At 38.8% G+C, this 72,089-nt stretch overlaps 1 protein-coding gene across 1 annotated transcript; it reads left to right on the top strand.

Moving 5' to 3' along the window:
• Nucleotides 1-250: 250 nt before the first annotated feature.
• On the top strand, nt 251-37,140 carry RASEF (RAS and EF-hand domain containing; the record flags this gene model as incomplete). Its single annotated transcript, XM_079548652.1, has 17 exons — nt 251-621; nt 13,282-13,428; nt 14,118-14,208; nt 16,999-17,094; nt 18,999-19,076; nt 19,607-19,722; nt 21,004-21,072; nt 22,185-22,269; nt 23,253-23,344; nt 27,197-27,428; nt 29,007-29,144; nt 29,285-29,432; nt 30,363-30,444; nt 32,015-32,129; nt 33,016-33,135; nt 34,929-35,005; nt 37,032-37,140. The coding sequence occupies 17 exons, from the start codon at nt 251-253 to the stop codon at nt 37,138-37,140; spliced, it is 2,166 nt and encodes a 721-aa protein (XP_079404778.1).
• Between the last annotated feature and the right edge of the window lie 34,949 nt (nt 37,141-72,089).

Consider the following 72,089-nt stretch of genomic DNA (forward strand, 5'->3'; position numbering starts at 1 on the left):
GGGGCCGAAGGAGGCGGCACCGCCCGTGCCCCGCAGCAACCGCCGCCCCACCGCACTCCTCGCAGGGGCCATCGCCCGCGGCCCGCCTCCCTTCGGCTCGACGGGCACCGGGGCGGAGCGGGGAGCGGGGCCGGCCCGCCCCGCCCCGCCGAACGCCCGGCGGAGTGGTGCCGCCGGCTCGAGCCGCCGCCTCTCGCCCCGTCCCGGCCGCGGGCGCAGGAGCCGCGCGACAGCACTGCCAGCAGGGGCGATGGACGCCGAGGCGGCGGGAGATGAGCAGTCTCGCCTGCGCGCGCTCTTCCTGGCCTGCGACGCCAACGGCTCGGGCCGCATCGAGCGCGAGGACTTCGCGGCGCTCTGCGCCGAGCTGCGAGTGCGGCCGGCCGAGGCCGAGGCCATCTTCCAGCGCCTCGACAGCGACCGCGACGGGGCCATCACCTTCAGGGAGTTCGCCCGCGGCTTCCGCGGCGCCACGCGGCGGCGGTCCAGCGGCGGCCCTGGGGAGCAGGAGCCGGTGGAGGAGGGCGAGGAGGCGGCCGCGACGTGGAGCACCGCGGGGCTGGAGCAGCCCTGGAGAGACTTCGAGGTGCGGCTGGGGGACGAGGCCAGGTACATCCCCAGGTAAGTCCAGGAGCACAGAGACCCTGCGCTGCTGCCGGCGCTGCGAGGATCCCGGGCTGCATGTGCCCGGTGTCTGCGGAGCCCCGAGGGCAGCCCAGCGCCGCTGGCGCGCTGTTCTCCGGGAGAAAAGGGCTCCGCGCTCTGGTTCTGGGATTTCCAACTCTTGTGCTTTTTCTCTTTTTCTTTTCCCTTTTCCTCTTTCTTTTCCTTTTTCTTTTTCTCTCTTTCTTTTTCTTTTTTTCTTTTTCTTTTTCATTTTCTTTTCCTTTTTTTTTTTTTTTTTTCCTTTTCGTTTTCTTCTTTTTCGTTTGCCTTTTTCTTTTCCTTTCTTCTTCTTCTTTTTCTTTTTCTTCCTTTTTTCTTATGTCTCTCTGTACGCAACTTCTCCGTCTCACTGCTCTCCGATCAACCCACGCGGGACGCTCGGGCATGCACATCACGGCATCCCAGCACTCCGGCAACACGCTGTGCCCCAGGAGCCTCCGCCTCCGGTGCTGGCGGGATGAAGGACGCTGTCGGGGAGTGAGGGAGAATCAGGTCTGCCGGCTCAGAGCCGCTCGGCTGCGTTTCGCTGCAGGGCGTCGGCATTAACATACCTGAAACTAGAGGTGCTTTAAGTTGTTGCAAAAATATTGCCCGTAAGAATACCGGGTCATTGTATTGCATGTAAAAGTTGCAATTTAAACTGAAAAACAGAAAATCGGGGTTTAAGGTTTTGGCGGTAGACCAGACTAGATGTGTGGCTATACGCAAAGGAACTTAAGTAGAGATGAAGTGTGAGACACACAGGAGACAAGTCTGTAAGTTTTCTGCCACTCATATCGAATTACAGTTTGCTGCTTTACACATTCCAGATCAGGGGCAAGTATAAAATCCTGCTCCTCGTATAATGCTCCTCAAATTACTTCCTAGTCCAGTAATACGGTTTTAGCTATTTCTAAAAGGCTGTTTATCTCTTCAAAGAACTTCTCAGAGATTTACAGAATCCTCATGTCCTCCCTCCCTTCCTCCCTTCCTCCCTTCCGTCTTTCTCTCTCTTTCTTTCCCTCTTTTCCTCTTTCTCTCTTTTCCTGAAAGTGGAATATAAGTAACACTGCTTATACTGGAATGTTCTGTGCTTGTCAGTGACTTCTGAATGATCTGATCTTTTATACCAAGTTCCTGATGTCCTCCCTGCTGTAAGTGAAGACAAAGAGAAGTAAACCCTCTTTGTTAGAGAGTCTGCAGCAGCAATTCAGTACTTAGCCTGAAGGCAGACAGTAGCTCAATAGGTGATATAAAAGTGACTCAGGACCCATGATGGCATGTGAAAGCCTGCCTTTAGGCAGTAAGCCCATATATGTGCTACAGCAGTAGCAGTGCAAGTGCAGCTGGACTCTTGCAGGAGAGGATAACTGGAGCTGGAGATGGGTGTCCCTCTGACACCTCACCGTGCAAACATGTCATTTCATTATACTGCTTTGGGATTGTAATGCGTCAGATTGCAAACACAGCTGAGCATCAATAATTAAGTATGTGTGTCAGGTGGGCTGTTGCCTGATGTAAATGTTTCCCATTCATGCTCAGCTTTGTGAATACCTTGGAACACCCTTCACAGTTGGCTGTGTTTGTTAGGTTGTGCCAACGTCAGCCCAAGAACAGTGTGCCCTTTGTTTTCCTTTTTTTTTTCATCTCTCTTGTCCTGAAGCTGTGGAAGCAGACTTTGTTGCAGCTCAGCTTTTTTCCATTTATGGCACACTTTTTGTTGTTGTTGAAATGTCTGTAGAAGTTTTTCTTTATGTAAATAGCCCCACTGAAAATGTTTGGGTCAAGTATGTGAATAATAGTGAATATCCTAAAACTGTCAGAGGAGTCTGAGGGTTTTAAATGGAAGAATATAATTAAATCATGAAAAGTACTTGCTTATTGTTTTGCTTAAATTATTTATTTTTAGTTGTTTGCCAGTTCAATTTTTTCTTTATCTGTTTAAAAAAAAACAACAACCCAGACTTATGTTAGTGCACAAAGCAGTCAGTGTTATCACCCTTTATATTTGCAGTTACATCTTTTGGAAAATCATGAGAAAAGTAACTACAAGGAAGGTGCTCCTCCAGTGGGGATGAGTGAAGTCTACTTTTTCTGATCTCAACCACGTAGGATTGTGGGGTTTGGTCTCTCCAGGTTCTGTGTTCTGGCCGCACTCTAGCACATTACTGGCATATGCTTTCATACTGCTATGGTTTCTATTAAAAGAAATGCAAGGCGTGGGAGATAGAGTGGGAGAGATGGAAATCGAAAAGGAATCTGTATCTAGTACACATGGTTCATCCTCTTTCTCTGAAAATGAGCTTTCAGATACCATGCATAAGCCATCATAAATGCAGGTGTGCAAACCCCTGTACCACCGATTAATTTCTTAACTTTGTCCTTAATGAAGAAGTAGTCTTCAGATAGGCATCGTTTACTGTTAGGTACTGCCTAGTTCCAGAATATTCTGAATTCAGTTAATATTTAAAAAATATTGTTACTGTGGGGTGAATCATGCCACTCTGTAGTTTGGTGCACAGTTCTGTGAACTTATGCTGTGATCTCTTGTAGTTAAATAAAGGTGAATGACTTAAAAAGTTTGTTTTCAGTCCAGCTTCTTCCCTGTCCATCTGAGGAGATCTTCAGGGCTGGGTTCAGTTATATGTCTTGGTGAGGGGCACACATGAGTCAAATTACTGTTGGTCATTATCTTCATGTGTACTTAGCAGACAATTGTGCCTCGAGCACAAAAAATGCCAGTATAATGTGTGAAGCTGTTCTTCTCCCTTGCTGTTTAACACAAATGATGGCAGTGCTTTTGGTTTCTATGATGTGAATTCCCATATAGAGTATAGCTGTGTGAGCTGCAGGAGATGTTTTTTGTTGTAAATTCAGACCTATTTGCTGGTCTATTCCTCTAGGAATTGTTTGTGGTGACACAGCAGCAGAAAAGGTGTTAAGAAATGTATCTATTTGGTGCTCCAGGCAGGAGTTCTCCAGTGTATTGCTTGTGCTGAAAGGCTTTAGCCCTTGGCTGTGTTAACTAGTGTTCCATTCCATTTTAATATGTGATCATCCTCAGATCTGTTTCTCTACTCCCTTACCTCCTTTAAGCATGTGTAGTTGTCTCCTGATGGCAGTGCTTTTCCATTCCTCATCATCGTTGGAACAGAATAATCCAACATCTGCTGGCACTTCAAGAGAATTCTTATTAGCTCTATGACACTTATATATGTCAGTAAATCATAGCCAAAATCTTCTCAGGAAACAAGTTCTGAACTTTTTATTTTGAAGTTCTTAAATCAGAAAGAACTAAGATTTTGAACTGCTGCATGTAGTGTACATTCTGGTGTATTATAGGAACAAATGGAATCCCTTTTAACAATAGCAGGTGATATTTGTGTGATATTTGGCAAATTGGATCTGTATAGAAAATGTGGATTTGGGGCCGTGGTAAAGTGAGAAAAGAGTTTTGATTTTAACATTAACTGCTTATAGTGCAAGGGCAGGAGGTACTCATAATATGTACTGCTGGCCTGCATGAGAGGAGAGAAGCTGCAGAAAAACCAGTTTCACTTGTGCTCTCATGAGCCGTGATGAATTTTTGACAAAGCCAATGCAGAGCACAGCTCAGGTCTTGCTGACAGATTGCATTTCCTTCCAAGAGATGGAGAACACTGGAGATTTCCTTGGAAGTGGATATGTGTTTCTCAGGGAGGCAATAGAGGCAAAGCCTGAGGAAAAGCAGCTGCTTGGAATTCTTTTATCACAGCACTGGAAAAAGGAACTTTGCTGCAATAATCACATCTCATCTTTTAATACATCTCATGACAAGGGACTAGCAAATGCAATCTTGCTGAAAGTGTGACTGATGCCTTTCTATGAGATAGAAGACTTTCGGAGCCACCTTCGGCTTTCTTGCTTGGCTTGTTTTGTTTTCTTTTTTTTCCTTTTAAGCAGAATAGTTTCTGTGCGAAAGAACTTAGGCTCTACAGCATTTGTTTTTCTGAAATTTTTGTAAATCAAGCTCCTGAGCCATAAGTCCATCCTTCAGGATGTTCTCCTTTTCCACAGACTTCATCTTTTCCTTCTGTCCCATGGGCTTTTTCTACTCCAGCTCCACTACCTGCTCCAAGCTACTCCTTTGCCTTCAGGCAGAGAACAGTGCTAATTCCATGGAAATATTAAAATTTCCTTCCCTGAGAATCAGCTGAGGTTCTCTTGCCTAGACTATCAAATGGAGTTTGTAGATTTGTTCTTCTTTTGATACAATCCAATCTGTGAAAAGACAGGTTATGTTGGTAGTGAAAAACACTATGTTTCAGGTTGAGAAACACCTGGAAGTTATTTCTGTATGAAAATTTCATGGAATCATGTGTTTCCTGAAGGCATTTAATCAAGAAGAAAGTATTAGGCCAGACTTGTTCAACCCACACCCTTGGGGCTGCATGCAGCCTGGCCCTGCTCACTTCGCATCTGTCTCCCACGCCATGCAATCATGGCGGTGGCTCGGAATGGCTTGGCCCTGTCCCAGGTGGACTCCCATTCCTCAGAATAACCACACATTGATGTGTAATCTGCACCATCTGTGCTGCAACCAGGGCATGGGGAGGGTGCAGTGCAGTGCCGACTTAAGTGACGGCAAATAACTATATGCATTTTCATACGCTGACTAAAAGTCTTGTGAACAGCAAAAAATATGCAGCTGTGCTTTCCATTGCTGTAAGGGAATTTGAGAATAGGTTTCAAGAGCTCCAAAAAGGTAGTCAGTTTTTTAATGCATTTGTGACTTCTTTTTAATTCAACATAAATACATTTTTAAAATTGAATCAGATATTCAACTGAAAAATCTGATTATGTCTCTCCACTAGAGTTCTATGAGAGAGAAGGCTGTTCCTCAATTCACAATCACACTGTACACATGTCATAACTTTTGGCACCATGCACCTTTTTTGAAAAATTGTTTTCAAGGATGAAACAAAGAGGAATAATATCAAAAACATCTGGGAAATACTTTGAGAGGTCACTAAGAACTGCAAACACTACCACTGAACCAGACTGATGCAGTTTGTTTCACAAAAACAAGGTCAAATATCCCACTTGTTTTATGTTTTCCTTTCATTCCTTTTTTTTTCCTTTCTATTTTTTAAATGAAAATATTAAAAATTAAAATAGGTTTTGTTACTTATATGCATTGACTATATTATATAATTTACAAAGGCTGCTCTGAAAAGAATGCTATTTATCTATGTTATTCTTTTGACCCATGACAACAGAGGTGTATGGTGGAAGTATGTCAATAGAGGTTAAACGTTCCCATCAATATTCCATTACATTTTGTTGCTGTCTGACAGATGGCAGCAGAGGGGCAGTCTGACAGAATGGTGTCCGACATGGAAGTGCATATGAAGCAAAGGGGGTGTCACTGAATTCCTCCATGTGGAAAAAAGGGCACCCATTGACATTCATTGATTCTTGACAAGCATCTCTGACAAGTAAACAGTGGATGTGAACACAGTGAGGTGGTGGGTAGCGCATTTCAGCAGTGACAGTGGATTACCTCTGCTGTGTAGGTTTTTATGAATACAGCATTTAGGCTCTTGTTCATTGCTGATGAAAATGCATAGCTAATAGTGCTGACCATATTGAACAATACTGTTTTGTAGCTGTGAATTTGCTCTATCAAATAGTGTCATCGAACTCATTGTATCAGTTGTAGTTTCCATGGAAATAAATAAGAGGCACTACTTTCAAAGCAACCCAACTTTATGTGACCCAGCTACATATCCAGTATGTTTGCATTTCTGTACAAGCTATTTCTCTATCCATGGTAGCTAACAGAGGTTATTATCTCCAGTGTAAGGACAATTGTCAGATTGTAATACCCCTTTCTCTTCCTCTTACTCAGGCTTTCTTGGCTCAGGTCACATTACATTTCATCCCTTCTTATCCATGTTAGATGTGAGGTTCTACAGACAATGAGTGTTTTTATAAGCTACACTGGGAAGGGTGTTGCAATAGAGAACATTCTAAAGCTTAGAAACTGGAGCACATTCTACAACTATAGAAATAAAAAACACGTCTTTCAGGCAATGGAAAAACTATAGCAACATGGATAAGGAAGAGGACAGAAGTGAAGGCAAATGTCAGAAAACTGTCAAGGGATTCTTTGGAGTCAGTGTAAGGATTTTTGTTGTAGAAGAAAAGAATAGGACCTGAAGGAATGTCATGAAGCTGTGATGGGAGGGCCTGATTGAATATCAAGAATAGGTTCTTCACCATATGTTGGTAGGCATGGAACAGGCTCCTCAGAGTAGTAGTCATGGCCCCTTGCCTCTGAGGTTCAAGAAGCATTTGGACGCCTCTCTCAGTCATATGTTCTGATTTTTGTGTGGTCCTTTTCGGAGCCAGAAGTTGGACTCAATGATCCTTGTGGGTGCTTTGCAACTTGGGATATTCTGACTCTGTGATTTGGTCAAGTTTTCTTACCTCTTGTTAAAATCCCAGCCCAGAGGGACACCTCTAACCCCGGTGAGCTTATAGCTTATCTTGCTATGTTGCTGTTTGTAAGTCTCTACCTTTCTAAAGCAGATGCAGGTAACTAATCATCAAATAGTGATGGAAGGAAGACAAACTGAATTTTTATCATGCAAGGAAAAGTGGTACTGTAACATCACTGGCAAATCTTTGATTTTCTTCTGTTTTCCACTGGCTTACTGCGATTTGTCCTATAGTTGGTGAAAAATGGTGCTTCAAATACACTCATTTAGGTGAAACTAAGTGGACCATGTAACCCGGCTTACTTTCCATGGGAATTACAAAGGGAATGGATATAAGAACCTCAGCAACTACTTAGTCTTTTTTTTTTTTTTTTAATAAATTCCACCAATGTTCTTTGAACTGTATTCAGAGTGTGGACCAGTAGGCCAACTGCCACTGTACATTCAGCCATCCAGAACAGTACTAGGAGTTGCTGTGAATTGGTTTAAATGGAATTATGCCATGTAATGTATTCTAAGTATCTGTATCTGATACCTCTAAACCCCCCCCCTTTTTTTTTTCTTTTTTTTTTTCCCCTTTGCTCCTCCTTATTCCAGTTTAGTGTTTTGGATCTATTATATTACAGATGGCATTATTCTCAGGGCAGATTTATTTTCTTTCTGTAATGCAGTAACTTTATGTAATACAAAAGCTGACATGTGAAGATGTGAAAATAGTGGCTAATTTCATATACTAATATTACAGAGAAGGGAAACTAAAATAATAAGTTCTTTTAGATGAAGTAAGGTAAAGCCAGAGAAGAACTTGTCTAGTGTACTGTATTTTTTCAAGCCACTCATGCCTTGTGCCTGTACGTGGTAGAAGCAGCAAAAAAGCATGTGGGGTAGGCTGTGAAAACATACAACTAGAGGGTCCAGTGGGACAGTTTCTTTCATGTTGTGTATTAAAAAAGCTCTTTCTATGCATTTGCAATTGAATGCCTACAGTTAAATTAGTGAGGAACTAACTACTAACTAGTGGGGCACCCTTAAGAGCATTTCACATGAATTTTGTTGAAACTGAATCAAGAATTTCTGAATTGTTATACTGCAAAGACTACTGAATGTTTAACAATTATCATAGTAAAATCTGTTTGTGAAATCTTTCTTGATAAATAATATGAATAACTAACAAACATGCAAAAAGAAATAATATGTATTCAGTGGGAGCTGGAAACATACAAATACTTTTGGTAATGTCCGTTGCAACCATTTTGCCCTGTTGCAGTGGTATTACTAATAATTAGTAAAACACATAAAAATAGGATTGATTTAAAATATAGAAAGAAATGATTAACAACAATTTCTCTTAGAATCACAGAGTTATATAATGGTTTGTGTTGGAAGGGACCTTTAAGATCATCTACTTCCAACCCCCTACTATAGCATCTCCACTAGATCAGGTTGTTCAGAGCCCCATCCAGCCTGGCCTTGAATGCCTCCAGAGACTGGGTGTCCACAGCCTCACTGAGCAACCTGTCCCAATGTCTCACTGCCCTCACAATAAAGAATTTCTTCCTAACATCTAGTCTAAATCTATCCTCTTCCAGTTTAAAACCATTTCCTGTTACTGTTACTGATCTGTTACTATGTGCGCTAATAAAAAGTCCCTCCCCAGCTTTCCTGTAGGCCCCCTTCAGGTACTGGAAGGCATAAGCATTTAAGTAGCATTCCCTCAGTTTTGTTACATGACTAATTTCTCCTGTTTTTCTGTTGCTTACGTCAGTTGTTGAGTAATGTTTTTAAATAAGATTTCCTGTAAAGCTGCAATAGAAGTACTCAGGTGAGTGTCATTGGGAGTTTCATTGGCCAATTTGAGACTAAAAGAGCCTTGCAGGTGCTTTCCAGGATTCTGCATGGTTTTATTTCAATGGGCTTTGTTATGTTTTCTAACCCTCATAAAACAAGGTCACAGATATTTTGAGTCCATCTGTATGGTAGTCAGTCAATGGACCGAGAATGAATAATAAGTACAAGATACTTCTTTCATCACACAGAATTAACTCTCATAGTAACTATTTTTTTGCTTCCTGCTACTGCACCTTAAAGCAAGCAGACAGTGGTATGGCAGGGGCACAGTAGTGTGGAGAGACTAGTTCTTATCTTCAGTTCTGGTATGTGTATTTGCATGAGCTTTTAAAAAAAGCTGCAAGGGAGAGTGACAGACATTCTTACAAAGAGAATGAAAATTGCACAGATTCTTTACAATATTCCTTATAATACAGACGTTTTTGATTCTGGAACAAAGTATTGTAGGGAAAGGCCAAACTAATGGTTGTTTCTCCAGTTCCTCAGTGTAAGACACTGCATTTTCTCTTGTACTACAGCCAGTAACAGTCCGTGAGACAAGAGATTTCTGGTGATAGTCATGTGCTGTTTTTTATCCCTGGACTCTTAGTACAGACTGAGATGCTGTATAGTTTTATGGATTCATTTCTATCTAAAGGCAGCAAATGACTAACCCTGCAGAAGATAAGGTGAGAAAGATAAAGTGCTTGTGAAAAAGGTGATGTATGTCCTTAAATATCCAACCATGATTTAGTAACTTGCGATTTGGAAAAGGCTCAGGTAAACATTTGCTCATGTAACAAATTGTCTTAGTATTAGGTAAAAGAGTTTTGCCACTGTTTGCTTTCTAGGAAATAAAGTTGTTAGCAGACATCTCCTTGCCAACACTGAAATTGAGGGTAAAAATATAACTTTATAACATTGATCTTGTGTTTATATTTTTTATTTCTTAAATTCGTATATAGAATCATGGAATTGTTTGAGTTGGAGGACACTCTTAAAGGTCATCTAGTCCAACTCCTCTGCACTAAACACTACAGCTACGTGAGGCTGCTCGGAGCCCTGTCCAGCCTGACCTTGCATGTCTCCAGGGACTATCCACCATTTCTCTGGACAGCCTGTTCCAGTCACTCAGACTGTGCTCAGTGTATCTACCATGTAAGATAGATAACTTCTAATTGAGACTAGATACCAGGAAGAACTTTTTTTGCTGTAAGAGAAATGAGACAGTGGAACAAGTTGCCCCAGAAAGGCTGTGAATTCCCCCTCCCTGGAGGTCTTCAAGACTAGGCTGGATGGGGGCTTTGATCGACTTGATGTAGAGGGAAGTGTCAATGCCTATAGAAGTGGAGGGATGAAACAGAATAATCTTAAAAGGTCCGTTCCAGCCCACACCATTCTATTATTCTACAATTCTGTCCATCTCGCTGTTACTACTGTCATTTCTGTTTAACACACCACACTGTTAAAGAAATTTGTGAACGCCCACACTGTGCGAAGTGGCATTGTTCAGTGGCTAGTTTCAAATATGCACAGCAGCTGCTTCTGTGTAAAATCTGAAATTATACTGGAATAGTTTGTTAGCTGTTTTAGTGACGTGTTTGCAGCTCTGAAGGACAACTGCTGAAGTGCTAAGAATTCATGAAATGCAGCATATGTTACCATACCCAGCTATCTAAATAAATGGAATTTTAAATAGAGGGATTATGAGAGATTGTGTTTTGTAATGTTTAAAGTACAGTCATGCTCCAGCTTCAAGGCTAATCAACAGTAATGGAAGTACAGTAGGAATGCTATAAATGGTATCACCTCGAGACACTAAACTTACTGTTTGTGCAGCTGCTTGTACTTGGAAGTCATTGTTTAAATACTACAAATCTGCTATATACTTGCATTTTAACTGAGATATGCTGAACATGAATCACCAACGGATTTTGTGGTATTTGCTGTCATCAGAACCATGCTGAAATTCTCTGTTGTGCAGTAATCCTTCACTGCAGAAATCTCACTTCTGAATGTAGTACAGAGAAAAAAGAGTGTATATTTGAAGAGATAAGACTTTTTTTTTTTTTTTTTTTTTTTATCCTGGTGTGAGTATTTATCTTGGAGTTTTAATGACTGTGGTTGAAAAAGGAAAATGTCTGTGACTGTTTTTTCTAAAGGTGAAATATCAAGTAAAAACACCTACCTGTGAATCTTAATATTACTCTGTTTAAGTATGTTATGAAAATGAAATTTTATGCATACATAGTCAGAGTACTGTGTTGAGTTTAAATTATCTTCTGGAGATGCTAAGTACACCTAAAACAGAAGCCTTTTTTTGCAAGAGAGAAACTGGCATGCACGCACAAATTCCCCTGGCCTCAGAAAATCTGTATTTTTATGAGCTATTGTTATGTTTCTGTATATTAAAATAAACATCTGCATTTCAGCTACAAACAGATTTTCTGGTTTGTTGAAATTTCAGTTGTTTAAAACAGGACTCAGCTAAAACAGTTATACTGCTATTGTAGTAAAAGAAGTTATACTTTCAGTGGGAAATCATATCGAATATACAAAGTTCTGGAATGCTGATAATCTGAACTGTAAAAGTGCTTCAGGTGTCAAATCACAGTGATTGTTGATATCCTGGTTGTAGTTAATGGGTTAATCATCACTATCTTTATGGAAGATAGGAAAATGTTAGCTATCTAATAAGGAATATCTTTAAATCAAAGGTTAAGCTTTCCTGTAACAATAAAAAGAGGACAGGCATTCATGATGTGTTATAAATGCTGTGAGACCAGTAATTGCAAAACATCGTTTTTGTTTGCCTTTCTGCAACTGGTATGCTGTGTTTCCTCATTACAGATCTGCTTCCTGCACATTTGTAGACCTGCTCTCTTTTTGCTTTTTTTCCCACTTTGTTTCATCTGTAAGCTCTTGAATACTTGCTCATGTTTTGGTATATTGTCTGCATGGCAGCCAGCTTTGCTTGTCCTTGGATTACTAAATTCTGTTGTAGACATTTCTCTTACAAATTGCCTTATGGAAGTGCCATGTAACACAAGCTGTGACATGGTGTACTGTTTAGTGACCTGAAATCTGTTTATCTAATAATATGTGTTACAGTATTTTGGTGCTTGTGCTATTATTTATCTCTAAATCTTGTCAACAATCAATTTGTAATTGACAATTAAAACTGTGTACAGTCACTTGAAATGAGTCCTGATCAAATAGGAATCAGAGTATTTTATTCTTGCATTGGAGCAGCCTTTAAGTATATTTAAGTATAAATTTCAAGAGAGCTTTTAATTACTCAAGGATCTACAGAGACTTTTTTCTTTTTCCCTACTGCAATGAGTCTTCCACACGAGTCATACATGGAATTAACTTTTTACCAAAAAGAATTTTTTTTTGTGATGTAAAACAAGGTTGTCATTATTAGAGTTGTAGACAGCAGGACCAAAACAATTTGTTTTAAATGAGAGAGCTATTTTCTCTGTTCTGCTACAACTCCCATCAGGTTGTTCATACAAAAAGCGTGAAAAACATCCAGTAGCTAAGGGAGCCCTGAGTTTTATGTGGGTAGCTATGTATTATTCCAAGCTTCCATGGGTAAATTTTACATCTATTAGGTGAGTTCGTAGAATCATAGAATCGCTGATGTTGGAAAAGACCTACAAGATCATTCAGTACAATCATTCACTTATCACCAACAGTTCTCACTAAACATGTTCCTCAACACAACATCTAAACATTCCTCAAACACCTCCAGGGTCAGTGACTGCACCACCTCCCTGGGCAGCCTGTTCAAGCACTTGACCACTCTTTTGGAAAAGTAGTATTTCTTAACGTCCAGTTTTGCAGTCCATGCTTATTTATTTCCATATTATTGCAGGGCTGTTTTTCTCTGTTTATTTTACTCCCTATAGTGATGTCTTTTTTTTTTTTTTACTTAGGTAGTTGGTATTCTTATCCCCTTTAAATTTTTTTATTCAGTTTCTTAGAGCAGTAAACCTCTCCACAATGCGTAATTTATCATTATAGCCAATCTTGATTTACATTATGGATTGCTCCAGTGGTATACTCTTCGGTGTATCACAAATACAATTAAAAAAAAGTTATTTAACCTAAAAAGTTTTTCTGCAGTAGCTGTGTTAAAGAAATAGAAGAAGTAAAAATCATTTAGAAGAATTCAGATGTATCTTTGCTGTATATTCAAAGTCTTTCTTGTTAAATTTAAAAAATAGGCAATAAAGAGATACACTTCAACTTATAGCATTTTTCAAACCTCTACAGAGCATTGTTCCAAGTAAGTATGTTAAAGAACTATCTATCTTTTTAGACAGGAGCAAGTCAGTGTTCTGTATCAGAACATACACATAGTGGAACCAAGGTTAATCCAGCCATACGAGCATGTCATTAAGAACTTCATCCGAGAGATCAAACTTCAAAGCACAGAGATGGAAACCTTGGCCATTGCTGTAAAAAGGTATTTTGAGTCTTTCTTCTAGTTCATTTACGCAGTTACTTTTCTGTTTATTCTATCTTGCTGGATTAAAATGCTGTTGATTAGTGACAAAATATGCCGAACAGAATTTTCATAAACAGAGTTCAGAAGTTGTTTACATGCACGCACATTTATGTAAGTATTCCCTGTTCATGTTTTGGGTAGGTCCTGGCTTTGTTCTTACATCTAATGCCTTAAGCATTTTGACTAGTCTTCACATCTGTAACTTTGTGGTTTAGCATCCACTCCCATTACAATTTCATTTTAAAAAACATAGTTTTGCTTCCCCGGCTTCAAGGAGATTAGCTCAGGACAGGATAGATGGTGCAAGTTGCTGTTGTTATTGTCTTACAGCCTTGTCATAAGATAACCAGAGGGGCCTTTTATTTTTGTAATTTAATTTTCGATATGAGGTATCTTTCACAATAATCATATGATATCAGCTATAATTTAAAACCTAATTTGTATGTATTTTCAAACTGCTTTATGATTTTGATTCCCAATCACATCAGTTTCAAGGTCTGGTCATTGTTAAATGTTTAAAATTGCTTTCATTGTTAAACGTCTTTCGCATGTTTGTCTATCTTATCCATTTCAGCAAACGTATTTCACACAATTTTCTGTCAAGACACAGGGCAATTTCTAAAACAATATTTACTTTTAAATTTTAGAGCTCAGGATAAAGCAGCAGTTCAGCTCAGTGAGCTGGAAGAAGAGATGGAACAACGGATACAGGCTGCTGAGCAAAAAGTTAAAAAGGAAGTGAGTATTTTTTGTTTGCACAATTTCATAGTGACTAAGCTCTCTGTGGGTTTATATAGGATTAATGGCCAGGTGAGTCTTTGCTAGGCTAACACAAAGGCACTGTAAACAGGGCCTGGACAAAAAGAAACTACCCATGAGGTTGAAAATGTATTCTGATAATGCTTACCCAAAGGGGAATGGCTGCTGAGAAATAAAGTGAGAAAAGAAACCAAGCTCTTTTGTAAGATAATTTTCATGCAAAGAAGTTTATTTCTGAGAAGAGTATTGGTAACTGATGAGAAAAAAAAAAAAAAGAGAAGTAGCATTTCACCAGAAAATGGTGTAATCTGCTTTAATAATGGAAGAATTTAAGTAATTAATGCTCAGATCATTTATTTTTCATTTTTTCATCTGACTGAAGCAGTAATCTTTCTTTCCCCTGCTGATGCATTCTGATTCTGCAGTTATAGTTTGGAGAATTCTAGAGGAGAGAGGATGTTTGTGATAACAGAGTATGAGGGCCTGGACCTCTCAGTTGATGGAGAGTTCGCTTGTTTCAGTGTGATCAGTTTTTAGGTGTTGTTTCAGCTCACTTGCAGTCTTCATGCAAAATACAAGAATCCTTTTCCCCTCTCATATTGAAAATTTGAGGAGAACCATAAGTGTCTGTCTAATTCTAAGCAGAAAGCAGTATAAGAAAATTGCTCTGCCTGTCTAGCCTGCTTCTTGTTAAAGTATTCCTAAATTTATGTGATATATTACCTGGCTTTGTAGTAAGTGTAAGAGCAACAGTTCATGCAAAGTATTCTAATGTGAATGAAAGAAGTTCACTAGTTAAAATGTGTATTCTAGCTGTGATCATTAATTTGGTAGCAAAAGCTACCTACTGAACCTTTATGTATTTGGTATGTGTTCTTTCACAGAAGCATTTGCAAAACAGGAAGCAATGAAGTGCAGTCAGCCAATGGGACGAATTTAAATATCTCTTAGCAATTGAGCTGTGAAGGAAAATGGTGTTTTGACAGATTTGCTTCAAATGTTTTTTTTCTGTACAAGAGGAAACATTCCTCCTGTCAAAGTCTGTTGTTTTCCTAGTAACAAAATACAAAGCATAAAAAAAATCCCATCTCAGCAAAATAGCATATGTATATTTAATTAATTACAATGAAACTTTCAGAACAGAAAAACTTACTATTCCCATGGAGAATATGCATTTTTATTTAGAAAACATAGGCATTTGCTTTGGAAAATTTCTGTTCTGCATGAAGTTGTTAATCATTGGAAAAAGCCCTATAAATCTTATTCCCTACTGTAAAAAGATTAACTGGATGTGTGCATTTGTAGAGTCTGAGAACATCTGCAATTAGGTGTGATCCTTATTTAAAGGCTGCTACCTATTATCTGTACACAGTTTATGTTTTAGTTTCTAAAAAGGGCCCTCATGAAGCAACCAAATGCCTTGTAGTTTGCATTGATTAAGCTAGATCTAGTCTTTGGATTGAAGTGTAAAGAAATGGCAGGGCAGCAGGTTGCAGATTTTATCAGTGTTAGTTTTCAGATTGTCACTGAGCTGGGATGGGGTTTTCACACCCAGAATCAAAGATGGGCTATGACTTGTTTCCCGCAGTGCTTTTCTCATTTTCAGTCATGTACACTTTCTGTAACTCATAGCTCCTCGTACTCCACCTCCTAAAACGCCCTGAGAGTAAATGTAAGATATTTACTTTGTGGGATTGTGCTCAGCCGTTAATCTTACAGTCTGTACTCATGACCATTGTTTGCTAGTGATCTCACGCCACAGTGACACCTGCCTCTGTGTAATGGTATCTTCAGCATGAGCCTATCCTCTGTTTTATTTCTTCAGGGAAGCAAATAGTTACCAACAATACATAAGAGTCTGGTACAGGGGCCAGCAGTCAGAGAATCCAGTTTAAGCTGATTACTTTGACTGATTATTATTTTAACACACGGATGTCAACATCTGACTGCATTCTGAACAAAGTCCACACCTGCCATCTCTTGTTTGGAAGCACAGCCTGCCAGTCTGGTACACGTCCTGCTACTGCCATCTGTCCCCCTGTCCTGCGAACCCAGGAGTGCTAGGCAGAGCTGGGTGCATGCTTTTCCTATCAGTCCTAAAGTCTTTGTCCCAGTCCCACATCTCCTTGAATTAAAATGATTTCCCAAATAGTGCAGCTGGTTGAAGATCAACTGCTGTGTGAAACTCCCATGACTAAGGATGCTGCCATTAGCATGTCTTTCACCAAATATGAACCTGTAAAAGTGAAATGCTTGCAAGCAAAACAAAATTGAAGTAAATGAGTAACTAACTAATGGTGGCACAGTAGTGCTGTTCCTAGCGTGTTGTATCCCAGACCACAAAAGGCTGCTTTGAAAGTAAGGGTGCAATGCTCTGACCTGCATGTCTGTCTGTACAGACATCTGTATATATAAAACACACCCACATACATGTGAAAATGAAAACTAAACGTTTTTCTTTTGGCTTTGTTTAAGACATTTAAAATGCTAAGTGCAGGAGACCAAAGTGAAAGCAAACACTGAATTCAAGGCTGAACCCGTATCTTTGCTTTTACCTCAATGTTTTGTTTCTCTGAGTATTTTATAAGTGGACTGAAATAGTAGAACCAGTGCCTGTGGATCTAAGGAAGGGGTGGTTGACTTAGTGTGAAGACAAAATTACGCACATTAATCTACTGGGAAAAACAAGTTTGGCTTTAAGTTGGTAGATGCATCTTTTAAGAAACATTTGAAGCCTTTCTGAACATTTATTAAAAAAACATATTATAGGAGAAACGAAAAGCCGAAGAAGCACTAAATGAGCTGAAGCGCCAGTATGATACTGAAGTTGGGGATCTTCAGGTGACTATAAAAAAACTTAAAAAGGTAAGTGGCTTGAACTCATGACTTGAAATTTTAATGTAAGAGATTCTGACCTTATGAAGGGCCTTCTCCAGGATGATGTGCAAAATGTAGCCTTCAAAGTTTACATGCCTAGGTAAATGGCAACTAAAAATAAGTTTTTTTAATGTTGTAGTTCTGTGTTGTTGTACATATTTTGCATAATCTATTGAAATACATAGTGAAGAGACCAGATAGCCAAATTCTCTTGCTAAATAATCCATCAAGATATTTTCACTGCAGTTAACTAGTTTTGTATGTGATACTTAAGAAACATCTAATATATTGCCTCTGATTGTAATTAATAGAACTAGAAACAGACTTGAAAAGTGGGCCCGAGTGAATCTAATGAGGTTCAACACAGCAAAATGCAAGGTTTTACACTTGGGCTGGAGGAATCCTACATATCTATAGACTGGGAGGAGCAGTCCTTGAGAGTAGCCCTGGAGAGAAGGACCTGGGGGTCCTGATGGATGAAAAACTGTACATGAGTCATTAGTGTGCTCTTACAGCTCGGAAGACAAATGATATCTTGGGCTCCATCAGAAGAGGTGTGGCCAGCAGGGACAGGGAGGTGATTGTCCCTCTCTACTCTGCTCTTGTGAGGCCTCATCTAGAGTACTGTGTCCAGGTCTGGAGCCCCCAATACAAGAAAGGCAGAGAGCTGTTGGAAAGGGTCCAAAGGAGAGCCACAAAGATGATCAGGGGACTGGAGCACCTCCCCTATGAAGACAGGCTGAGGAAGCTGGGCTTGTTCATCCTGGAGAAGAGAGGGCTGCAGGTGACCTCATTGCAGCCTTTCAATACCTAAAGAGAGCCTATAGACAAGAGGGAGTAAACTCTTTGAAAGGGATATCATCAGGACAAGGGAAAATGGTTTTATGTTGAAAGAGGGAAGATTTAGGTTGGATGTCAAGAAGACATTTACTATGAGTACCATGGTAAGGTGCTGGAACAGGCTGCCCAGAGAGGTTGTGGATGCCCCGTCTCTGGAGGTGTTCAAGACCACAGTGGTTGGGGCCCTGGGCTGCTCAGTATTAAATGTGGAAGTTGGCAGCCCTGTCTTTTGCGGGGGTGCTGGAGCTTGATGATCCTTGAGCTCCCTTCCAACCCAGGCCATTCTGTGATTCTCTGGTAGATGAAATTGGCAATTTCATCTACCAAAAACATCATCAAAAATAAATGCAGTATATTGAACTAATATAGTGTTTTTGTCAGTAAGCACATTTCTTTCAGTTTTTATGGTTAAGTTTGAGCTCTAATTTCAAACAGAAATTACTATTGGAATTGTTAATACTAGTCTAAATCTAATTTCTAAATCTAATCCCAACCTTATTAATTCAAAGCCCGATTGAAAGGTAAATTGACATCTTAGATATGAATATAAATTTGACCAGAATTTTTGCAACCATTGAGGATTTATTCTTATTTTTTTCACATTGAATTGAACTTAGAAGAGCACTGATAGAAATGGAAATTTCTCACGAGAAACATGAAAGCTTTTAATAAATTCACTGTACAGAATTGACAGTAGATGAAGTAATATATACATATATATAATGTTAGTAGAGATACAGCTGTTACTGTCTTCTCAATTGCTGGGTTTTGTGTTCCAAGTTGTACACATTCAATACCTGTAGCAAATTCCAGAGTGCAAAGTAAAAATTAAGTATTTGTAATGCTTTAATGTAAAAAATTGTACAGAAGACCAGAAGTTTTTGGAATAATGCTCCCTACTCATAAAGCTGGGAATACTGTTGATTTTTAAATCTTTACTAGCTGTAACACATTCTTGGGGTTATTTGATATGATTTCAATTACATTTTATGTATTTTGAATGACAGTAATCAAGTATGTACGTTAATTGGGTGATATTATAATTCTTGTAGGTTGAGGAGCAATCCAAAAACATAAATAGCAGGGAAGATGTGATTGAACTGAAAAAGAGAATACATGATATGTTGTTGGTAAGAAGTGTTTATCATTAATACATTATTATTAAATATTATAATAAAATCATTAATTTAGCTTCAGTTTTATTCTTCTTGCAATACAGATTGTTTTTTTCATATTTAATATTATTTAATAAATAATTAAATTTAAATTAAATGCATAATTTAACAAGTAAGAAAAGAGAGAAACTTTTCTAAAGTTTTTCTAAAGTTATTGATACCTATATGAGGATCTCTAACTTCAAAAAAAGAGTTCTATATAATGTTTATGCACATTTTAGGTATCACATTTAGAAACGGCTTAAAATGGTACAGTCCAATTTTTATGGAACTGTGAAATCCAAAAATCAAATTTCAGTGAATCTTGCCTACTGGTTCAATGAATTCTCTGATGTTTGATTTTCTTTTCCCATCTCTGCTGAGCTTTCCTAGTGTTTCATTTTTATGTATTATGTTGGTTTTTATTTAAGCGTCACAATATAATATGCCAGCATTTTATGGAGGTGATTTTGACAGCTAATATTTAATATCTTTCTTTTATACAGGAAAACCAGAAACTTAAGAAAGACCTCTTAGAAGCACAAACAAATATCGCTTTTCTCCAGAGTGAGTTAGATAGCTTAAAAAGTGAATATGCAGATCAGACTTTAAACACAGAAAGGTAAATGCTTTTACTTCATTACCTTCACCAGGAAAAGAATCTTTTGTTTCATGTTGTTATAATGTATTAAGCCAGTAACTTATTCTCTAAATTTGCCATAGGCAGGTGAATATTTGACACTATATAAAGTCTATCATGACTACTGTTCATTGTGTTGTCAAATATATGAAAGAACTATGTCTGTGCATAATGCAAACACTCAAAATTGTTCAAGGAAATCTAACGGGTATTTCAGTTAGGAGTACAAGTTTTTCCCTCCATGATTTTCAACCTGAAGAGTATCTCTACTAATATTAGCAAAAATAATTTCAGAAGCCTTCCACATCCCTTTCAGCTAGTTCATCTAGAGCAAATAATTGCTGCTTCTAGACATTCAGGTTGATTTAGAAGAGTCTTTATGACAATGTTACTAAACAGCTGTCTTCATATAACATAAAAGGTATTTCAAGAAGCAGTGCATTCTTTCATGTGATTATTTCACTGATCATAGAAATCACAGAACTGTTTGAGTTGCATAGGATCTTTAAAGGCCGTCTAGTCTAACTCCCCTGTACTAAACAGGGACACCTACAGCTAGATCACGTTGCTTAGGGCCCCATCCAGCCTGACCTTGAAAGTCTTCAGGGATGGGGCATTCACTACAATTCTGAGCAACCTGTTCCAGTGCTTTACCACCATTACCATAACAAACTTTTCTTATACCAATTCTAAATCTCCCCTCTTCTAGTGTGAAATCATTTCCCCTTGTCCTATCACAACAGATCCTGTTAAAGAGTCTGTTCTCTTTCTTCTTATAGCCCCCTTTATACTGAAAATCCACTTTTCAGGCTCTATCTCGGCTGAAACCATGACATCCTCTCAAATCAAGGCATGCTGTGACAAGGCTGAAGCAGCTGACTTTTAGCTTACTGAACTTTGGATGCTGCCCCTCATCTTGTGGGCCCATGGGATGCCCAAGGCATATCTGTCCAGCCCACCTCGAACCCAATAACTCCACCCTGCACCCCTCACCTTTATTTTTCATCAACAGTTTTTGTTGAGATGTATTGGCAGAGATCAATGAAATTAGAAAACGATTTTATTTTGTGTAAAAATGCTTTTACTGTATTCTAGAAAGCAGAGATCTATTCACTGAAAAATTTAATTCAGAAATACTTTGAAAAAGTCTATTGTGTCTAACACAAAATAAATTGAAAAAAAAAATCTTCTATGAAATGTAACTTTATTTTTTATTTTTATTTATTTATCTATTTATTTATTTATTTATTTATTTATTTGTAGAGACCTAGAAATGATTCGGGAGTATACTGAAGACAGAGATAATCTGGAAAGACAAATTGAAATACTTCAGTAAGTTCTTAGCTGTTCCGATGTATTTTTAAGAAACATAACCTCTACATAGGCACAGGTAAACATTTCTATAGCTCTTCGAAAGACTGAGATGAGATTTGGAAAAAATTATCAAGTACTAAAATTGCTTCAGTTCTCACGGAAGGTAGTTAACTGATCTGTATAATTTCATCTTACATTTGCATTCTGTATACTTGAGACAGGTAGAATCATAGAAACACCAAGGTTGGAAAAGACCTCCAAGATCATCCAGTCCATCTACCCATCTGTCACCAATAGGCCTTGGATTAGTAGAAAATGGTGCTTGTCTCAGCTGTGCTGACACACCAGCATGACTACAGTGGAAAGCAGTGGCTTCCTTTCGTTATGGATGAAGCAGGAAATATAGCCCTTGGAATGACTTGGAAAAATATGGGCAAATTACTAGAAGTCATTTAGAATGCATATTTCCAATAAGAGATGAAAAATACATTGCTGCAATGGGGATGGATCATCAGCACAGACAAACCACCTCTTGGGACAGGGCACCTGCTGAGGTCAGGTCTGTCCACACAAGGCCAGCTGCTGCTGGTTGCTGAGCCCCTTGCTGCCCAACTCTCTGACACCATGAAGCTAGGCTGTCTCCCATCTGAGTTTTGTGTTTCTCTCAGATGTTTTCATTTAAGCTTCTCATTTCTTCAAAGAAAAAAAAGATGTATGAGATTCCACTTCTACAAATACATTTAGAAGGGTGAATTCATTTGGAATGGTTTTAGTTGCCTTTCTGATTTTTCCTTTTAGCCTAACATAGTTGTGCACCAGGCAACTACTGTACACTCCAATTTTTGGTAGCCTATCCATGTTCTGTTCATGCCTTCTAAAAACATATCTATTTTTTTCTCACTTCTAGTTACTGAAAGACTTAGGAAGACTTTATGGCACATTTTTTACGTTCAGTCATTTGTTTAAACAAAATTTCTTATCCCACATTAACCGTTACCATTCATCTACAGCAGAATAAAACATTTTCTTTTAAAATGCATATTTTTTTTCAAATTTTATTTGCTTAATTTGTATAGTTTTTAAGTTTAATTTGTTATACTTTTATAAGTTAAACTATATTTCCTTGTTAGATCAGCTAATAGAAAACTACATGACAGCAATGATGGTTTAAGAACTGCACTTGAAAACAGTTTCAGCAAGTTCAACAGATCATTGGTATGTAATTATAATTTTGCTATGTGTTATGAGTAGCTGTACTCAGCAAACTGAGCTACATTCAATGATCTTTCTGTGGGAGTACATTTGTGTGGTTGGATTTCAGTAGATTTTAAGGTGCAACAACAAAGCTTTTTCTCCAGCAAAGTTTTAGGTGCTTTAGAAAATACTGAATTTGTAACCAAATGTATCTGATGTGATGAACAGGTCAGCAGTTTCTTTCACAGCAAAGGAAATGTGTCTGAATTGTCTACATGGGAGCTCTTTAGCACTGAAAACATACATTTCTAGAAAACTACCTTCTTTGTAATTGATCTGAATCTAACTTCAACTTCTGTCCAGGCAAGTCAGTGGGGTAACAACTAACAGAAACTGTTGATAGTGGGGACCTCACCTCAGACCTTTTGTGCTTTTTTGGATTTTTTGGGGCCTTTTTGGAACTTTTATAGTATTAGAAAGCCTTCTAAACTTTAAAACTATTAATTGGGCAAACTCCTGAATCACTGGAAGAGCAAATAACTGTTGAAAAATAATTTAGACAGAATAATGGTTCTACAGTAACAGTGCTGGACAGAAAGATTGAAGATAGAATTTTCTTCTGACATGCCCCAAAACATACACAAGGAAAGCAAATTCTATCTCATCTAGAGACATTTCTTTTTCGCTCTAGCAGACAACACATAATCAATGTAATAATCCTTTTGGAAATTCCTTTTTTTTTTTTTTTTTTTTTTGGATGGTTGGATGAGGCCAGCAAGTCCAGCGTCCAACATTAAGGCAGCAATGGAACCTAAGTGGTGCATGTAGTAGCCTTTGGACATCTAGTCCTGTTTAAAGAATGAAGCTTATTTAAAAATAAGTGGTTGGATATACATGAAAATGTACAGTAGTCATTTTGTCGATAAACACTTTAATCATGATGAATTTGATGTTTATATTATGTTCATAAAACTTGTTATGCATTTATTATTTATCTATTGCAGCGGTTAGCAAATACCTCACCGGGAAGTACTATTTCTAGAAGCAGTCCCAAATGTAGTGGTGGACAGTCTCCTCTGAACCCGCGTTATGACAGGTAAGCCAGATTTGCTTCTACTAAATTTAAAAAGACTAGGTCATCACAAATGTCTTAGAAGATCAAATACTGTCGAACAAAAGAGAAAATAATTCTTCCTGATTTAGAAAAAATATGTAGCAATAGCACAAGATCCATAGTATGGTGAATTCAACAGCAATGTTTTCAATGACATCAGCAAGTTCAGGAAAATTTTATTTAGTGGTAATGGTGAGTGGTGAATGGAGAATTCAGACAACCTCTTGATGTTTTTAGTTTAAGTCTAAATGTCCCCTCCTTCCTCTGTTACATATGTAACAAATATTGCTACTGGTCAGAGTATCTTTGGGTTCACACCTACTGAATGAAAGTCCTTGAATCATAGAATCATAGAATCGCTCAGGTTGGAAAAGACCTTCAAGATCATCAAGTCTAACCGCAGCATAACCAAACTACCCTACCTCTAACAAATCATCTGTCTAAATCATGTTCCTGAGCACCATAGTCAGAAAATTTTAAAACACATCCAAGGCTGGTGACTCAACTATCTCTCTGGGGAGCCTGTTGCAGTGCTTAACAACCCTTTCTGTAAAGAAGTTCTTTCTGATATCCAACCTAAACCTTCCCTTGTGCAACGTGAGGCCTTTTCCCTTTGTCCTGTCACCTGTCACCAGTGGGAGGAGACCAACCCTGCTCTCACTGCAATCACCATTCAGGTATTTGAAGAGAGCAATAGGGTCTCCCCTCAGCCTCCTTTTCCCCAGACTAAATAGCCCCAGTTTCTTCAGTCGCTCCTTGCAGGGTGCTTTCTCCAAGCGCTTCACCAGCTTTGTTGCCATTCTTTGATGAGATCATATTCAGGTCATTGTAGAGGCTCTCACTGATATTACAGAGGTCTGGATTCAACTTCGAGTGCTTTAGATCATGCTATGTGAAATTTTTATTTCATTTTTGTTATTTGAAATAACTGGAAATGCCATTAAGAATTTGTGTCCATATTCAATTCATAAATTCTTTTACCTTATTCTTTTTGTGTTACTTCAAACCCTACATTGATAGTAGCCTGTATTTTATGTTTTTCCAATGAGACAAAAATCTTTAGTAGGGATTAAGTTGGCTTCTGCTTTGCAGTAATAATATCCACATTTGTTCAGAAGTGCTATTCTATTATCTTTGTGTGTTTGCAGGCTATAAAATTTTGCTTGTAACAAATTGATCCCTTCTGTTAAATGCAGATAATACCTGTTTCCCTCTGTTGAGAAATTTTGAGAGATGCAATCATATCAAAGTTGTATATTAGATTGAATAATTTTCTGAAGTTGAGGAAAAATTAACTAAAATCTCTCTGGATGTTTAGAATATACAATCACAGAATATCCCAAGTTGGAAGGGATCCACAATAATCATCAATTCCAACCCCAGGCTCCACAGAGGACTATTCAAACACCAATAATCTTTCACATGTGACAGCTCTGGGCCATGCCCACTACCCTGGGCAGGCTGTTCCATGCCTACTTCTGTTCCGCAGAACTTGTTCCTAACCCCCAGCTGCCCTCCCCTCACGCATCTCCATCGGCTCCATCAGCAGAGCTCAGCGCTGCCCCTCCGCTCCCTGTGAGGAGCTGCAGCCGCCATCAGGCCTCCCCTCAGCTCCTCTGCTCTGGGCTGAGCGCACCCAGAGACCTCAGCTGCTCAGAATCATGGAATCACAGAACTGTAGGGGTTAAAAGGGGCCTCTGGTGATCATCCAGTCCAAATGATATGATGCTAACTTAAACCAATATGAAATAGGAATTTTCTCCCTTCCTGGACAACCAAAGTACACAGCTCCTCACACGCTATGCCATCAGACCCTTCTGCATTTCTGTGGCCCTCCTTTGCACCCTCTCTAATAGCATCTTGTGTTGTGGCACCCAGAGCTGCATCCAGCTTGTGAGGCTACACAGCACAGAGCAGAATGGGGCAACCGCCTTTCCTCACCCGGCTCTTTTGGTCCTGATATGCAGATCTGGCTACGAGGCCTCACTGTTGGCTCACATTCAAATTGCAACCAACCAGAACACAATAATTACTTTTTTCAGTGCCGTTCTCCAGCCCCTCACTCCACAGTCTGCACACAGAGCCAGGGCTGCCCCATTCTAGATGCCCAACACTTGCTGTTTCTCATGCTGAGAGTCACCACCCTCAAATTTGTCCAGATCTTCCTGCAAGGCCTTTCTACCCCCAAGGAAGTCAGCGCTCCTACCAGCTTAGCACCATCCACAAATTTACTTATTACAACTTCCATATTTTTATTGGAATCAACATTAAAGAGAAATGGCCTTAAAATGAAGCCCTTCATAATCCCATTGGTGACAAGCAGGGCAACTCTCAGGCCATAGCCTCTCCTCAACCAATACAGCCAAGTTCTGGTTGTCATGGGACAGATGCCATTGCCATGGCCTGCCAATCGCTATAAATACAGGGACCCTGACAACAGAACACCACTTGCTGAAAATCTTGTGGTGAGGAAGCAGAGGCTTGAGATTAGGAGCTCCTTAGATAGACCCTTCCCTCCCACTGTGGGAACTTTGTCTTCTAGAGAGCAGCAGCGAGCCTGAGTCAATGGAAGTAGACCCACCAGAAAGTGCTGTTAAGCCCATAGAGGTGGACCTACCTCCAGAGGATGAACTGATAGATCCAGCTCCATAAGGCCCGGGCAAGCATTATGTTTGTCTGAAGACGTTGCTATATCCATTGGCAGCGCAGCAGGCGTTCTCGATTTCCATCTCGACATTGAAGAGTCACCATTCGCCAGAGAGTCCCTGGGCCCCTGCTGCTCTCTAGAACTCCTTCTTCCCTACCGCCATCCTCATTCTTCCTCAAGACCTCTCACTTAGTTTAGTAGTGTCCTTCCAGGCAACTTTAGAAGAGAGTTTATGTGGTAGGAATAAAACTTAATGGCTATGATTAGGCATGTTATTAGAAATGATTTAGTAGTGTCAAAAGACAAAAAGAGATGCGTCTCAAAATCTGCTAGTTTTCAGTAGATTGTTACCTGATAGCAGATTATCATTTTGAAATATTGATTTGTATTCAAACATGTTATAAGTGATTTACATTAGTAAGTACCTTTTTTCTTCTTTAGCTGTGCAATGCACCTAGATCTAACTTGCTTGAAGTGCATATGAAGATCCTAGTAATGAATCCCTGCTTCAGGGAGGCTGAAAATTCACTAATAAAGGCTTTTATTTCAGTGAATTCCTGTCAAGCTTATAGCATGCACCCTTCATTTGTATTTCGCTGATTTGCTATAGGCTAGCAAGTAGGTGAATATAAAGAGCACGAATACTGTGATATTTCACAACAAAGATAGCATTTGTTCCTTTCATTATTCATTAGCCTGCAAATATGAAAATTAGACAGTTCAGCATGTTATTGCGTGGTACAATGAAGTCCCTAAAAACCATATATTTTGGCTCTTCTGTGGTGTGCACTGGAAGGACCCAGCCTCTCTGGCAGCAGTCTTTATAGACTGTTATTGATACTGTCTATTCTAGCAGTGAGGTACTTCTCATCTGTTCCCATAGGACAGAGCGAAACTGATTCTTTTTGGCATATAAATTAACAAACATTATTACAGAGATTTATGCATTAAGTTTGTAATCTGAGTATCAAGAACTGTGTTTAAAAAAAAAAAATTATAAATGCAAAATAAGGTAGTACCATATGTGTTAAATGTTATAGTTAGCATTTGTAGGTGTTCAGCCTTCAGGTGTTCTAGAATGGTGTAGATTTTGTTGGAAAACAAAACAAAACAAAACCAAAACCAAAACAATTGTAAAAGAAATTTATTTGTTCTGTTGTTTTTATTTTGCAATGCTTGCTTTGTAGGTCATCTCCATCTTGTGTGGATGAAGATTATGATTCTTTAGCCCTTTGTGACCCAATGCAAAGAATAAACTGTGAAGTTGACAGCTTACCTGAGAGCTGTTTTGACAGTGGTTTGTCCACCCTGAGAGATTCAAACGAGTATGATTCAGAGGTGGAATACAGGCATCAAAGAATTTCTCAAAGACCACAGTGTATGCAAGAAAACTATGGCGATGATGCTTCTGATACAGATGTAAGTATTAACTGCCTCACTAGGAAGCAGCTTGAAGGCAAGAATGAGATGGATATTTGCCGAATTACCATATAGAACTGAGTATGTGGGTTACATGTGGATTTTTTTTGTTTGTTTAATAAGCTTTGAAATTATTGCCTTTTTTTCATCAAGAGTGGCCTTGAACACCTCCAGGGTAGGGTCATCCAGAACTTTTTTGGGCAGGCTGTTTCAGTGCTTCACACCTTTTCTCCAAGTGAAGGATTTCTTCTAACATCTAACCTAAACTTCCCCTTTTTCAGGTTAAATTCCTTCCCCTTGTCCTATCACTATATACCTGTGTGAAAGGCTAATCCCCCTCCTGTTTCTAAGCTTCTTTCAAGAACTGAACAATCCCATTGAGATCTTCCTGGAGTCTTCTCCAAGTGAAACAATCCTGGCTCCCTCAACCTTTCATAGCAGAGGTGCACCAGTCCTCTAATTATCTTTGTGTCCTTCCTCTTGACCCTCTCCAACAGCTCCACATCCTTCCTGTGCTGGGGACCCCAGGCACAGTGTTCCAGATGGGGCCTCACAAGGGCAGAACAGAGATAGACAATCACCTCCCTCTCCATGCTTTCAGCCCTTCTTTTGGTGCAGCTCAGGATACCATTGGCCTCCCAGGCTGCAAGTGCACCCCGCTTGCACATTTAAAATTTTTCATCTACCAGAACCCTGAAGTCCTTCTTGGCAGGGCTGCTATCAAGGAGTTCATCTCCCAGTCTGTACTTGTATCTAAGATTGCCCCAATTCTTGTACTTGGCTTTATTGAACATCATTAAAGTCTCGTGATCCCATTTTTCAAGCCTGTCTACATTCCTCTGAATGGCATCCCTGTCTTCTGTTGTATTTGCTGCACCACTCAGTGTCATCAGCAAAATTACTGAGGATACACAATCTCACGGTCTAAGTCATTGATAAAAATCTTGCAAAGCACTGGTCCCAAGACAGAACCCTGAAGGGTGCTGCTCGTGACTGGTTTTCCAACTGGATATAGAGAAATTGATAACAACTCTGCCTACAAGCATCCAGCCAATTCTTTATCCGCTTAGTAGTCCACCCTTCAAATCCATCTCCCTCCAATCTAAAGACACGACTTCATGTAAGACTGTGTCAAAGGTCTTGCATAAGTTCAGGCAGTCTACATCAGTTGCCTTTCCTTTGTCCACCAAAGCCATCACTCCATAGTAGAAGGCCAGAGAAGTTTGTGGAACCAAGAAGTTCATATTCAGAATTTGCTAGTGTCTTCACGGTGCAAAAAGGAACATGTAGGAGAATACTGAAATGCATCCTCTATATGAGTTGTCCTTTGAACTTGCTGTTGAAGTAGTTATTAGTGTTATTTATTCGGTTTAGATAGTATGTGACTTAAACAGCTGTTTAAATTCTCACAAGGAAGAAGAGAAAAATCAAAGTTTCAGCCAGAATTGCACAGTTGAATTAGGTTTGTTATTTAATCCAAACTGCTAAAAAAAAAGGTTTCAATCAGTTTTAGCTGTATCATTGCAAGCAGAAAGCATATTTTTGCACTGAACTTAACATGTTGACTTATACTTTCAGGTTCCTGAGATCAGGGATGAAGAAGCGTACAGTCCTGATAACAGCAGTACAATATTAGACTGGAAATCCTCAAGACCAGTAAGTCGAAGCAGCTCAGTTGCTTCAACAAGGAAATACATATCTGCTCTGACTCCTCAGGTAACCAGTTCTCTAGGAATAAAAACAAAACAACAAAACAAAAAAAAACAAGCAAACAAAAAATGAACTGTATTTTAATTAGTTTTATATGAGATTAATCAGGGCTTTTTTTTTTTTTCTTTTCCTTTTTTTTTTTTCAGTCAGATGCAACAGAATGTACTCCAAAATATCCAAGTTCAGAGAAGGCTTACAAGATTGTTCTTGCTGGAGATGCAGCAGTGGGAAAATCTAGTTTCCTTATGAGACTTTGCAAGAATGAATTTAGAGGCAATACCAGTGCAACCCTTGGTACTGTTGTTGTTCTTCTTAAATACTAAATTGAATATTACTATTGTTATACAAAGGCAGTGGATGAAAAGATTACCTCCTATGATTGCTGAGTTTTTCTAAGTATACTTGCAGTCTTCAGATGGTGAGAATTAAAGCATAGAACTGACAAACTGGTATTTGGAGTGGATAATGGGATAGAACTCTGATCTAGTCATTCTTTGTGAAGCCCAAAGTCTATTGCTGAACAAATCAAAGTACCAATAAAGGGAGTTTCAATGAATGAACTTAGAATTTATGTCCAGGCTTTTTCACGGTATTTGTGGCCATCTGGTCTTCTCATTCTTTAGTCTTGCACAATATTCTTTGATCTTGTATTGTTCTTTATCTCCATTTCTTCAAAATGTCATTGAAGCTGGAGGGATTTCTGACTGGCTTATTATGTATATTTTTCTAGCTGCCAGATGACAAACTTGACTTACTGTTTCCAAAGACTGAATTCTGCTTTCTAATCTAGTCATAGTTGTGTATTTGTTTTACTGACTCAAACTTAGGATTTTTGTTATATTTTTGTTATAATTTATTTTTCCCTTTGTTGGGATTTGAAATAAAGTCTGTCTTATAAAATATTTTCACTTATAGGAGAATTTTGCAAAATGAAGCACAGATGGGACTTGTTTGTTGACCATAATGCTAAATTTGTATCAATGTTTCTGGGAAAATATCTGGTTGTAATATTCCTTTAAATGTTTTTCTAAAGACAAATTAAATATGTATTTCTATATTCAGGGGATTACTGCAGTTCAGCGCTATATGAGTGGATCTGTCGATCTAGTACAAGCCACGTAGTTTGAGATAGCTGCTATATGCTCTTATATGCAGCATAACTTTCTGTGGATTTTTTAAGGTTGTTGATGTTTTTTCTCAGACTATATAAATTATGCTTTTCAGGTGTCGATTTTCAAATGAAAAGGTTAATTGTTGATGGAGAACCTACAGTGCTACAATTATGGGACACAGCTGGGCAGGAGAGGTTGGTGACTGCCTGCAACTTAAGTCATTTCAGTGTTTCTGTTTTTTTCTAAGTTAAATTTGGATTTTTTTCATCTAGATTTTTATCTTGTTCCTATGTTTGTTCTTACAGATCTTCCTGTCTGATAGTTTATATTTGAGATTACTAAGTATGCAACTAAAGTTCTTCAATTTTCTACGTAGAATTTTCACGAAATCTTGTATCACTTGTAGAGCCATTACGTTATTGACATCTTGTAGGGCTCATTACAAGTTTAATATAAGATTTTGGAAGTCATAGAATCATAGAATCACCAAGGTTAGAAAAGACCTCTCTGATCATCGAGTCCAACTGTCTACATATCACCAATATTTTCCACTAAACCATGTCCCTCAGTGCAACATCTAAATATTTCTTGGAAACCTCCTGGATCAGTGACTCCACCACCTCCTGGGCAACCCTGGGAGTGCCTCACCACTCTCAGAGAAGAACTACTTCTTAATATCCCACCTGAACTACCTCTGGTGTAACTTGAGTCCATTCCCTCTAGTCCTACTGCTAGTTGCATGGGAGAAGAGGCCAACTCCCACCTCACTACAACCTCCCTTCAGGTAGTTATAGAGGGCAATAAGATCACCCCTGAGTCTCCTCTTCTGCAGATGAGATAATCCCATCTCCTCGAGCTGCTTCACGTCAGGCTTGTGCTCCAGACTCTTCTCTGGTGTCACTGCCCTTTGAACATGCTCCAGGGCCTCAGTGTCTTTCCTGTAGTGAGAGGCCCAAAACTGAACGCAGTACTTGAAGTGCGACCTCAGCAGTGCTGAGTTCAGAGGGATGATCACTTCCCTGCTCCTTCTGGTAATGCTCTTTCTGATAGAAGCCAGGATGCCATTGGCCTTCTTGGCCACTTAGGCACACTGCTGGCTCACGTTCAGCTGAGCATCAACCAATACCCCTAGGTCCATTTCCTCTACACTGTCTTCCAGCCACTCTTCCCCAAGCCTGTAGCATTGCTTGGGGTTGTTGTGGCTAAAGTGCAGGACCTGCACTTGATCTTGTTGAGCTTTATTTCGCTGACCTCAGCCCAGCAATCCAACCTGTTCAGATCCCTCATTAGGGCCTTCCTGCCTGAGGCAGATCAACACTTCCTGCTGACTTGATGTCATCTGCAAACTTTCTGAGGGTGCACTCAGTGCCCTCACCCAGGTCATCAGTAAGATACTGAACAGGACAAATCCACGTCATTTTTATCTGTTCAGTGGCAAAGCTCTGTACTGGTCTGTGTATATTTACTTTTACCTAAAAGAGTGCTTATGGGACATAGGAAGTTGGAGACACATTTATTCTCCTCCCACGTAATAAATTTGTGAAGAATATTTTAATGTGTAATGTAATTACCTAGTTGTTGTACAGTTGCTAAGTAGACTCTCCTATGTTAAAAGACGATTATAACTGGTGAATTAATTCCTGGAGTTAATTCCTGGAAGTTTACTGCTTCATATTTTTTTCAAATGTAGCAGAGTAATCCACTCTGCTGCGCTCTGCAGTGTAACTCCTTAGCCTTACACAAGTCTTTCTTTTCCCTTGAAAGATTCCGAAGTATTGCTAAATCGTACTTCAGAAGAGCAGATGGTGTCTTACTCTTATATGATGTAACATGTGAAAAAAGCTTTCTTAATGTGCGAGAATGGGTTGATATGATTGGGGTAAGTATCTTAAATATCTGCAACTTTAAAACTATGTTTCATTGCTCTAATGTCTGACTGTCTGAAAAAAGAAGGTATGGAAATCTTATTCTTTGCTTTAGAATTCCAGAGACCTTTTAGATTGTTTTGTTCAATAGGTAAAACTTGTGTAACTCAAGAATTAGCCAAACTGCAGTCTCCTGTGTAAGTGCAAACTAAATGGAAATTCTAATTTATTAAAGTATATTCTGATATGCTTAGTGTAAAATGAAAGCAGTTTTAATATGAAAGATCATCACTGTTCCCATTCACTTCCTTTTGGAAGAAACATGAGAGCCCATTTCAGATACCTTCCTGTGGATGGCTTGACTATTCCTTGGAGCTCCTGCATTTTAAATCAGTATATTAAATTCTTTAAACTAGCTATTCTCCAGCTGAAATTTTCAGTATTTCTATCTGCTACTACTTGCTTATTTTAATACAAATTTGTATTTGATGAAAAGAATTTTTCTATTGTGCCACAGTTGTTTAATTGGAGGGAAAATGTAAGCAAAATTCCTCTTCCTAAGGCTTTTTTCTTTTTTTTTAATAGTAAAATAGAAGTTGATCTCTCTTCCCACAGTAGTTTTATCATAAAGCATTTAGATATGATAACTATTTCTGCTAGAACATTAAATTCATGGTTGTGTAACAGAGTTTATGAGTATGGATGCATATCTCTGCAGGCTGATGTTTAAACTGGCTTCTTGAAGTATGTACTCTCTCTGAACAGTTGTGTAACATAAAATGATGTGTTTTTTGTTAATACATAGGAATTTTTGTGGGAAGGAAGTCACTATGACATGATGCTAGCTAACTTTTTTTATTCTGAGAATTTTAGCAATAAGGAAAAGAAATTTCTTTACAGGATGCAACTCATGAGAATATTCCAATTATGATGGTAGGAAATAAAGCAGATCTTCGCCAAGCAGTTACAGAACAAGGGCAAAAATGTGTACCTATAAGCTATGGAGAAAAGCTGGCTATGGTAAGAACAATGACTGTCTTTTCAGTATAAAATGGTTTTTATAACTTAATCTTGAAACTCTGTGAATAACTTGTAAACAAAAGTCATTTACTGGTCACTTGTTCAGATCTAGTTATTAGAATTCATGAACAATTTTCATGAAAGCTTCTTTTCATGGTGCTTGCTGAGCTAAATTTTGCCTCAGTGCAGCTAAGCTGAACTTTTTTATTTTCTGGGGTATTCTTCTCAGCTTTCATGTTTCTAAGGTGAATGGACCAGGAGACAAAGTTTTTTAACCTCCAAATAGAATTTTGCCACTGAAATGAAGCACATTAGTAGGCAGATGAGAATCTTAACCTCGCTTAGAATCATATAATATGTTGAGTTCTAAGGACCCACAAGGATTATCAAATCCATCTCCTGCCTCCACATCTAATCATCCAAAATTCAAACTGTATTTCTGAGAGCATTGTCCATATTTTTCTGGAATTCTGGGAGGATTGGTGCCATGACCACTGTAAATGGGAATCTTTTCCAATTGCTGTGGTTTCATCCAGATGGACAGCTGAATTCACAGCTACTCTTGAAGGAAGTGGGAAGGAGTAAATATGATGGAAAAAGAAGGCTTATGTCTTGAGATAAGGATAATTTAACTAAAGGGAAAATAAGGAAAAAAAATCAACCATGCAAAAGCCATGCAGAAGCAGAGACTGAGAGTGAGCACACTTCTTCTGTATTTCCCATTAGTAAGCAGTTTCTGACCATGTCTTGGGAAGCAGGGCCTCCATATGAATAGCAGTTTTTTAGGAGAACTGATTTTTTTCATAAGAAGAAGTCCCCTCTGACCTGCCCTTCTTTTTTCCCCCCTTTTCCTCATTTTATTGCTGAGGATGACATATGGTATGGTATGACATATTCTACTTTGTTTGGATCAGCTGTCCTCAACTTAATGGTTTTGCTTGGAGTAATTTGGAGATAGTCTTAATGCTGTGCCAGTGTTGTTCAGCAATAATAAAACATTGGTGTGATATCAACACTCTTCTTGCTACAAATGTAGAGCACAGTGCAGTGTGGGCTGCTGTGTGGAAGGTTAACTCCATCTCATCCAGACCAAATACACCAATATGAACTTCATGCGATGTAGTTCCATGCCATTCCCTTGGATTCTGTCAGTGTCACACAGAGCAGAGCTCAATGCTTCCTCTCCTCTCCATGTGAAGAGCTGCAGCTACGTTCAGGCCTCCCCTCAGCCTGCCCTGCTCTGGGCTGAACACACATGCAAGGACCTCAGCCACTTCAAATAGTTCTTCTCTAGACTCTTCGCCATCTTGCTGTTCTTCTAAATTGCTTGTACAATTTATTGTAGGACAGGTAGCATGGCTGATAATTATGGCTGATAATTACGGAATCATGTTTCTGGTTAAGCTGTAGGTTGAACTAGAACACTGGAATGATGTAGATTATGAGTGGGTAACGGGCTGAATTCAGTAACCTGTCCTAGCAACTCTTTCTATTTTGGAGTCTTCTGGACAAAAAGATTGAATTGAATAATTGAGCTTATTATATGTTTTTAACTCAGTTTGCTAATGCAGAATATACTAAATATAAAAGAATTTACTAATTATGTACTAATATAACTAAATATTGCTGTTACAGCAAAAATTGCATTTAAAAAGCAATTTGTTTCTTCTGTACTGAAGTGAATATATTGGAGAATGAGGAATACCAAAGGAAATCTTGTTCCTTTAAATATAAATATCCAAATCAGATCGATTTCAGATGAGTTGGCTTAACATCTTATTTTTCTCTCACAGACTTACAATGCTTTATTCTGTGAAACAAGTGCTAAAGATGGATCTAATATTGTAGAAGCAGTTCTTCATCTTGCTCGGTAAGTAGTAATGTTTCTGTTTTCAACATATTTTATAAAATAGACATTATATATAAATTTACGTATAAAGACATGCATGTACATATTTAAAATTGTCCCAACATCAAGTTCAACAAATTAAATTGGAAAAGGAATGCCATGTTGATTCTATAGAGACGTGCGAAGCAGGTTTTATTCTCAGTGTAGTCAGTGGTTTTGCTTACAAATGTTACATAGTTGTCTTATTTATCGATATTTGAATTAGAACTTAGTTATGGATCTAACAATTTTAAAACTTGGTGAATGAATAATATGTTTAATGGTACATGGATTTACTTTCTTAATTCTTTCAAATACATAGATCAATTTCTAATACTTATAATTATGCATATAAGTAACTCTTAATTCTGTCATATCTATTAATGCGTGTTCAGTTTTATTCCTGATCATTCTAATCTCACATATTTTCTTGATGTCACTTTCTCTAAATTATTTAAAAGACAGAACTCTGCATTACATCCATTTAGCAATGTGGTATTTCTGTGAAGTATGTGAATCAAACGTTACCCTTTTACAACTTTTCCAAACTGTTCTGTGCTACAGTGTTTTGAAAGGCTGGCAGTAAGAAATCCTCAAGCTCAGATTTCTCAGTTTCAGTCATCGAAATCAAGGCTACAATTTTGGCTATATTCATTTTGTTTTTTGACTTACTCATGCTCATGCTTGACTTACTCGTGCTCATGCTTACTCATCAAACATTATGACATTTGGTCAGTATTTATTTATTCAGTGTTAAAACATGGTCTGAATAAAAGTACTGGCTTTTTGGAGAGCATAATTGCTTCTTCACATTTGGTCTTCAAGAACACATGTATTTCAAGAAAACAACTCAACTGGAGATGCTGCATGAGCACAGGTGTTTTGTTTTTCTGTTAATGTCAAGATTAATTGCTGATCTAAATGACTAATTTCCAGGAACCTGTGACTTAATAAATTAGAGAGCATACTTAACAGTTACATAATTTTAATCACAGTTGGAAAATTCTCTCTAATATTTAAACATGATATATTTGTTTAACTGCCTCAAGGATAAAAATGTTTTGGCAGTTGCAGCATTTCTTTTCAGAACCTCCAAATTTTTTTTTTCTTTGGTAGGTTCACAGTTCCTTAAATGCTCTGGAGATCACCTAGACTCTTAGTCTGGAATGGTTGGCTGCAATTTCTTGAATTTAGTAATACTTATACTTTGAAAGAAACATTTCATTTTGAAGTAAAAAAAAATTCTTAAAAAACATATCATTAGAGCAGATAGTCCTCCAGACTAACCTGTTACTTCTTTGTAGGATTCCTTTCTCCTATTATTTGTTTTGTTGAATAATATGATGCTCTGAATTTAAAATTCTCCCACCTTCATGAATTTATTCTACTGATACAAGGAGAACTTAAATATATGTATATGTACATATATATATATAATGCATATACATATACATGTTAGCAAGAAATTCTAGAACTTGCTTTTGAGTTTCTAGGAGGCCTTATTACAGTGGCCCTGTAAAGATACAGAATTTCTCATATGTACACAACTTTTAAGTCTGTGTACAAGATATTCAGTTTGTGTTTTTCCTCTGAGGATGAATTCATACTTGAAATTGCAGTTGTTTAGTTTTTTTCTTTTTTTTTTTTTTTTTTTATTTTCAGCTTTGAATGTAACCTTTTATAGTTATATACTGAAGCAAAAACATTAAAGAAAAATGAGCAATAGAAAATAAAAGGGAAAAAAGAACATTGTGGAGTTCTTACATATCAGAAACCATATGTACAGTGATTTGTATGGAAATATTGATTCAATTTCCTGAATGAAATCTTAGAAGACATGTTGATTCTATGGACTAAAAATTGCAATAATATTTTCCTGGGAGTTAGGTGATGTTGAATTGTGTAAGATATACTGGAAGACACAAAATAGTAAACTTGGGCTTGAATAAGAATACATTAATTAACTGCATTTTTATTGTGTGGCTGTTTTTTTCTCTTTTTTTCACAGTGAAGTGAGAAAACGAAGTGATAATCAAGATGATACGAGGTCGGTAACTAACCTGGCTGGGACGCCTGTCAAAAAATCAGCACTTATGAAAAACTGCTGCAATGTTTAAGTCACAGACACTTTTCCTGGCATAAGAAGTTTGTATATTAAAAAAAAAAAAAAAAAAAAAAAAAAAAAAAGAGAAAGAAAAGAAAAGAAAAGAAAAGAAAAGAAAAGAAAAGAAAAATGAAGGATTTCTATTATGTATTCTTTTTACTATGTTTTTATACATTTGTGTATTTAGGAGATGGACATCATGGAAAAAATCCAGACACTACTTTCTACTAATTCATCTTGCTTTGACCCTTAGTCTCTGTTTTCACTCTTCTTAAGCAACAAAATTCAATGAAGTGAGCTCAGAATCAATTCTACAGTAGTCAATGCATGTAACACTGTAATATATTTTATCTCCTTTACCTGGTATCTTTTTGGGTTTCTTTTTGGGCTCCATTTCTTACAGAATATGGTAGGACAGTATCATATATCGCTCATAGGAACAGAAAAAAAGTTCTGCCAAGAATGTGAATTAATTTAATCTTTTTGCTCTTATTTGTGTACCTAGTTTTTTGAAGGTCTTGACTTACACATTCATGAAAAATTTCCCAAGAAAACCCAAAGCCATTAAAATATCACCCACTTACAGGTAAATCAAGTTGTGGACAAAAAGTGGAATGGTTTATTAGGAGAAGACAGTGGCAGATACGTAGGCTACTGGTGTAATTTTATCGCAGTAAGTTAGGATTTATTTAAATTGAAGAGTTGAGATTTGATTGGGAACTAAAAAGTAGACTTTATTTCTAGTCCTACACAGCTCAATAGCGAAAGGAACATTTGCATGGACCATTACAGTTCCAAATTCTAAAGAGACCTGTAATACCTGTGATAAGCAGGATGAGAAGAAATGATGTTTCAGTACTCTTCTGTTTGTTTAAACTAGATCATTGACAGTGTAATAGAGAGATTTGAATTGTAATTTTCCTGTGTTTTTCAAAAGCTTTTTATTCAGACATTACTTGAGTGATTGTAATGGTACAGAGGAGTCTGTTCTAATGTAAATTCTTTATGCATTTTTCAAGTTTTAGGTGAAAGAATTATTGCACACACACAAGCATCTGTATGAACCGTTCATTGAAAGGAACTGCTGGAGTGAACGGCAGCCAACTATGATAATGAGAATATTGTTGCCTGACTGTAAGAAATTTCCAAGATACGCAGCAGTAAACGGTATTTTTAAGTGCAGGTGTTTCTACGATCTGAGTTATTATTGCTTGTCTTAGTTCCCAAAATTAATGTAGTAGAAATTGTAGATATTTCTGTCATCATCAGTCACAGAATTGTAGACTCATGGAATGGCTTGGATTGAAGGGGACCTTCTGCCCTAGGCAGGGTTGCCACCCACACCAGATCAGGCTTCTCAGGGTCCCATCCAACCTGGTCTTGGATACTTCCAGGCATGGGGCATCCAGACCAACTCAGGGCAATGTGTTCCAATGTCTCACCAGTCTCTTAGTAAAACATTTCCCCCTAACAATGAATTTGAATCTCCCATTATTTATTTTAAAAATAAACCACTATGTAAAAATACAAATCCGTTTCCCCTTTTTGATACCATCTGCTGCTCCCAAGAACAATTTGGCTGTGGTAACTATCAGTAGCTGAATAGATCATATAATTTCAGTCACTGTAGGCTAACTGAAAGATCACTGTCTACCTTCTTATCTTCAGCAGCGTAATTCATTACAGAGTGCCCCTGACAAATGTGGCTTTCAGATATTTGACGTTATCAGTGTGTGTGCGTGTGCAGTAATTCCTTTCACAGCCAAGGTTCTTTTCATACAGAATGGTGTGTGAAGGTTGATACCCTTTGGTATCAACCCAGGTTGAAGGGCGTGAGTTCAGAGACTTACTTTTTCTCTCTCCTGGATTGGGCCCTGGGTATTTTGGATACTTTTTCTCATTTATTTTAATGAGCAAAATATATCTTGTGTTCTTTGGCTAAGCTATGTAAAATGAATCACTTTGTAAGCTACGTAATTTTAATGTGTGTCGTACAAAGCAACAGTGTTTTATTTTTAAATAAGATTCAGGGTTGGAAACTGATAACAAAGTTTTACCTTGGAGTAGTTTTATGATCAATGTATAATTGATTACTGGAAAAAGCACTACTGAATGGGGATATAGCTATAGCTCAGTTTGAACTGTTATTAGAAACTCTGTGATGATCAGCTCCATCAAGTCTGAATATTCACCTACTGTCAGGTAGAATGAATTTGTGTTAAAGCGAAAGAATTTGGAATAAAAATATTTATTTCAATGTAGAAACAGAAGCATGTATTTATACATGGAAATAACAAATATTTAAGGTTTTCTGTTGTTCTGCTTTAAAAAGTTACCTTGCCTTCTATCTAAAATGTAAAGTGACAAATATCAGCTTTATGCTCTGATATAGTTGCACTATTGTACTTTAAATGTTTTTATTGTTTTACACAGTACTTGAGAACTATTCATTTAACAATACAAAGCTATTTTTTTAGTTAGTGGATGTATTCCCTTAATACATGTATTTATTCAGAAAGGAGAGGCTTTTCATGTCTCTCCTCACAGTCTGTAAATATTTTTTTTTTCAGTTGACATGGAAGTATTATTTTGTCCTATATTGTTTTTGACCTTTTCTAATTGTGGCGTAGTGCACATTTCTGAGGCAGGAATTTCTGTTAAGACACTGGAAATGTTGGGATCAAATGAGTGTTCTAACTGCCTTGTGACTTACGTTAGTGTCTTAATGCTGCACGTTTGGTTAATTATTCTTAAATATGTAATTATGGCCTAATATCGATTGAAGGTTTCAGTGTATCTATTTTTGTACTGACTGCAAAATCCTCTTCTGTTTTAGGAAAAATAGGTAACAGTTTTGTATCTGTACGTCTGTTAAAATGTGTTCCGTGGAAAATACAGGCCGCTCCTTCAAGGAGCTTCATGCAGACGTGCACTGCTGCAGATGCACAGTTCAGCTAATAGAGCCTGTGCCAGAGCAGGCGGAATAAAGACTTCAGTGAAAGATCCTGATTCATAAACAAAATGGAGTTAGTTCCTCATATAGTTTTCATAGACTTTACAGTCTTTATTATTATAAGAAGAATCTTCCAAGATGTTTCTTACTGTAGTAAGTAATGAAAAAAAAAAAAAAATCCAATAGCTCATCTTCAGTTCAGATGTCCTTTACCACTGTTTTTTTCCAAATTTGATGTAGCATGATGCTGTCCCTCTGATCATGTTCAGGCTTCTTATGGTTGAAGAAACTTTTTTACAGCACTGAAGCCTGTAGTATTTTTCTCCCGCTGTATCAGTATCTGGCCAAATCCTTGCTTACTCACCTCCCTAGGACTGGTAACGTTATTGATCATTGCCTGTTTTTTTTTGTTTTTTTTGTTTTTTTTGTTTTTTTTTTTCCTCCCACATTTCCTATTTTGTGAGAAAACCTTCCCTGTGGTTAAAAATAATTTGGCCCGGATGTATCCAGAAAGCAGGTGAAAGTGCATTATATTGTTTGTAAAATGGAGTCAATTTCCTACTGTTTCTGCCCTTTGAATTAGATCTATAAGGGAGTGTATATGAAATGAATCATATTAATCAAGTGGCTGAGTAGCCAATAAACACAAGCTGCTGAGGTTACTGCAGTGAAGTGTTTAAAACAGCAGTGTATTTTCTTACTAGTATGGGGAAGAAATTCAGTGCCAATTGCGCATGCCAGCTTTTAATAAAGCAAATATGTGTAATGAAGGCTCTAAATTGTTAAAACTTTAAAAACTTTATATTGTTTACAATCAGAACTGTGGTGTGCATCCACTGTAATTTTGTATATTTTTCAAAAGAGCTGCATTCTCCTGTATTGAAAATTACTGTACAATAAAATATACTTCAATAGCTTACGTTCTGTGTTGTATTTTCTTTTGTTGCTGCTCATGGACAGTAGCCTAACATAGCATCTCTGACTAGTCAGCTTTATGCAAGAGTGACGCAAGCAAAAGTACCTCTGTCTGCCCTGACTCTTGACCTCACTGAGCAGTTATCAGTTTGTATCTCTGCTGAGAAATGTCCCTGGCTGTGAATCTCCAACAAGGCTGGATCTTCATTCTTCTTGGGGGTTGGACTCAGTGTTCTCTGGAGGTCCCTTCCAACCCCCGTGATTCTGTGATTCTGGATAGGGATACTTTAACACCTCAGTCTCCACTATTATGTGATAATAGTATCATTCAAAAGAAAAAGGTAATAAAAAAGAGGCCCACTGCAAATATTATCTATGTTGGGCTCTGGATTTCAACTGGAAAATGCTTAGTAGTCCATATATCAAAGAAAAAAAGGCCTCCTGAATATAAATAAAATGCTCCTTCAGATAACTCGCAACTTTAAATGTTGATACAAGGGGGACTTAAGAGAAAATTGTCTGCTATCTTCTTACTTAGTAATTCTTAATACGTACAGTACTCCATAAGCATGGTTCTTATTAATTAAAAAAACAGAGAACAACCTACAAGAAATACTGTACACTTTTATGTTCTCAGCTTTACTGGCAGAACTGCTCTGATTTAGCCTGGAAACAACAGTTGCCATTCTTTCAGGGCTAAATCAAAGTAACTTTCAGATCATCACCTTGAGCTCCTTGAGGTGAGTTTAGAGCGGCACTGGCTGGCAGTACACTGTGTACTGTGTATCATTCTTTGACCTTTCTGTCAGTTCTTGAAGAGTTTTAGATTTGTGATATTTTCCTGCTTACTCTGAAGTACATTAAGGTGTTATGTTCTCGTTCATATCAGTTTCTAGTTTAAATGGAATTAGAACAAGAGAGCGTGGGTAGGGACAGTTGGTATAGTGTGAGACCAAGTCCTATCCTTCTAAAATCATGCACAACTTTGCTGGTGGCTGGATCTGGAACTGAAGCATAAATGCATAATCTCTGACCAGCAATGGGCTCTGGAAGAATGAAGTAAGGATCTGTGTGGAGGGTCTGTCAATTCCAAAATGCTCTTTGCAATTGTTGGAATCCATTCTTCAGAATAGAGAGCCAATGATTATGACATCAAATTTAAATCCTTTTCTCCTGTATTACTGTAATATATTCTTCCAGTGGCCATGAAAGGTAATTTTCCCTTTTGTAAAATTTGCACAAATTAAAAATTGTTCTTGAAATGGAAATGTTTAGCTATGTATAACGCCTGATACTATCATATAATCAGAAACAATTTTTATATTGCTATAGTAAAGGCCTATATCTTACTGATTCTGTGATCAGTAGGAATTTTTAGTTCATTAACTAGTAATAGAAGGAAAATTAGATGTGCAGCATCAAAAGCTATTTGTCTTATTACAAATAATAATACTCACCTTGCAACTTTCTGTTTACACTTCTATTTCTTTGTGCAGATAACCACTGACTTTGCTAAGATCTGTTGTTTTCCTTTCACAAAAGATATTAAAAAAGACAAAAAAAAAAAAAAAAAAAAAAAAAAGCAAGCATGAAAACAGGAAAAAAATTGAGGACAATCATGAACAAAGACCTCAGAATGGAGGAAGCTCTCCTGACAGAGTTTTTGTTACCTCTACTTCCCAGCTCCATCTCTATATATCTGTGAGGGAAAACGTTGTTTTCACCAGAATAAAGGAGTTATGCGAGAACTTAGGAGAGAGGAAAAATGAAAAAAAGACCAAAGCTACAACACTGAGAACAGAATATTTACTACTTATTAGCTTTCTTTTTTTTTTTTTTATGCAGAAAGTCTTTCTCCTTTGGTCTAAATCCACTTCTACATACTCTTGATCATTCATAGGGAACCTTTCCATTCATATCAGCAGCATATCTTTACAGAGGTGATTGTTACGGGGGTAGTTAGAGAAAATTCTTGGACATTTTTCAACAAATTTATGAGAAAATTTCCTCTTACAAGGTGCCTGAGGTTTTAAATGATTTTACTGAATAAGTCAACCCTTCAAATGTAAGCTCCAATAAGTTTGTGCAGAGATTGCTATTTTTGAAAATACTTTTGCTGGTCTTCATTTTACCCCAAACTTGATATGTTATTCTGATGATATCAGAGAGGTAACATTAAACTTGTCCTCAGCCAGTGCTAAGGGCCATAAACTTCCCATCTCAAACACAATCCATCCCTTCCAATTCTGTAGCTCTTCCCATTCCTAACCATAATCATTGATAAAACTTTTGGAAATAGGAACAAAAATGCACAAGTGAATTCTACTCTGAGAAAAGAATAAATTAACATACATTTACACACTAATTTTCAAGTCACCTGAAGTGATCAAACCTGAGTGGTAGTGTAAAGCAAAGCAGTGACTTGTATCCTCTTTAGCAGTGACTTGTATCCTATTTTTCCATGGAGGAACAGTAGATCAGAAAATCATGCTTACTTACATACGTGTATGCTTTATGTATGCTACATATTCTTTTACAATATATACATACTATTCATACTCTCATTTTATATACAGACATATATGCATGTATATAATATGCGTGCATGTAGGTATGTGAAACAAGAATTAGTGTCTTTCCTTTTAATATTGAAATCCTAGATCACAAGAACCAGTGGTTTTCATAAAAGGTAACATCGGTGTGTTTGTCATCTTTTCCTTTCACTGGAAATTCTGCACTGAGTTCAAGGTTCTATCTTGCTGAGCACATACTGGTAAATACTTTTGCCTTTGAAACCTACAGTGTATTTTCAGTATCTTATTACAGGAGCTTTGGGCTACAAGCTTTGGGCTTGTACATGAAAGATGTTATAACATATTTAATATTCTACTCCATAATTACTTGGGAATGTGCATCAAAGTTTGAGTATAGAAACGCCTCAAAATTATACTTTATCAAAGGTTTTTTGTAGACACTTTAGGTAGCAAGGTGGTCCCAAGGAATAAACTGCGTCTTTCCTGAAGACCTCACGGACCATAACTGCTTCAACAACCAGTTATCATTGAATAACTGCTTGTTGAAGTGCAACATGAATAACTGGAGCAGTGGAATGCTGCGATGGACATGAAATCTGTCCTTCTTAAATGAAGAACGTACACAGATCACTCCATGTGTGTAGAGGAGAGAATTTTTCATTGAATGGAACAAACAGGTGGACCAAGTGATGTGGAGTGTGAAACATCCTTAGTGATTAGCTATTGATAGGATTTTGTTGAATACATGTGTTAAAATTATACTTTCAAATAATACATTTGAAATAAGATGGGAAGTTTTATAATCCCTACCAACAAAGTACAGGAGTATGAATACTATAACTGTGTAAATGAATGGTGACACAGGTACATGCAGACTTAATCTGAGTCTTTTTATTTAAAAATGAGTCATGTAAATATTTTTTAAGACTTAGTATTTTGTTAAATCCAATCTTTCCCTTACTTTTGTCTTTGCTTTGAGATTTATTACACAAACAACCGAGTAATCAGGATATATTTTAAATATTCACTATGATGTTAGTGTTATGTCTTAGAATCATAGAATAATAATGCTGTAGAATCATGGAATAGATTGGGTTGGAAGGGACCTCAAGGATGATTTAGTTCCAACCTCCTGATGCAGTCAAAGTGCTGACAGTTAGATCAAGTCCCATCCAGCCTGGTCTTGAACATCTCCAGGAATGGGGCATCCACAGCTCCTCTGGGAAGCTTGTTCCAGTGCCTCACCACCCTCTCAGTGAAAAATTTCCCTGTGGAAGCTAATGAAAGTCTCCCTTCCTTAAGTCAAACCACTCTTGCTTGTCTTATATATCTAGCTAACCATGTATAAAGTTAATTATACATCCTGTTTATAATCTCCCTTTAAATACTGGGAGGCCACAATAAGGTCTCCCCAGAGCCTTCTCTTCTCCAGATTAGACAAGCCCACTTCCCTCAGCCTGTCCGCATAGGACCGATACTCCAGCCCTTTGATCACTTTTGTGGCCCTTCTCTAGAACTACTCCAAAAGCTCCACATCCCTCCTGTACTGGGTCCCAAGGCTTGGTCATGGTACTGCAGATGGAACCTCACAAGGCCAGAGCAGGTGGGACAACCACCTCCCTTGCCCTGCCTGCCATCTTTCTTGATGCAACCCAGAATATTGTTGGTATTCAGAACTGCTGTGGCTCATGTTAAGTTTTTCATCTACCAGGACCTCTAAGACCTTCTTGGCAGGGCTGCTCTTAGTGAGCTCTCCTAGTCTGTACTCATATCTGGGATTGCCCCAACCCAAAAGCAACACCTTGCACTTGGCTTTGTTGAACCTCATTAGATTTACATGAGCCACCCTTACAGATTTTTCAGTGTTCCTCTGGACAACTTCATATTGATGTGTCAACTACACCACTCAGCTTGGGGTCAACAGCAAAGTTTCTGAGGGTGCAGTCAATCCTATCATCTAGGTCACTGATAGATGTTATGGAGTACCAGTCCCAAAATCCTCAGGGGATGCCATTTGCTACCAGCCTCCATCTGCACATAAAGTCATTTACCACAACCTTCTGACTATGACCTTCCAACCAGTTCCTTATCCACCAAATAGTCCACCCTTTCAATCGGTATCTTTCCTTACTTAGAGGTAAGGATGTGGTGTGGGAAGGCCTTTCACTACATCAGTTGCCATTCTTTTGCCATCATTCCATCACAGAAAGCCACCACATTGGTCAGGCATGATCCTCCCAAATATTCAGAAGATCTAAAGTTGGTATGCACAGCACATTCAGAAAGGCTTAATTTTTTTCTTTTTCTTTTTCTTTTTTTTTTTTTTTGCTTCCAAGCTCTGAAGTTTCCTACTTCTATTTTTAGTCCTTTTAACTTTATCCTGTGTCTTTGTTTGTCTGTCTGTCCTATACTCCCACTGTTGTTGCCTCTCTGCTTATTCACACCCTTTATTCAACTGCTTCCAATTACTACCTTCTTCAAAGAAGAAACTCCGGAAACTATTCCTTTGCTACCTTTCATCGCTTCTGCTTCACTACACCCCTAGGGCATGAGCTCTGCATCCTGACAGCCCCCAGCCTATCTCTGCTCTTCCTAAGGATAAATTTTCTCACAGAATCACAGAATGGCCAGGGTTGGAAGGGACCTCAAGGATCATCAAGCTCCAACCTCCCTGCCACAAGCAGGACCACCAAACTCCCCGTTTAATACTAGACCAGGCTGACAGCACCCCATCCAACCTGCCCTTGAATACCTCTAGGAACGGGGCATCCACAGCGTCTCTGGGCAGCCTGTTCCAGCACCTCACCACTCTCTCTCTGTAGAACTTCCCCCTGACATCCAACCTAAATCTCCCCTCCATCAACTTAAAACCAGTTCCCCTCGTCCAGCTGATATCTACCCTTTCAAAGAGTTGATTCCCCTCCTCTTTGTAGGCTCCCTTTACGTGTTGAAAGGCTGCAATGAGGTCACCCCACAGCCTTCTTTTCTCCAGGCTGAACAAGCCCATCACCCTCAGCCTGTCTTCATAGGGCAGGTGCTCTAGTCTTCTGATCTTCTGATCTCAATCATAGATACTTTTGTATTGTATTAAAATACTGTGCAAGAAGTATTTCAGAAAAGTTACACTTATAATCAAGGAATATTTATTATGTTACATGGCAACCAATTCATTGAATCAAGTGTTCTTATTTATCTAGCAAATATATTATGCATACAACCATGTTTACACTACAAGTGGCTGTCATAAGAAACTATCAGATGTTTCAACAATGTAAATCATTGATGTGCATCACTGCTTTAAATTTCATAGATTATGAATGTACAGAATTTCCCCATGTTGCAGTAGGAATAACTTACTTTAAGTAATTAAAGTAAGAAACTTATTTTATAGTAAGGCAAGTTGTTTGGTGGTCTTTAATAGAGTAGTTTCAAATTGCCAGTACTTTGCGACAGTGATTTTTTGTTTAGCATATAACTCTAGTGGGGTTTCATCCACATTAATAACAACTCTGAATATGCAATTCCTTGATGCAAAGTCTTTAACCTATATTTTCCATCAGCATAATTACTAGTAAACTCAGTCTAATTGTAATAGTTTGAATCAACATAGTAAAACATATCAGCAAAAATCCAGTGTTTCATCTTCACATGCTTCACTGTTGTCTGTGGGAGCACCACCAACAGTCCACCTCCCAGAATGTTCTTTAACTAGTTTCCAAAAGAACTATGACATAATTAGTTGGTATGAGCTATCAGTGACCTGCAAGATAGGGTTGAGTGCACCCTCAGAAAGTTTGCCGTTGACACCAAGCTGAGTGGTGTAGTTGACACATCAGTATGAAGGGATGTTGTCCAGAGGAAGACTGAAAAACTTGGAAGGTGGACTCATGTAAATCTATACGATTATATCTACTCTACACTTGTGAGGCCCCATCTGGAGTACTGAGTCCAAGTATGGAGCCCCCAGTACAAGAAAGACAGGGAGCTGTTGGAGGGGGACCAGAGGAGAGCCACAAAGATGATCAGAAGACTAGAGCACCTGCCCTATGAAGACAGGCTGAGGGTGATGGGCTTGTTCAGCCTGGAGAAAAGAAGGCTGTGGGGTGACCTCATTGCAGCCTTTCAACACGTAAAGGGAGCCTACAAAGAGGAGGGGAATCAACTCTTTGAAAGGGTAGATATCAGCTGGACGAGGGGAACTGGTTTTAAGTTGATGGAGGGGAGATTTAGGTTGGATGTCAGGGGGAAGTTCTACAGAGAGAGAGTGGTGAGGTGCTGGAACAGGCTGCCCAGAGACGCTGTGGATGCCCCGTTCCTAGAGGTATTCAAGGGCAGGTTGGATGGGGTGCTGTCAGCCTGGTCTAGTATTAAACGGGGAGTTTGGTGGTCCTGCTTGTGGCAGGGAGGTTGGAGCTTGATGATCCTTGAGGTCCCTTCCAACCCTGGCCATTCTGTGATTCTGCGTGACTCTGTGATTCTGTGATTGTGATAATTTACTGCACTACATTCATATAAATGTTTTATTTACTTATTTATTTATTGTATTGAAGTGTCACACATCATTTCTTTGCCTTACAGGAAAAATTAAAATTCAGACTTTTATCCACAATTCAAAATGAATTCCAAATGCTTATCTGTCATTGCAACTTAAGCTGCTGATCAACCTCAATATTTGTAATGCTGATAGGTGAAGCTGGATGTCTTATTTTTTTGTTTTTATGTATCTCTGACAATACACATTTTTTAACTTAGTGTATTTGTTGACTTAGCTAGGCTGTATTACAACAACCATATTACACTGCATAAAAAAGTTCTTGTTTGATTTGAATACTTTGTTTATTCAAATGATATTATAAGACTAAGATTTCACTTTCAACTGATAGGTTCCATCATAGTTCAACAAGACACATTTGGTGATAGTCTGCTCTGAGAGCAAAGCAGCATTTTGAAGCGCTCTCTTCCAATTGCTTGTTCCATGTAGTCACTAGAGGGCACCATTACCCAATAAAATACTCAAAGTCTACCTGGTTTGGTTTGTGTTGCAAAAACGAAAATAAAAATAAGAAAATCACATATGCAGTCAAAAAGTAGGCCTGTCTATCAGAACATTCGTTCTGTGTTAGTTAAATTGTTCTTCACTTTTTTTTTTTCTTTCTTTTTTTTTTTTTCCCCGATAAAACAAGTCTTCTGAATTCTTTTTTAACTTCCTTGTGGAAACTACCACAAGGCCATGCTTCACATTCAAAATCGTATTTCCAGAACTTAATTCCTTTGCCATACGTTGGTTTGTTTGCTTTTATGTTTATGTTTGTGATTCTGAAGATATGTCAGTGGCAATGGGTGCCTTCTACTTTGTTGCAAAAATACTTGGGTTAGTTTATTTGATTGCTTTCATTTGTTTTTGAAATTATTTATATGAAAATAAAGTGCTCTAGGGTAGTTACATATTGTTTCTTCACAGTTTTTGCATGATTTTCTTGCAAGAAAATAATGCATTCTAAGCCCTCTGACAGTGTTGCAGAAATTAGGAAAGTGTACCACACGCTGTGTTCTGGAGTATTTCATGGGCTAAAGAGATTTCTTCCTTAGAGAGAGTCCATTAATATATATATCTTGGTAGTCTCAGTTTGCTAAACTTGAATAAATAAGTGATTAAAATATAAGGAATAGAAGTCCTTCACACTGAGACTGTTCAGATTAGATTTTTAGGTTGTGTACTGGCATATGTTAATTGACAATTAAGTTAACTAGAACAATTGTAAATGTTATCACTTGCTTGTCCCAAGGTTCTTATTCGTTGTTCTTTTCTTCCTTCTCATCAATGCAGCAAATATTTGCTTTTTACCTTGCTGATCATCTTAGAGTAATGAATGCATGTTTGCAGTTGGAAACAAATGATCACGGTGCCACCCTTTCCATGTGCTGTGAAAAACACTTGCAATTGAGGAAAAAATACTCATTAACTAGATGGCCTTTGACACTGGAAAAAAGACCACTGTGGAAGATGCAGGCTCAGGTGAGACCTGGCCACCTGTCACTCCAACCCCTAGCAAACCTTTTCCTGTGTCCTGTTCTGGCTGAGGGGGCTGGGGAGCACATGCAGTCTCCTGTGTCACACCAGACTTGAAATAAAACTTTCCATGTGTTGTACAGTCACAAGAGGAAGATCCTTGTTGTGATGAGAGGAACTTCCAAATGTAAAGCCAACCTGGCCTTAAAAAAGGAAATACAAGAAGGTACTAGCTTTCTTGAGGGCTTGATAACTGTAGTAGAGCAAATCTGCCCCTCCAAAGCCAGATGTGAAATGGTTAAAAACTGCTGATGGAGGACAAAGAAGTTTGCCAGACTGCCCTGGGAGCTGGTGGACAAGACTGAAGTGGGATCCAGCCCCAATGGCTGACCTGAAAGTTTCCCCCCTGTATTGACTGGACTGTGGAGATGGAGTGGGAGGGTGTAGGGGGAGCTTCAAGGCTGCTCCATCAGCAAGAATTGATGGTAAATAGGGGAGATGAAGTAAAATGTTGGGTCTGCAGTGAATTAGAACAGTGGGTACCGAGATACTATGTTGGCAGTATGTCTCAGGATGGATTTTTTACGCCAAAAAAAATGCAGTATCATGCATGGAAACCTGATTTCATCTGAAATCCAGGAAGAAAACTAACTCCAGTGAGGTATTTGAAAGCCAGCATTTTATTTATTCATGATATGTACTGGGTGATTTGATAAATCAAGCGCACACTGTCAGAGTTCAGGTTCTACATTTAGACAGTTAAGATATACACATGCGATACATATGCATGCATATTCATTCTTTTCAAAGAACTCATTAATATATGCTAATATCCCTCTGGGCATGTACAGTCACAAGTATGGTGGTTGTACAACTACTTGCTTCCTCCCCTTTTTTGCTTCTTCCTTTTCATCCCAGAGCCATTTTGTTCACTTCCAACCATTTTTTCCTAATTTGATAAATTTCCATTACTTGTTATAACCTTAATGTGTAGCTTTCTATCTTTTATAACTCAAAACAATTTATATTGAAAACCAAGAAAAAGTCCTTGCATCTGATGGATTCAAAGATAAAAGTTGCCAATTGTGAATTCAGTGATTCTGTGAAGCAGAATCATTGAGAAAAACAAGTTTGTTAGCATACTAAGCAAAGCTAAACTGGAAAGTTTTAGAATTAGCACACATTGACTCCTTTTGCTAAACTAATATATTGGTCCTTAAGCTAATATATTGCCTCTATTGCTAAACTAACCTGTATCAGTGTATAGTAGAAGAGAGATCATATGTCACCCTGCTTCAGGCTACAAAAGCTAAGGTGAGGGTAGAGGGGAAAATAGATTTTTTGGATGAGAATGTGCTCTTAGGGCTCAGGAGCAATGGGGAAGGAATTGCATGAAGTGGGCAAATGGTAGCCTTGAGAGAGTGTTGCATGCAGCCTGAACAGCACTTAGTTTTGAAAGAATTTCAGGGCTGCGGACTGTTAAGTGCACTCTTTTGCATCATAGAGTGACTTACTAGAGAAGGGTAAAATCGCCTTCTCAAGCCATTCTCTGTGATGTTCAGCCTCAACCTGCTGTAGGTGCTGCAGCTGGAGCTGATTCTGACTCTCTCTGCTTTACATGCTCACACGTGCATGATGACCGAGACACAGAATTTCCTCTGACACTGAGTGGGATAAATTACACAGCTTTGTATAAATTACATGGTTTTGGAGAAACTTTTATTCAATTTATTTTCTTCTTAGAAGAAGATTTAAAGATCAGTCACCAGGCAACATCCAAATCTCTGACTGGCTTTTGAATGGGGTTCCTGTGGGCTTGGGAGTTTGGGCATCCAAGTCTATGTACCCTATACTCTTCTTAAATCTCTCTGCAGAACAAACATATGCCATACATATGCAGGCACAAGTTGGTCAGTGTAAAGAATAAGCAAATAAGTAGGTCTAATAAACTCAAACAGTTACTATAAATCTTGTTATAATCTGAGCTGAGTCTCCTTGGAGATCTAGAGAAGTCCACAAGATACTGGGTGCTGTAGCTGCTGTGAAGTGATAGTGTTTCCAGAGACAAAATGGATTGGTAATTTTTATTCCTCCTTTGTCTGAAAATATGGAAAATAAGAATAAAACATCATGAGGCAATGATTTTTTTTCTGTAAACCTCACAGATAGAAGGTTTTGATTCCTAAGTTGTTTTCTGCTTGTTCTGGGGGGAGGTGAATGGAAATAATAAAATTGGTTTTAATCAAAGCCAGTTGTCTTTGCTGTGGGGTTTTGATGCCAAATGATTTAAATTAATGTATGCATATATATATATATATATGCATTCATATATATATATATACATATATGAATATTTTCCCAAAATGAGATGCTTAAAAGGTTTCAAAAGCCATGTTTCAATTATTGTTTTTGTGTTGCTTCAGTAACTCTAGAGCATTTATCCATGTAATAGCATGATCTTCTGCTTCAGTGGTTATATAGACCTCATGCTTCAATAGCTTTGTCTGATAGGATTCAGATGAAATGCTGCCTAGTATATTTTGCATTAAAAAGCTAATTTACAGCGAATAAAAGAGCAAGCACTTAAAAAGACATAATCAGTTTGACTTCAGAAGCTAATTATATTTTAATATATATATACTAAAGCATGTCATTTAATAATTTTTTAAAATAGATGTCAATATTGCTATGAGTTATGGTATATCTAAAATTGGAGTTTTCAGAAAATATATTTGCTATGAATGAAAAGATGTTGATCCCTTATCTCCCTAAAAATTCCTGATTTGTAGTAGTATATTTTAGGGATTGATTCTATAAGTTCATTCAGACTGGCAGTTATCCATGTGACCTTAACAGTCTTCACAAGTGGGTGGTTGGACAATGATGAATGGGCATCTGAGTTGCTGATCTAGATCAGACTACAAGATCATAAACATTAAGCCACCAGTAGTACAAAATTAATGTCATTGAACTGACTTGACTGCCCTAGAAGATGAGTACAGTCAGATACAGAAGTATTAGATACATTTCTGCTAGCCCAGTAGGCTCACATGTATTTTCAGCCACTTGCAATTCCTGTTAATTATTTACTTTTGTTGTGCACTACAGACAGATAATGAGTATTCTGGAAAAAGTAAGAAAGTAAATTTTGGAAGGTGAAAGACTTACCAGATGTGTGTTCTTGTGTGTCACTGATACTCCGGCTCAAATTGTAGGATTTCTAATTCTATAAGTACAGCGAAGGAGAACCATTACATTTCACATGAGTTCCATATATATATATATATACATATACATATATATATATATATATGTATATATGTATATATATATATATATGGAACTCACGTGAAATATATATATATATATATGTTTTATATACATATATATATATATGGAACTATATATATATACACATGTGGAATACAATTCAAGCTTGAAAGCAACTGATTGAATCTACGGATGTGACAGGTATTCAGGCAATTCTCGTCTGTACTATGGGTGAACACTGGAGTCAGTAGATTCCATTAGATTTTGCCTACAGACTTCTTACATTCACTCAGTTTACCTCTCTAAAACATAACTAATTAGAAGTTAGCGCTGTCTAGGAGTGTTTTTCACTAGCAAGAAAATGGCTATTAATAATTGAAGCTACCAGGAGAAACACAATAAATGAGGTTATTATGATATCTCCTGACCTCTTTCCAAAGTTCAGAGTACAAAATACAAATGTCTGCCAAAAATGGCTGGGTATCTAGATTGAAAATTTGCTTCGTCCTTTACTAAGCAGCAAGAAATGTTGACATAAGATACTTATTGCTCCTTTACTGGTGGTTGTCTTGGGACCACGGTTTCAAGGACTCTTCTATTCATTGTTCAGGAATACATAAAAATTAATTGCATTTTTACTACAAGGAGGCAAACTGCCTATGTCCTCAGAGAAAAAGCTTTAAACAGTTGGATAAGAAAACTTCTTGTTCCTTTAATTTGGAGACAAATGAGTTTTACTTACCTAGTTGTAGGGATCTATATTTTTAGGGGTGTGCAGAGTGATTTCTGAATATTGCTGCAAGACAGCTGCTGAGTGAAGAATAGAGCTTGATCACTCTCTAGGTTGCAGAACTCAGATATATTCTAAGAAAACCTTAGGTTGTACCATTATGATAACCTTGGTCTAATATGTTCTTCACGTTGTCTGGAGAAGATAGATTTTAGTAAGGCTGAGATCAGAGCAACCATCAGACAGCTGGTCAAGGTAGAGTTTTTTAATTGCAGCACAAGTACCTTCAGAGGGAAACAACTGAATCCCCAGCAGCGAGGAGGTGAATGCTTGTAGGTGGTGGAGATAGCCTCTGCTACACACAGAAGGAGAGTAGACAAGCAGAAATATGTGAAATGCCCAGAGGAGAGCATGGTCTAAAACACGTGGGTTACTCAGAAAGTAATGCCGCATTTTATTATGTTGGCCCATGATGCCAGATGTAGATGTTGCTGGTAAGGCAGCAGAGACTGAACCTTTCCATTAATCTTCTGCAACATTTATTTGCCATGAAACGGGTGGCAGCAGAGGGGCATTCTGACAAAATGATGACTGACATAGAAGTGTGTATGAAACAAAGATGTGTAAGTGAATTCCTCTCTGTGAAAAAATGGCATCCATTGACATTCATCGATTCTTGCTGAATGCTAGTGGAGACCAAGCGGTGGCCTTTACTTAGTCAGAAGGTTACAATCTTTTGAGAAAACTCTCATAGAAGATGAAGCAGTAAATCTTAGATCTGGTCTGATAATCCTAGATGGCATGTGTAGTAGAGAATTGATTTCTGTTTTGGTTGTACCAGAAGATGAATCCAGGATAAATAAAAGTGTGTTTTTTCATAAGGTTCCCATACAAGTATGTAGCAGACTACTGAGGTGCCTGGTTGAGGTTCTTTGGGCATGTCAGGGAAAGTTAAGTTCTTTAAGAAATTAAGACAGCAAACTCAGGTAATCCTTGAACAGAAAAGATTTCTTTGTTTTCCAGGTGCTTTGTCAGATATGTGCATTCTTATCAAGATTGTTAATGAAACTTTGTAGTTATTTGCTCAGTTCCTGTGGAATGTAAGTCATAAAGCAGCTAGTGATGTTGAACAAGTCATCTGACTTAAATAGATACTGTTGCCAATTTTTTATTTCTTTTTCCACTGATCTCTTTCTGGGAAATGGTTGAACTGTTCCTGCTGATACGTTCAAATAAATTTAATATAGACTTAAGCAGAGAGAAACATGAAAATTTCAGACTTAACTAGTAAAATTTGCTGAAGCTAATAGCAAGGGACAGAATTATAATAGGTACAACTCAAAACAAACGGAAGAAAATATCAGTTGAAGTGATGTGTGTGTTGTTGTAGAGAAAGAGAAGAAGAAAATACATCAAAATCATTGCTTCTATAAATAGTAAAAATTATGCAGAATCATGATCTTTTGTGATCTTTTACTGCACTGATATCCAACAAGGAATATATAAAATGGCTTTTAAGCTTGTTAGTCTTCTTTCCATTCAAACTACTGTGGATACAGTCAATATAATTAAAGTAGTGAGAGAGTTTGGTCAATATGTTAATTTTTATAAGGAATGCTTACAGTCATATAGGCACTGGTGATACATGCCTGTAGTTTAATTATGAGCATGCAAGAGGCAGGGTATTCACGCTTGGCTAAATTGAAAGAACATGTGAGGACTGATAAAACAGTGTGAAATACAGTAGAACATGTCAGCCTAGAAAAGTTGAACTTCTCAGACTATGATGAAAGATCACAGGAAAAATAAATGGGTACCCATTCAAGTATGTAGAAGGGGGAAGTAAGAACGTGGCTGGAAAATACCTAGGATGTGTCATTCTCATTGCCATAGGAATATTTAGGTGTCTGATAGTTTTGCATGAGTTATTGATCTTTTTGAATCCTCCTGGAACTTTGGTACAGAGTACAGAGATTTTGGACACTTCTCCAAATTTTCCCACAATCTGATGATTCGGGATCTAGTAACCCATTTGGTTAGTAACGCATAAGCATACTATACTGTCTATGCAGTGCAGACCTTATTTATTTATCTATCTATCTATCTATCTATCTATCTATCTATCTATCTATCTATCTATTTATTTATTTTTGACCATACATTTTATGGCAGAAGATGTACTGAAATTTTCTGGAAACTTTAGAATCTCTTCTATTCCAGAAGATATGAAACATGCTCTTATCTTTTGAGCTGAAGCTGCATTAACAGTCTGTTATATAGAATATGTATACCACAAGTCCCTGCTTTCTGCAGGGAAGTTCATAGAATCATCATAGAATCACAGAATCACAAGGTTGGAAATTACCTACAAGATCATCCAGTCCAACCATCCTCCCACTACCACTGCTACCACAAGCACTAAACCATATCTCGCAGCTCCTCATCCAGATGCCTCTTGAACATTGCCAGAGATGGTGACTCCACCACCTCCCACCACCACCTCGCCACCTTGCCATACAGTGCCTGACCACTCTCTGAGAGAAAAAGTTTTTCCTCATGTCTAACCTAAACCTCCTCTGGTACAATTTGTGACCATTTCCCTGGGTCCTGTTTGTTGCCTGGGAGAAGAGGCCAGACCCCTCTTCACCACAACCTCCCTTCAGGAAGTTGAAGAGTGCAATGAGGTCTCCCCTGAGCCACTGCTTCTCCAGACAAGTTGGATCAGATGACCTTTAAAGGTCCGTTTGATTAGATGATTCTGACTAATACATCAACAATTTGGTTATTTCTGATTAATGCTTCCACAGCATCAGTTTCATTTTTATCTCTTCAACACCCCATCCCATTTTTTATCTCATAGTGACTAGCCTGCAAATAGGACAAAATGTGGGAGAGAACATGTTTGTGACAGTTGACCCCAAATGACTAAACGTACATTCCCTGCCATATAATGTCACTGTCAGAAATAAACAGTGTGGGAAAGGCGGGAAGGCAGAGACACTGTGATTATGCGCTTTCTCCTCTCTAGAAACCATTATGCAAGCTGAGACTTTGTTTTGCCAGAAGTGTCTTAACAACTGCCTGCCTATAGGAAATAATAATTTCCTTCTTGCTTTTCCTTGCACCTGTATCTTTTGCCTCATTTATTAAACTGTCTTTGACTCGATCCATAATCTTTTTTTCCTTTTTTTCTCCTTTCCTTCCTTCCCAAAGGAGAGGCATGTGAATAAGTGGCCATACAGGTGCTCTTTGGGTGGGTGAATCCAAAACCGTCTTTTTTGTTGCCCCTGCATGAGACTCAGGAGGTTCAAGATAGCATCAGATTTTATAGTAATGTTGATTGTATCATGCTGCACTGAAATTACAGCCGTTACAACTGCTTAACTGTTAATTAGCAGCTTCCTGTTATTGCCACAGGCATCATTTACACTGCTGTATAGTCAAGCCTACAATTTGTCACTTGAGCCTTTATTTCTAATTTTTAATTTCCTTTTTTTTCTTTTTTTCTGTTTGATTTACTGTTTATTATCTTATTCTGCTGTGCCTTGGAAAATATTAATAACACCTTGTGATCATGAACATTTCTATTCCTGTACTGTCATCCTGGACTCAGAAAAGGAGGCTGAAGGTATTCTTGGCTGAAGTAGGCAAAATGTTGCTAGCAGGCCAAGAGAAATGATCCTTCCCCCCTACCCAGCATTGATGAAGCCATATCTGTAATACTGTATCTGGTTCTGGGCTCCCAGAACTAGAGAGACATGGACATACTTGAAGGAGTTCAATATATAGCCACCAAGATCAAAGAACTTTTACCTGAACTTGAGCAAGGTCTTTGACATGGACCCCCACCACATCCTTATCTCCAAATTGGAGGGATGTGGATTTGATGGATGGACCACTTGATGGATAAGAAACTGGTTGAAAGGCCGCAGACAGAGGGTGGTCATCAATGGCTCTGTGTCCAGGTGGAGGCCGGTAACGAGCGGCGTCCCCCAGGGGTCTGTGTTGGGACCCATGCTCTTTAACATTTTTATCAACGACATCGACGATGGAATCGAGTGTACTTCAGCAGGTTTGCTGATGATACCGAGCTAAGTGGTGGGGTTGACAAGTGGAAAGAAGGGATGCCATTCAGAGGGACCTTGAGAGGCTAGAAAGGTGGGCCCGGGTGAACCTGATGAGGTTCTACACAGCAAAGTGCAGAGTTTTGCACTTGGGCCAGAGGAATCCCAGGCATCTATACAGACTGGAAGGAGCGGTCCTTGAGAGCAGCCCTGCAGGGAAGGACCTGGGGGTCTTGCTAGATGAAAAACTTAACATGAGCCAGGAGTGTGCTCTTGCATCTCTGAAAGCAAATGGTATTCTGGGCTCCATCAAAAGAAGGATGGCCAGCAGGAACAGGAGGTGATTGTCCCCCTCTCCTCTGCTCTTGAGAGGTCCCATCTGGAGTACTGAGTCCAAGTATGGAGCCCCCAGTACAAGAAAGACAGGGAGCGGTTGGAGGGGGGCCAGAGGAGGACCACAAAGAAGATCAGAAGACTAGAGCACCTGCCCTATGAAGACAGACTGAGGGTGATGTGATGGGCTTGTTCAGCCTGGAGAAAAGAAGGCTGTGAGGTGACCTCATTGCAGCCTTTCAACACGTAAAGGGAGCCTACAAAGAGGAGGGGAATCAACTCTTTGAAAGGGTAGATATCAGCTGGACGAGGGGAACTGGTTTTAAGTTGATGGAGGGGAGATTTAGGTTGGATGTCAGGGGGAAGTTCTACAGAGAGAGAGTGGTGAGGTGCTGGAACAGGCTGCCCAGAGACGCTGTGGATGCCCCGTTCCTAGAGGTATTCAAGGGCAGGTTGGATGGGGTGCTGTCAGCCTGGTCTAGTATTAAACGGGGAGTTTGGTGGTCCTGCTTGTGGCAGGGAGGTTGGAGCTTGATGATCCTTGAGGTCCCTTCCAACCCTGGCTATTCTGTGATTCTGTGCAATTCTGTGAACTTCAGCAACTTTCCCATTAGAAGAGGCTGAGAGAGCTGAGACTTTTCAACCTGGAGAAGAGGTAGCTTGGGAGAGATCTCATTGTCTAAAAATACCCAAAAAGTATTTTTTTCGTGCTTCCTTTGAAGCAGTGAAAAGAGTGGAATCACGCTCCTTTCTATGATGCCAATTGCTAGGACGGGAGGCTATGGGCACAAACAGAAGCAGAAGAGATTATAACGAACTACTAGGAAAACTGTTTTTACAGTTGGTGTGAGGAAGAGACTTGGAATGATAAAAGTGCAAGAACTCATGTGTTGAGGCATGTTTATAGGGCAAAGCAAATGCTGCAAGCAAGCAAAGAGAACACAAAGAATTAATTCACTTCTTCCAAACAGCAGGCAGATGTTCATCCAATTCCAGGAAAGCCGGACTCATCACATGTAGTGATTTCTTGGGAAAAGAAATACCACCACTCAGAACATACCTCCTTATTCCTTCTTAGACCCTGCTTTTAATGCTGAGCATTATGTCCATGGATGTCCCCTTAGTCATATGTCCAGGCTGTGTACCCCATTCTTGTGTACCCCCTTTAGCTTGCATTCTGACAGCACTGCAGAAGAAGCTGCAAAGTTCTTGGCTTTTTGTAAGCACTGCTCTGCAGCAACATCTGCTCTTACATAACTACTGACTTGCTGCTGAATTGTGTTTCATTTTTTCTGATTTACTTTTTTTCTACTTTCTTTAAGAACAAAGGATTATTTTGTGGCATGTGTTAAAATGTGATATCCATCACTTTTCTACCAAAATATGAAAGTTATTGTTCTGAGTTGATGATTTTTTTTTTAAAGTTGGTTTCTTAAAAGAAGATTGCTAATTGACAGGGCTTTAAAGAAGTTGTGTTCTACTACCACTGCTAGAATAATCTTTATGTACTAGAATAATAATCTTTATGCAATAATAATCTTTATGTAATGGAAGACATTGCAATTATTGTCTCATATAATTGTCATTATCTGTCTTGTCATACCACTGCTCTGCACATCAAGAAAATTGATGGGTGAAAGCTTAAAAAAATGAATAATGTTGTTTAAATCATCATAAAAACTGCAAATTTTATTAAGTCCAAGGATTGAACCACCACCAAATCCAGAAGTTCATTAAAAGTATGGATGCTGATCATGGGGACGTTATTTACTTTCCTGAAGGAAGGTGGCTAAGCTGCTGAAAAGGTTGTATGATTTGTGAAACAGAATCAAGTCATTTATTGAATCCTAAGGCAAATTAGTATCAGAACATGAAGATTAAAAATGGCTCACAGATTTATCAGTTTTGATGGGTGTGGGCACTCATTTAAATGGGTTAAACATGCATCTTCAAAGTGAAAATCAAAATATCTGCTATTTTCAAATCATAACAGCATTCAAAATAAAGCACAAATAATGGTAAGCTCAAGTGATAATTCTATGCATTTTGTTACATTGGCTAAATAAAGTACTGAGAACAGTGAAAAATATGCAGCTGTGCTTTCGATTCTTGATAAAAGTATTTAAGAATGGGTTTTAAGATTGATGAACAATCATCAGCTTTTTGGTACATTTACAGCTTCATTTTCAGTTGACTTACATACTTATATATATATGATATATATAACTTATATATATGATCTGCAGATTTTCAAATGGAAAGTATAGAATTGCCATCAGACATTCTACTAAAAAATCGAACCATGTCTCTCTTCCAGTCTTTTATAAGCCTTCTCTTACCAGAGAAAAATATCCCTTGCTTCACAACCAAGCCGAAGATTCACGTCATAGTTTTTGGCAGTATGTACATTTGTGAACAAATATTTTTAAGGATGAATAATAGGAAGAGTATTGTTTCATCAAAAATCTCTGGTGAACACCTTTAGACCTCACTAAGATATGCATCCACTTTCATCGAAATAAACTGATGCAGCAGTTTCACAAAATTAAGGTCAAATATCCCAGTAGCTTTATGTTCATATTACTTTTCTTTTTAAACGTTTTAATGAGAATGTACATATAAAAATATACATATAAAAATGTATTACTTATACATATTAGCTATATTATGTTTTGTATGTGGCCCAAAACAGTTCTTCACTCATTTTGGCATAGGTAAGCCAAATGTTTGGACACGCATGGCCTGGTGTACCATGTTAAACTTACATAAATGATGTCAAGATTCAGCTGTTCAGATTTGTATTAAAAAACAAAAAGTAATAAAGAAATGAAGAGGAAAGTACTACTTTCTGGGCATGAGGTAATCTTTTGTTTCATGCTTTAGCAAATAGTGTTGTACTGCTATAGTTTTTAACCAAACCGTGGAGTGGAAAGGTCAGGTTTATAGATTATCTATTTCAAATGTGAAAGAGGGGAATTAAGTAGTACATGAAAATAAAATAGTGTTTGCTGGTTGAAAAACTGATTGCATGTCAAAGTACTGATTTACTTACAACTACGAATTTCATCTAGAATTTGGAATGTTAGATAATGCCAGAACCCATCTTCCATTGCATAGATGTGAATTTAATTGAAATCAGCTAATTACCCTTTCACATTTTTCTCATTTCAGCTAAGATATCTTTTCATGTGCAATGTTCTGTCAGCTGATGATAACAACAGGAAAATAATAGAATATATAATCAAGCTCTTAACTGATTAGTCTTTACAGATCAGCAAATGATCTGAGCTCGTAATTTGGGAAATGTGTTTTATACAACAACATCCTTGTCAGGTTGTATGTACAAATATTTGTATATGTCAAAAATCTGACTGCTTAGGCTTCATGGTTTCCATGTCTTTCAATATTTAAAACAGAAATAGAGACAAGTAATTATTTTCTTCTATTTGATCCAGATTTAAAATTTGACCTCTTAATCTTGGGCACCCTTTCATACAGATTTTATTTATTTATTTTTGGCGTGTGCATTCCTTTGGATCTCACTAGATTCATAGTGGCTTTGCCATGAACTTATTTGGCCTTAAGTGCAATTACAGAGAACCTGCATTTGAAATTCAACAGTAGCTGACATGTTGACAAGTTCTTCGTCTGTGAAGGAGTATTGAAAGTACCACACTGCCATAGTTATATGATTTTTGGTTATTGGTATTCCACGTCATAAGATCATGTAGTGCACTGGGAGTTAAAGAGATAATGCTCCAGTTCTGGATACCTGTCCAGAAGAGAAGAAGGACTACATACCTTAGAGGACTTTGTGTTCAGAAAGGTGACACAACCCATGTCAAGGTCATGAGACCTTCCCTTTTTTCAGCTCTTTTCCCTGCTGTTTGACCTGACTGTGTGTCTTACCTCAAGAATTATGGTGAGACCTTTTTACCTTTCAGATACTCTCTCTCATTATGTTTGATTTATTAGCTCCAATTCTAATTATATTGTATTACAGTGTGTTATTTTGCATTCCAATACCATATCTAGTAAATTAGTTAGTTTCTTCTCAAAATAATAATAAAAAAAAGACCTTGCCTGCAACTGGAGCATTATATTTACTCTTTAACTCCTAGTGCACTACATGATGTTATGATGTGGAATACCAATAACCAAAAATCATAAAACCATAACACACATCTATCCACAGTATGTAGAAAAATTGTTCAGTGTAGAAGGCTATTTTTTTTTAAATAATCAACTTAAATTGATTAATGATAGTACTTACGAATTAGAAAGAAGCTTTCCTCTTCAAGATGCTTCAGTCATTAATTAAGTTTTAATTAATTAAGCACCTTGCCATCCTGCACCATTCACCTCTCCACCCACCTCTGGTACTTTACATTTCTCTACTTTTTCATTTAAGGTTATATAGCTCCGTTACTCTTTGCATACTTTCATTTGGTGGTTGCCTTTGAGCTTCTTGTGATTCTTCAGTATATGTTTTAATACAAATTCATCTTTCACAGAATCACAGAATCACAGAATTGTAGGGGTTGGAAGGGACCTCCAGAGATCATCGAGTCCAACCCCCCTGCCAAAGCAGGTTCCCTACACCAGGTCGCACAGGTAGGTCTTGAATATCTCCAGAGAAGGAGACTCCACCACCTCCCTGGGCAGCCTGTTCCAGTGCTCCGTCACCTCACTGTAAAGAAGTTCTTGCGCACATTCATGCAGAACTTCCTGTGCTGCAGTTTCCGGCCGTTTCCCCTTGTCCTGTCTCCACTCACCACTGAAAAGAGTACGGCCTCTCCATTCTGCCCCCCACACCTCAGATATTTATAGACCTGGATCAGGTCCCCTCTCAGTCTTCTTTTCTCAAGGCTGAACAGACCCAGTTCACTCAGCCTTTCTTCGTAGGGGAGATGCTCCAGGACCTTCACCATCTTTGTGGCCCTCTGCTGGACTCTTTCCAAGAGATCCCTGTCTTTTTTGTACTGGGGAACCCAGAACTGGACGCAGTACTCCAGATGAGGCCTTAGCAGGGCAGAGTAGAGGGGGAGGATCACCTCCCTCGACCTGCTGGCCATGCTCTTTTTAATGCACCCCAGTAAGCGATTGGTCCTCTTGGCCACAAGGGCACACTGCTGGCTCATGGCCAACCTGTCATCCACCAGGGCACCCAGGTCCGCAGAGCTCCTCTCCAGCAGCTCATCCCCCAACCTGTACTGGTGCATGCAATTATTCCTCCCCAGATGCAAGACTCTACACTTGCTTTTGTTAAACCTCATCCGATTTTTTTTTGCCCAGCTCTCCAGCCTATCCAGGTCTTGCTGAATGGCAACACAGCCTTCAGGCGTGTCAGCCAATCCTCCCAACTTTGTATCATCGGCAAACTTGCTGAGGGTGGCCACTGTCCCCTCATCAAGGTCATTGATGAAGATGTTGAGCAAGACTGGACCCAGCACCAACCCCTGAGGAACACCGCTGGTTACAGGCCTCCAACCGGACTCTGCACCGCCAACAACGACCCTCTGCACTCTGCCAGTCAGCCAGTTCTCAACCCACCTCACTGTCCACTCATCTATCTCACACTTCCTCAGCTTTGTTATAAGGATGTCATGGGGGACAGTATCAAATGCCTTGCTGAAATCAAGGTAGACTACATCCACTGCTCTCCCCCCATCCACCCAGCCAGACACAACATCATAGAAGGCTACCAGGTTGGTCAAGCACGACTTCCCCCTGGTGAATCCATGCTGACTACTCCTGATAACCTCCTTTTCTTCCAGTTGTCTGGAGATGACATCCAGCACCAGCTGTTCCATCACCTTTCCAGGGTCAGAGGTGAGGCTGACTGCCCTATGGTCAGTGCTCTTTAGGCATAGACCTATCGAATATTTAATGTAATGTATTTGACCGTGCATCACATTCTACCAAATTCGACATAAATTTATCTGAAGATTTTTCAGTTGGTAGTAGATTTAGAATTGCTGATTTATTAAGAAGGTGCCATGTATAAAAATTAGCACTAAATAAACAGACAACGATGGCTTCAGTGCCATAAATAAACACATACAATTAATTCTGTCTTCAACTTTACAACTTCAGATTACGTAAATATTAATAAAAGTACTATGAAGCTTACAGCTTGCATCTGTAATGTGATTTTTGATTACCTAGATGTGATCTATAATTACCTAGAACTGAAGCAGAATGGAAGCAGCCTCAATGTGAATATAGGCCCTCCCACAAGTGTAGCAATGGGCTCTTTTCCTCTTTTCTGTTGTGTTCTGTAGTACAATAAATCCAAAGCTGTAAGAATTTGCAAGATTCTATAAGACTTGGAGGAGAAGAAGGCTGGTGTGAGTGAACAGGGAATATTTTCTGAGTCTCCAGGAGGAAAAGCGAATCTGCCTCCTGTCGAAGAAGGGATGAGCAACTTGGGAAAAGTACAGAGATACTGTTAGGATATGCGGGGAGAAAATTAGAAAGGCAAAAGTCCAGCTTGGACTCAACTTGGCCATTGGTATAAAAGGGAACAAAAATCTTTTTAACAAATGTATTAACAGTAAGAGGAGGGCTAATGAGAATCTCCATCCTTTACTGAATGCGACAGGGAACACGACAACTGAGAATAAGGAAAAGGCTGATTTTCTCAGTGACCTCTTTACATTGACGTTTAAAGTCAGATCAATTATCCTAGGAGTACTCTACCTCCTGACATGGAAGTCTTGGATGGGGAGCAGAATAAGCCCTCCTTCCCCCTTCTCGATTCAGTTAGGAACAGTAAGAGACCTACTACTCCACCTGGACAATCACAAGTCTATAGGGCCAGATGGGATACACCGAGGATGCTGAGGGAGCTGGTGGAGGTGATTGCCAAGCTGCTTTCCACTACCTATCAGCATTCCTGGTCAACCAGAGAGGTCCCAGAGAATCGAAGGCTTGCCATTATGACTCCTATTTACAAGAAATGCCATATGGAGGATCCAGGAAACTACAGGTCCATCAGCCTGACCTCAGTACCAGAAAAGGTTAAGGAGAAGATCATCTTGAGGGAGATCGCATGGCATGTGCAGGACAGCTTGAGGATCAGGCCTAGCCAGCATGAGTTCATGAAAGAGAGGTCCTGCTGGACCAACCTGATATCATTCTATGGTCAAGTGACCTGCCCAGTGGATGAGGGGAACACTGTTGGCATAATTGGTCTAGACATCAGCAAAGCCTTAGATGTTGTCTTGTATTTGGTTTGGACAGGTATAGTCTTTTCTAGGTAAAGAAACAGCTGGATGGACAGGTGCAGAGAGTGGTAGTAAATGAGGTCTCATCCAGATGGTGACCAGTCATGAGTAGTTTTCGCCAGGAGGCTGGAATTAGGGCCTGTCTTGGTCAGTATTTATTGATGATCTGGAGGATGTGATTGAGAACTCTCAGTAAGTTTGCAGATTACACCGAGCTGGAAGGAATGTGTAGATCTGTCTGGGATTAGGAAGACTATAGAGAGGGATCTGGATGGGCTGGACTGCTGGGCTGAGGCCAATGGGATGAAGTTCACAAGACCAAGTGCACAGTCCTGCACTTTGGCAAAAACAGCCTTAGGCTACGCTACAGGCTTGGGGCAGAGTGGCTGGAAGACTGTGTGGAATAAATGGAACTGGGAGTGTTTGTCAACTCTTGGCTGAACATGAGCCAGCAGTGTGCCCAGGTGGCCAAGAAGGCCAATGGCATCCTGGCTTCTATCACAAAAACTTTTGTAAACAGGAGCAGAGAAGTGATCATCCTTCTTTACTCAGAATTGGTGAGATAGCACATTGAGTACTGTGTTCAGTTTTGGGCCGCCAATCCAAGAAATACACTGAGGCTCTGAAGCATATCCAGAGCAGAGCAAGGAAGCTTGATGAGGGGTCTGGAGCAGAAGTCTCATGAGGAGCCGCTCAGGGAGCTGGGATTATTTAATCTGGGGAAGAGGAGGCCCAGTACTTCTCTTAGAACTGCCTGACAGGAGGTTTTAGAGAGATGGGGTTAACCTCTTCTCCCACAAAACTAGTGATAGGAGTAGAGGAATGGCCTCAAGTTGTGCCAAGATATTAGGAAAAATTTCTTTTCTGAAACAATGGTTAGGCACAGGAATGGGGCTGCCCAGGGAAGTGATATAATCACCATCTCTGGAAGTGTTAAAGAAATGATGTTGTACTGAAGGACATGGTTTAGTGAGGAAATATTGGTGGTAGGTGAACAATTGGACTGGATGATCTTGGAGGTCTTTTCCAACCTTAGTGCTCCTGTGACTGTGAGAATCCTTCTTTGTTTTTTGGCTCAAAGCTTGCTTCCTGAGGTGTTTCTTGTTATAAAACTCTGATTTATTGAGGAGGGAGGTGATGGGTGCTACCACGTCACAATTGATATAACTTTGTGGACATTTGAAAGCACGTTCCTCTAGAGCTGCTTGCTTCTGGAATAGAGTGCTCAGGAGTTTTCACTGGTGGAAGATCTGGCCTGTGACTAAATAGCCTGGTATGGGAAAACTGGGGAATGATACCATCATGTCCTGCTAAAAACAGGATGCATATGGACATCCGTGCTCCCCCTTACCTGCTGGCAGTGCCCGGAAGATGGGAACAAAGGAATTTCTGCTGAGATTCTAGAGCCAGAAGCTGCCACTCCAAGGAGAGCTGACTCAACCACATTGGATTTGAGCTGTCACTCCAAAGAGAGCTGACTCGACCACTTTGGATTTATAAATAAGTTGGTACTACCACTGAAAAGAGACCATTATCACCATGGTCAACAGAACAACAATGCCTGATGACTCACCACTACTGAAGATCAATGACTGAACTATGAACCACGCTGGATCCATGGTGGTGACTATCTCACTCTTGCTTCCTATAAAGACTTCTTGCTTCTTCTTTTCTGCCTTTTCTATCGTTCTCCTTCCCTTCCCCATTACACTAATTCATAATAGTGTCCATCCTCCCCTTCCCCGTCTCCCCGATTAAGATCTGTAATAAACTTTTTGGACCAACTTTTGAACCGTTGTTTCTTAATCTCACGCTGGGTATACACATATTAAAAAGAACCTCCTCTCTCTCCTATATACTGGAGCAAGACACTGATTCTAGGATTTTATTAATAATTTAAATCAGCATGAGAAGCAATGTAATGAATCTTGTTAAAAACAAACAGCTGTTCTTCATTATCCTGTGATTTCACATCTTACAGAAGTTTTGTAATTTCCTAAACTGAAGAAGTCTTGTTGTTATTTGCCTTCATCACAACTAAAATGTAATAGAATGATGAATATCATGTAACCAATATTCTCTCAGTTCCCAACATGTATAGCAGCTGCAGCAGTGCTGTCTAAAACAGGACTTTAAATCTAAAATAACAGTTAAAAAGTAAGTGAATGGTGCTTCATTAACTCACTGTACTAACATGAGAGAAAAAGAATGGTTGTGCTGGATACTTACATTATCTATCTATCTATCTATCTATCTATTTATCTAACATGTGGCAGGCTTATCTGTTTTTATCTAGTGTGTGGCAATTATACACTGCATGTAGAGACATTGTGTGTTACTTTAAGTTTTTTGAGGCATTTCTGCATGTGTATATTGGAATTAAATTCCCAGTGATTATTTAAGTTGACTGCTTAACTCTGATCTTGAGTTCAAAGAGTTCTGCAATTCCTATCTACCTATATTTATCTAATCTAGATTAAGTTAGGCCCATTATCTTTCATCTGCTTTGCAAGGTGTTGGTCTACAAAATATTGTTTACATTAATAATAAAAATGATAATTGGCTAGTCTTTTTGTCTTTGGACTTTTTCTTTGCTACCATAGTAGTAAGCAGTTTATGCATGTAAATATTTGTATTTTCTGTTCTACATTCTTTCAGTTTTTCCATCTCTTTGCAGCAGTAAGTTTGCTTCAATGTATCTTCAGACTGGAAGTCCATAAAGGTAAGCGGTCATCTCATTTGTGTTTTTAAAAACCATACAAAAATATTAATTGGTCACATAAATTATTTCTTTTAGTGCTTTATAGATACACCACATCAACAGAACTAAAACAATTATTACTACTAATAGAGATTTCTGTAATAAAATCTTTTTATCATGCTACCAAACATAAAACGCCTGTTAGCCTTTCCTTAGATTGAAATGGGAAGCTAACCCAGATTTTCTCAAATATTACCTTTCTTTTATTTCCACTATAAAACTTCTGATTTTTCAGAATGTTTTTCCCGCTGAGCTAAAGGAATACCTTGCTGTTAACTGAAGCCTTTATGTTACAAAGCAGCTGTTTTGTATCACCAACTGGCTGCTGTTTCAAATGTTTGCTACTACTTTGTAAGAGGAAAATTAACCTTCACAGAAAAGAAAATGCGGAGCACAAAAAAATTCTGGAATTACTCAAGTTGATGTTTTATGTTTAGAACTCTTAGCATTGTCAATATAGTTCAATTGTTTAAAAACAACAAATGAGGAGGGGATATTCCTTTTGCATTTCTAGTGTGAAAAATCAATGCCATTCTATGTTTCTCTTTTAATAAATAAATAAAATTGAGTGCTCTAATGTTTTATTTCCTGGGCCATGGAATGCTGTTCAGTATACATAATGATTAATTGTCCTACCTTAAGAAAATTATGATTAAACTATGATTGAGGATTTCTTAATTGTAAAACTTTCTGGGTAAATCGTACAAAAACATAGCAGATTGGATAATGCTGATCTAAAGTGGTGTCATTAGATGGATTGTGACATACATGAAAACCAGAAAATGGCTATAGCAAAACCATTGTCCCAGAACTGACTGGGGAAAATGAGACTAGTTTTCTGCCTGAACACAGTTTGACTGGAGAGAAAGTACTGACAGAAACTGGTGGATGAAATTCTAATAAACAGAAAAGGCATTTACCAGCAGGGCTATGATGTTCTGATAGACTTAGTGATAAGAAATGTTCCTACTAAATTAAGTGTAAGGAAGGACAATTTGGGGGGTTATACTTATAAAGGAATAGCTAATTAACATCAAACTATTTCACTTTTTGTGTTTAGGGCTGAATAACCTTGGGGCTAATTAGTCTATTTATATTCTGTGGTCATTTTAAGAAAGATGCGCCATTCCTGAATTTTGGCTCATATTGTGGGTAAGCTACTGTCTGGAACAGTGACTATAGACTCTTCAGTATCATCATTTCACTGGTCTGCAGCTCTGTTGTCTATGAGTCCATGGGTGGTGTCTAAATGGACAAGTTTAACAGCTTTGAAGAAAAGTGAATTAAATGGAACAAGAAAATAGCTCCCAGCAAGACAGGCAACAGTGTGGCAGGTTAGATAGTAGGGTAGCATTCCTGTAAACCTCATTTTTGAGAGAACTTTTTGAAGGAGGATTGGAAAAGAGGAAAAGGTTGGTTAGCTCTGGGGCCACTTTAAATTCAGAGCTACTCCAGAGTTAAATGGCCTAGAGCAGAAGAGAATTAGGAGAGAGAAACATCCTGATTTTGAACAGAATCCATTACGTTCTTTAACATCTGTAGCTATTCTACTGTCCAGGAGAGTATTGATACAGATATTAGCAGACAACAATAAATACTGCCATATTTAGTATTATTGGGTAAAAAATTGCTTCATTTTGTTGTTTAAATCAGACGATAATTGTTTATTGATTTATTAACAGCATGTAATTATCTAGTAAGCTGTGAACTACATACTCAAGGTCAGTATAAACCATACAGCAGATCAATCACAACACTGGGAACATACAAAAAGTTCATTCAAATATTCTTTGTTAACCGTCAAAACTAGTTTCCAAAATAATTCCAAAACTATTTTCCAAAATATCGAGCTTACCATCACAGCACCACAAGCTCACTCCAACCCACTCCAGGCAGGAAGGTTCCTCTTTGAGAAGAGATGCAATTACTCCACCTCCTTTTGCATCCACTAGATGCCCGTGACAGATCGCTCCCACACAGTCCCACAGGCTTGCCTGGGGTGTAAGGACCTGCTTACTGCACATTGTACCATCAGCTAAGTGCTGCATATTACATCTCCAGCAGGCAACTGCTTGGATCAATCTAAAGGGAAGCCAACAAGGAGGCAAATTCTGCCAGTTCCAAGCCTTCTTTGATTGCTAGAGTGTTGCTAAGATCTTTTCATCAATCACATCTCTTTTTGGGTACATCTCTTCAGGCTGACTGCTCTTTCTCAGTGTTTGACTTGGCTGATGATAAATTAACTCAGGCTTTGTGTTAAACGCTTCGTAAGAACGTTTCATAATGTTATCAGATTTAGGATGAATGCTTGTTTGGAGTCTTGAGAATTCCACCCAAGGTCCAGTAACACCTTATCTCTCATCAGCCCTTCCACAGCCTGCATTAGAAAGTTATCTTCTACACATTGCAGGAACTGTCTGGAGCATGCGTGCCTGGACATGTTGCTTATCTAACCAATATCTGGATGCTGAAGTCCCCCATAAGAACCAGCACTTGAGGCTACTTCCAGCTGCTTGTAGAAGGCCTCATCAACTTCCTCCTCCTGATCAGGGGCATATAATACGTATCCACAGCAGTGTCATCCATACTAGCCTGACCCTTGATTCTCACCCACAAGCTCTCAGCTAGTATACCATCCTCCCCCAGATGGATCTCAATACATTCTAGTCACTCTCTCACATAAAGAGCAACTCAACCACTCCACCTCATCAACCTGTCTTTCCTAACAAGCATATAGCTCTCTACAACAGAATCACAGAATCACACAGAATCACAGAATTGCAAGGTTGGAAATGACTTGCAAGATCATCTAGTCCAACCACCCTCCCATTCCTATTAGTACCACAAGCACTAAACCATATCATGTAGCTCCTCATCCACGCACCTCTTGAACACTGCCAGGGACGGCGATTCCACCACCTCCTTGGGCAGCCATTCCAGTGCCTGACCACTCTCTGAGAGAAAAAGTTTCTCCTAATGTCCAACCTAAACCTCCTCTGGTACAACTTTCCCCGGTTCCTGTTTGTCACTTGGGAGAAGAGGCCAAGACCCTCCTTACCACAACCTCCCTTCAAGAAGTTGTAGAGTACAGTGAGGTCTCCCCTGAGCCTTCTCTTCTCCAGACTAAACAATCCCACCTCTCTCAGCTGCTCCTCATAAGACCCCTCACCAGTTTCGTTGCCCTTCTCTGGACACCTTCCAGGGTCTCAACATCTTTCTTGTAGTGAGGGGTCCACAACTGAACAAAATGCTCAAGGTGCAACCTCACCAGTGCTGAGTACAGGGGGATGATCACCTCTTTGCTCCTGCTGGCCACACTATTTCTAATGCAAGCTAGGATGGCACTGGCCATCTGGCACACTGTTGGCTCACGTTCAGCTGAGCATCAACCAACACTCCCTGATCCCTTTCCCTTCACACTCATCCAGCTACTCATCCCCATGCCTATTACACTGCATGGAGTTATTGTGGCCAAAGTGCAGGTCCTGGCACTTGGCCTTGTTGAACCTCATCCCATTCACCTCAGCCCAGTGATCCAGCTTATTTAGATCCCTCTGAAGAGCAGGCAGATCGACAACAACTTGGTGTCATCTGCAAACTTACTGAGGGTACATTCAATCCCCTCCTCTAGATCATCAGTAAAGATATTAAACAAGATGGGTCCCAGCATGGGACCCCTGGGGAACACCATTTGTAACGGGTCACCAGCTGGACTTCATTAACCAATAGCTGCTGGGCACGGCCCTCTAGACAGTTCCTTATCCAAACACCTGCCCAGGCCACAGGCAGCCAGTTTCCCCAGGAGAATACTGTGAGAGATCATATCAAAGGCTTTGCTGAAGTTTAGGTAAACTACATCAACAGCCTTTCCCTCATCTACCAGTCTGGTCACCCAATCATAGAAGGAGATGAGTTTGGTCAAGCAGGACCTGACTTTCATGAACCTGTGCTGGCTGGGCCTGATCCCCTGGATGCTACACATGTGCCGTGTGATCTCACCCAAGATGATTTGCTCCATAACTTTCATTGGTACTGAGGTCAGGCTGACAGGCTAGTAGTTCCCTGGATCCTCCTTACAGTCCTTCTTGTAAATGGGAGTCGTATGCTTCCAGTAGGGCTCCTGTCATATTTCATGGATATGCAATCACATTGGCCTGTTTTGA

The sequence above is a fragment of the Tetrao urogallus genome (assembly GCF_951394365.1).
Source record: "Tetrao urogallus genome assembly, chromosome: Z".
Classification (NCBI taxonomy): Eukaryota; Metazoa; Chordata; class Aves; order Galliformes; family Phasianidae; genus Tetrao; species Tetrao urogallus.